Source organism: Mizuhopecten yessoensis, unplaced genomic scaffold, assembly GCF_002113885.1.
Source record: "Mizuhopecten yessoensis strain PY_sf001 unplaced genomic scaffold, ASM211388v2 scaffold716135, whole genome shotgun sequence".
NCBI classification, from domain to species: domain Eukaryota; kingdom Metazoa; phylum Mollusca; class Bivalvia; order Pectinida; family Pectinidae; genus Mizuhopecten; species Mizuhopecten yessoensis.
In genome coordinates this window covers 5,386-77,474 of record NW_018479965.1, presented here as the reverse complement: position 1 = coordinate 77,474, position 72,089 = coordinate 5,386, and the positions used below count along the sequence as shown (strand labels likewise).

Sequence of the window (72,089 nt, the reverse complement as noted above, 5' to 3'; positions counted from 1 at the left end):
AATTAAAGGAATTGATGTAATCTTATTGCTGAAATGATACACAACTTATATTTTTTAACCAATGTTTTTCAGACAAAAAAGTATGCTGATGTCATTATACCACGAGGGGCTGATAATACAGGTAAAAGTCTATAGAAAATATTCTGTTCACTTGTATCAATCTGTCCACATAGCCAGACATGTAGGACTTCATCCTTGATATGGTAGAACTTAAACCTGACCCAAAGAATTTGTGAACATGATGGTGTCACAAAAATAAATTAAAATTTGATACTTAAACATTGCACAAATAATGAAACAATTATATCATAGCAATTTATCTGTTAGTGAATGAAATCAACCATTACTCAATAATATATATATATATTTATCTTCTTCAAAACTGAATTTATATATATATAACTCATATCAATTATGATTTAGGTATGTTTGCATGTTGTTCAGATAGATCAACTCCTACCTGTCCTATTATATTTCAATTCTTATTTTTTCATCTATTTCCAGTGGCGATTGATTTGATTGTACAACATATACAGGAACTGCTTCGTCCAAGTAACAAAAACGTGAAGAGATTTAGGCATAACTCGGACTCATTTGTGGGCAGGCCTCATTGAACAGCATGCATGTTAACTAGCAAAAGACCTGTAAAAGTGACCAAAAAGCTGGTGTTCCTTCTCATATAGTACTAGAAATCTGATCTGATTGGTTGTACTGTACAGACTTGTATATTACCTAGTGATTATGTGTATAAACTCATGTGTGTACCTGGTGATTACCAGATAGGTGTGCAAACTTGTGTTTCTACCTGGTTATCAGGTGTACAGACTTACGTTTCTACCTGGTGATCAGGTGTACGATCTGCTGTGTCGACCTGGTGATTAGGTGTACAAACCTATGTTTTTACCTGGTGATTAGATGTACATACCTGATACGTTATTTATGACTATGGTGTGCTGCTTCTGTACAATATACAATATAAACAGATTTTTGGTATCTACAAAAGGTACCTGTACCTGTTGATCAGGCCTCTATGGCATAACAAATAAGATGTACCAGTCGATTAGATCCCCACAGAACAACATATAAAACCTACCGGGCGTTTATTTCTCTGGTACAACAAATACATGTACCTGTTGATTACGTCCCTGTGGTACAAAATATAAAATCACCCTGGTGATTAGTTCTGTACTGTGCAACATATTACCTGCCTGTTGATTATGATGTCTGTACAATATAAGACCTATTTTGTTTATAAATCTCTACTGTTCAACATAATATAACATACCTATTGATTAGCTGGGCACTACAGTAAAACATAAAAAACTACCTGTTGGTAAGGTCACTATGGAACAACATGAAACCTTCCCATTGATGAGGTATCTGTGGTGAAAAATTAAAGCTGTTAATTAGGTCTATGTTACAACGTAAAATCCACCTGTTGAATATGACTCTATTGAACAGCATAAAACCTACCAATTGATCAGGCCTCTGGTAAAACACTAAGGTCTGTCTGTTGATAAGGCCACTATAAGTGTTACAAATGTTAAATCACTACTCCATATCATTATAGGGTAATAAGCAGGATTTCTTTTGCACAATGATAAAAATGTCTTAATACAATACAGAATGTGTTACCTATTTCAATAATCAACTGATCATTCACAAGCTTCTTTTGATAACTTTAAGTATACAGAAAAAAACTTTTAGATATACATGTAGTACATAAACAGATTTATAATAGAAATGGAATAGATGACCAAAGTACAACTGTCTTTGACAATATTTCTGGAGTGTTTGTAATAAATTGAGCTGTCTATAGTTCCTTTTAAAGCGGTTAACAGAATATAACCAATGGGAGATGACTGTCATTGCTTATCATGCTTTCAAATTCAAAGAAACATATTAGTATCTCACCTTAATAGTCTCAGGTACAGTAAATGTATATCTGACCTTTGTTTATCATTAAAGCAAAATGATGGATATTTATATGTGTAATAACTTTGTGGGCATTATCCATAAGTTAATTTGCTTTCAGACTGTTCTTTCCTACTTTTGGTGGCGATTTTTTTTCTCAAACATGGCAGCCTTAATCCTGTTTTGACGATTTTATATTTTTCGTTGGCTGGATGTTCACCATGTGTTGTCTCTTGCATTTTCTTTGATAAAAATTCTGTTATTGAATGTATTAAACAATTGTTTTAACATACTCAATAACAGATTTGTATTCATGTTAAATTGCCTATTTGATGTATGTAAAGCAAATGCGGGTTGATGTTTTGTTTTCAAAAAGAGCCCGAGGAATTGTTCAACATATATATACAGTTGTGGGATCACACAATGTTACACGATGTGCGGACGATCAACGAACGTTGTGCCTTAACAATCGTGGTTGGTGCAAATTGAGGAATGGCTTAACAATATATACGGTTTCATGTTTAAACATATTGACTTTCTTTATTCTAGCTACATCTATAAGCTTATCCTTCTGTCTATACATTCTTAAATTCAGAAATGGTGTTTTCGGTGTTTTTAAACGACCTGATCGACACACGAAAAATTACAACACTAGTCTCGGCAACACAGGAAAACATAACCACTTTGTACCTTGACCATAGTTTTTCCCCGCCCGAGGCACTTACGTAACTCGCCAAGGTGTAAAAACCAGGTGAAGGGGATCTGTAGACCAAAACGAATGCAAATAACAAATACTAAATGTCCAGTTGTGTTTTCATAACGGTTATACAGTATCAAATAGCAGCTCTATGTTTCAGGCCCAGGCCAGGTAAAAGTCTGATCACTCATCAAATTATTATTTACCTATTCTGTTACCTAGCTAGGAGCCAAAACCATTCTTGACAGTCAAATGGTCACTGTTTACGGTGTTACACGCATTGTAAAATTGTACATAATCTTAATTATTGTGATGAGAAATTACAGTAATATATACAGCGTTCATTATTGCATACGAGCCTTATATATTTTTTTCGTTCCGTAATATTGATCAACAAATTGTACCAAATCGCACAGTTGTGCGGAGAGAAGTGCACAACGAGGCGAACGATTGTTGAATCGCCCAGTTGTGTGCACCATGTGTGAACGGTGTATGCACAGTATTTTTGGTGCATTGTGCGGTCACACAACTGTATATATTTTAAACTTGGATTAAAGGTAGCACATTATTTATTTCTAAAACATTATGTTATTTATAACCAGTGTATTACTCCTGTGTGAAGAAAACACACTTTTTATTTCTGTTACCCAGGTACTGCATGCTACACAAACTATCCCGCTATATCTGTTTTGGAATCCCTCATGTCACCATCCACTGGTTGTCCTTCATTAGTGATTATCTCCCTTCTCACAACAGACTTTCATATTTTCATGACGTGACACCTTTCCTCTTCAATCCTGTTACACTATTAACATAACTGTATATGTGTATTTTTATTTTACTACAGTCCTCGTGTTGGAGCAGTAAAATAAGAGTGCATTACATACCGGGTAATTGTTATTTAGGTGGCACGGTAATCTAGTGGTAGGATGCCGGGCTCATGACCGAAGGGTTGCGGGTTCAAGTCATATCACAGCAATTTGTTATATCTTTGAGCAAGATACTTTACTAGGCTTGTTAAAGTCTACTCAGCTGTGAATGAGTACGTGGTTGGGCAGTGTTAGAATTGTTGAGTGTTTGCTGTGAGTGCCAAAATGACTGCACCGGCTGTAAGTTCCTCAGGGAATTGAGAAAGATATTGGCTGGTTGCAAAGGCCCTATAACCACGGATAAATATGTGTTAACTGCTTTGAGACGACCTACAAACTAGGTTGTAATAAAGCGGTATATAAGAACATCAAATTATTATTATTATTATTATTAAAGAATCTTAATTTCCTCCCATATTTCATCATGTACCAGTCTGTTGTATAAATATATCACACTCCTATCCCTCATCCTATAATTACCCAGGTGCAATTATGTGTGGCTTCTATCTTATCACAATCACTCGAAAGATAATGTGTTGTTAACACTCTTAGTCTTATTGTAACTGCTGGTCATGTTTTGATTCTTTCTGTTCCTTATAAAAAGGTAAAACTTAATGCATCTATTATTTATTTTAAAGGTTACTTTTATATGTACATTTTTAACATATGAAAATTACACATAAAAATGTATCTCAAAGAAGTGTTCATCTTAAGATATTTCTTAATTGATGTCACATTTAGCAGATTTAAACAAGTCATACAAAATGTAGGTTTTTTTCACATATAAAAAAATATTTTCAAGATGTTTTTGTTAATATTTGATATTTTTAATATCTCCAAAAATATACTAAATGAAGAATATATAGAATTATTTTTAAGATGTTTTTGTTAATATTTGATATTACTTTTGGGACATAGCAAGTGTTGATTGTGAAAAGAAAATCTGCTGCTACAGTCTGAGGTTCCACTGTGTGTGACTGGCTTTATATATACTACTTATTTCATACAGTCATCATGTTTCTGAAACCTGTTAGCTCCAATAGATAAATAATAAAAGGAGAACTATTAGTACTGCATTTCTTAGTTGCCATTTTATGTTTAATTTTTGCTGTTGTACATTGCATTTTATTAACAGACTACATGAAGGAAACATGGTGAATTTTAAAGAATTTCTCACTTGATGTGTCATTTTTATTCACATTTCAATGATCAAGTTAAACTTGTCTTATGTGTTCATTTCATAATGATGTATATATATTATTATTAAATTAAAAGTAGTTTCATTTATACTTATTACAGAAAAGATGAGCTTTTTTCGTTAGACATGCAAAAACATCCATTGCCATGGAAATCATGGAACCCTTGATCTTAACAATAAACTATAGTTGTTTACTTACAATGAAAATTCATGAAACCAGTATGCATTTATTTTATTGAGTCTGTAATTATTGTGTTTGTTTGTGTGAAATTATGATGGACAAAAAAAATATAGATTTCTTTTGTGTGAAAATGGCTTGCAAATTTCAGGCCTATTAACTCATTCACCCCTGAAATTTCATGATTAACTATTCCAACCTTTGAATTGGAAGAGTTCAAATATGTCTTCATGGGTGAATGAGTTAAGGGTCATCCTTGAAATTCTAGGGGTTATGTTCTCTTACGATCTCTGCGCCTCGGGAATATGTCATGACAAAATTAGAGAGGAGTTACAACTTGTACAATTGTGCTCGTTACACTGTCACCTTGATTTACAACAAATACTCAAACTAATATACTTGTATCTTCCAGAAGGTGGTGCGTACAGAGCCTTTGATTGTGTCAGTAGATAGTCCATGGTTACAGAGAGTGTAGTCCATGGTTACAGAGAGTGTAGTCCATGGTTACAGAGAGTGTAACAGAGCACAACCCCTGGGATTTCGAGGATGTTGTAGTATAGATTATATATGCAGTCAAATATCAAGATTGCTGTGATATACCGGTTGCAGTTGGTTGAATTCGTCACTTTACTTATTAAAGTACCTCCCAGCTTGACCTCTCGAGATCTGCTGATAGAAATTTTCTTGGAAACATTGATCATTGAAAACTTAATTCACTTAATCAGTAAAAAAACAATAGGTACATTAATTTTGTATGCACAAGAGACAAAGTACATGTTGCATGATAAATTCTAGCAGCTCAGGATTTGTTGATATATATACATATATATAAATAATTCAAGTTCTGTTCTGTACTGGAATCAATGCATTTTTTCAAAAAAAAATATGCATTCTGTTAAAATGAGTACACTGTGACTTATTGTGTAATATGTATCAATATCTTATACGGATGAATTTACATTTTGTTTGTGGTTATATCTCTGTTGCACTACATATATAGACAGAGATATAGAGTTGTGTGCATTCTGATACAGTAGTGGTATTGTTTGTAAATATTTTTATGATTGTTGATCAACATAAATACAAACTGAAAGGTAAGATTGTTTTCATCTCATTTTTTTATCTGATAAATAGAATGTCGTTAATCGTAGTATTACCATGGATATTTAAACATGTACAACTGAGACTCCCATTACGTGTACAAAGACACGTATATCACTATGTATGGTCTCAAATGTTGTTTTTGCTTATCTTGATATTTATTAACATCATGACCAACAGGGGCGGCTGACTACTAAACTGTATGATAAACGTAACTATTTCTATTTTCCGATTATGAACTTTACCTACATAACTTTTATTCCAACCTTATGCTTTTACATGCGGCAGTACATTTGGTATTCAAGGTTTTGCTCAAAACCTCACGATTTCTTTGATAAATTGTGACTCTTTACGGACTTACACCACAAGAATTTGAGAGACGCAGGTTGATGAAATGTCAATTTTCTTAATAACAAATTGTGTGCATGCATTTCTGTCAAAAACGAAAACCACACAGTGACCAAAATCTTACACTTAATGTCATTAAAATTCCAGTTGATGAACAGACCTAATTTTGGGAACTAATATTCGATTCAAAACTATCCTTTATTCATATCACCCGTCGTCCGTCCACCTTACACAATTATTGTTAGCGCTATTGTTCAGAGAGTACCGGAGGAATTTTCTCAAATTTCACATTGACTTCCCCGTGATCCTTAGTTGCGCATATCGAATTTAGGACTGATCGGTAAACTAAGATGGCCGAAAGGCAACCGCCTTGAATTTATTTTGAGAGTACAAGTTTATTGGCACTATTTCTAGTATGAAGCTTTGCTAAAAGAAATACCAGAATGTGTATTTACTGTTTTCTCCAATCCAACAATTAAAACTATTAAAGAAAAGAAAGGACCAAACTTACATAGAACACGTGAAGATGGTTCGATGATGGGCGCCAAGATCCCTCTGGGATCTCTTCAACATATAAACTATCTGAAAGATGAGTGCTTTAAAGGCGCTTCACATTATACGAGTCCTTGATCAGACCGATTGAAGAGCAGACCGTAATTTGCTTTTGCACTTTTACAGATCACTTGTTCGACCAAAACTCAATAATGGGCCAGCACGTAGTTCTTATCTGCAGATTTACAATCCAATGCATAACAAGTGCTCCGTCTAGCGCTTGGTGCTTTTCGAAAAACAGCAGTGAAAATCCTTTTGTGGAAGCGAACATAAGCGAACATATATCTCTAAATGGCAGATGGAAAAAAGTGGTATTAAAGTTTGGAAATATGTAACAATGTTTATGAAATGGCGTACAAATGTAAAACTTCGACATTTAAGTTAAATATATTAAACAAAACTGTAAGTCCAATATCTACGATGGCTTATTGGGGCCTTTCGTTGTTTCGTCTTTTCGCCCAGAAAACGCGAGAATCTCTTCTCATCGGCCGAAACAACGAACTGGCACAAATCAGACAGCGTAGATATCTAACTCTTGTGTAATGGTGTAAAATAAATAAGAAGTATCGACATCTGTTACAAACACTACATTATTTCTACAACTTACAAAACACATACAACCGTTGTTTGGTGAAGTCATATACTTCGGGTAAGTAAGCTGACTATGGCTACCAATATATCTGACTTATTCTTATATAAAAATGAGAATACAGAGAAATAATAGAAAACAAACTTTAAACGTACACTACGTTACTCATGTAACTCTTGCTATTTATGTTTTTTTTCTTTATTATCCTCCCATGACACGCAACAATATTGTTATCTACATAGTTTAGTTATTTTTTACACGAACCCCATGACGCGCGACAATATTGGTATCTATAGTTTAGCAATTTTCTTCAATTACCTCCCATGGCACTCGATAATATATATAATAGTTTAGCAATATTTCGTCATTTACCTCCCATGGCATGCGACAGAAATATTCAGAGTTTAACTATTTGTTCATAAAACTCGTGACACGCGATACTATAGTTATTTATAGTTTAGTAACTTTCCTCAATGACCTCTCATGACACGCGACAAAACAAGCTGATTTCCGCGCATTTCATATTGTTTCATTTCGTATGTTTTATATTTTGCATGTTTTACCATCAATTGGTATCCCCCCTTAGAACAGATATGGTACGTATCGGGCTGATACATGAATGATGCATATACATCGATTATGAAAACGACTTATTTTATAGACCGGTATCTTTTATAATTGTTTGGCGAGTAGTCTCAACACCTTGGTGTATGCTATGCGGTACTCTTCTACGTTGTTGGTTTGTTTGTTACGGTTTAACGGCACATCGACGGCTGTGGTCATTTAGGGCCATGGTGATTTATTTATTGATTTTATTTTTTAAACGAACGTTTGAGCAGCGAAGATAAAATCAGACAAAATGGCTAATTTTAAAAGCATTCGCATTGTATGTGTAGATTATTAAAATAAATTATATAAAGGGGGGTTAAAATAATAAAAGAGATAACGAATAAATGATATGGACTATGTGATGTATATAACGTCACAAAGAGTCAGGTTGGTTTAAAGGCATCGCATCAGAGTCTATAGAATAGAACGATGTCTTTCAAATAGTTAAATAATGCCTTCGAGTCCACGGAACTAAAAAGAGTTTTCATATCCGGGACTCGAAAGTAGTTATAACGAATGTGTTTAAAATCGGAACATTATATTCAAAAATGTTCCACTGTAAATGGAGTGTCACATGTGTGGCATGAAGGTGGATCTTCTCGTTTTAAAATGTACGAATGAGTAGGATATGTGTGCCCAGTACTGTAACGTTCCGGGGTCCGTACCCTAGTCGCTTCTAAGGATCCCTGTGCTGTAAGCTTAATTATAACTATACTACAGTTGCAAATATATACAAATATGTGTTACTACCTTGTAACCAGCATACCCATTACCTAATGCTTAATACATGATATGAACAGAATAATTACTGCACGACTATAGAACTAATACCAAAGCTATCTGCTCTGTATCAATATAACACACTACACACACAACCGTACAATCCAGGCAGTACACAACTCGACTACCTAGTCGCGGCTAGCCCTAGTCACTATAGTTGCCCTATAGTCAGCTACCTAGCTACATGTATATGACCTAGTCACGCCGATCACGACAGCCTCCTACTAGTATACAACTACAGCACTCTCTAATGACCACGACTATCCCTAGTCACGACTAGCTCTAACGACTATACCTAGTCACGACTAGCCTGGTCGCGACTACCCCTAGTCACGACTAGCACCAACGACTATACCTAGTCACGACTAGCCTGGTCGCGACTAGCACTGCACAGCCTATGCCCGTGACACCTTCTGTCTAACGGTATCTCGCTACAGCACTCAATCGTTTATTTAATATATCTTCCAGGCAGTGTGTGGATCAAGGCAAGACTTATTCAGTCACTTCTATCTTTCCAACACAAAGCCGGTCTCGCATATATTAGGTACTTGCGATCTGTCACTGCTGTACACACGCCGAGATCAGAACAGAACTGGGCCGATTGTCGCTGGATTCTGCCTATTTATACCCTCTTGCTATCCTAGCGACACCTAGCGGTGAGTGAGGTATAATCACCTGTACGTTTTGATTGTACCTCGAAAACTATCTGTCTTCTAAGCGTTCGAATTACGGAGACATAACACAAATGATTAACGCCAACAGATCAACGTATCTAACCTGAATAATATGCTAAATCAGCGAAGGTAGGATTACGATATGTACATTCATCACATTACCCACGCCTCCGAGAACAACGCGTCCTCGCGTTATAAAAATAAAACAACTCTGGTACTGAACTCTCCAAGATGTAATGACATCAATCAAAAATATACACTATGATTCTTCTACAACAGCAAATGTTACCCTCATATAGTGATAACACAAATAGTCTGATCTACCTAATATTCTGAAGTGTAACTAGAATGCCACTGAGGTGGTCGTCGAGTGCGTGTTTGCCTGGAGTTGTTCTCAAACGTTTTCTCTCCATTTCTGACTGAACCACTGTTATTCACATCATTCTCCACCTCCATATGAGCATCTTCCATCACACTCCCATTCATTTCTCTAGATGACGCAGCATCCCCTACTTTCAAGTAGCTGAAACAACTCTCATCGACCTGTGTTTGTCGATCCCTTAACCCTCTCGCTTCTTGGGTATTTTCACCGCTCATGACCTGACCCTCTCGTAACTTCATACGGTCTGCATGGATGACCTGTGACTTCCCCTTGCGTCCGCAACGCACTCTGTAGGTGACGTCTGTCAATTTAGTCAGCACCTTGTACGGTCCTCTCCACCGACTTGATAACTTGTGACTTCGTCCCACCTTTACATTCGGAAAGAACACAAAAACTTCATTGCCTGGTTTGAAGTTCTGCCAGGACAGCTTGGAGTCATGATTCTTCTTCTGTCTCAACATGGCTCCTTTCACATGCTGTCTCACCATATGATGGGCATCCTCCATCTTCTCTTTCAGCCGCCAAGCCCACATATTTTGGGGTATGACTTTGATATCCCGAGGCATTGAATACTGGATATCCAATGGGGTGCTGGTCTCCCTGCCCAACATCATGAAGTTTGGGGTGTTGGCCGTTGTTTCATGTTCAGCTGACCTGTAAGCCATAGTCACGTATGGTAAGTGCAGGTCCCAGTCGGTTTGTTGGTCATTAACAAAACCTTTTAACATGTTGACTAACGTTTTGTTAAATCGTTCGACCATTCCATCCGACTTTGGGTGGTAAGGGGTCGTTCGTGTTTTCTTAATCTCTAAGAGCTTGCACATTTCCTGGAAAAGAGCACTCTCGAATTGAGAACCCTGATCTGAATGAATGGTGCTGGGTACACCAAACCTACAAATTACTTCTTCAACCAGAATTCTTGCAACAGTCTTGGCTTCCATGTCCCTCATGGCGAAGCATTCAGTCCACTTGGTATAATAATCTGATATCACCAATATGTGTCTGTTTCCTTGGTCGGTTTGGGGTAATTCACAGAGGATGTCTATTCCTAATCGTTCCATAGGAAACCCTGCTTTGACCATTTGCATTGGGGCTCTTTTTGCTTTGGTAGGAGACTTTCCTCGACAACACGGTACACATCCAGCTACATATCGTTTGACATCGCCTTTAAGCCCAGGCCAGTAAAACGTTTGTCTAATCTTTGCTAGAGTTTTCTTCATTCCCAAGTGACCGGCTGTCTTGTTGTCATGCGTATGAGAAAGGACGGTCCTTCGTTCTTTTCGTGGTAGAACAACCTGTGGATTTCCGCTAGAACTCCCTCTGTACAATAGGTTGTCTTTGACAAATAAAGCTTCAAACTGCATCCATAATGATCGGACGGTGATATTCCTGCCAGCAATGGCGTTGAATGGTGGTCGTTTCTTGTCAAGCACCCAAGTTCTAACAAGTTGAATATCCTCATCTGCCTCTTGTTTCTGTGACAAAGACAGTTCTTCACTATCTGCTGGTAGTTCTGGGGAAGCAATCTCGTTACATTCATTGGGGTTTTGTACACTCATAACCTGATCTGTGGTCTCAATCTTGGTTTCCCATTGTGGTTCGAACCCACATTGCCTGCAGGGTAACCGGCTGAGACTATCAGCATTCTGATGTTTGACTCCAGGTCGATGGACGATGGTCATGTCATATGAGCTCAGCACTTGTAGCCACCTAGCCATCTGTCCTTCGGGATCTTTGAAGTTCAGCAGCCAACGAAGCGAACTATGGTCTGTCCGTACTGTGAACCTTCTTCCATACAGGTAATGGCGCAGGTACTTGGTGAAGTATACAACTGCCAACAGTTCCTTTCTGGTCACGCAATACCCTCGCTCTGCTTTAGTAAGAGTCCGACTGGCGAATGCTACTGGCCTCTCAACATCATCCACTATCTGAGACAGCACTGCACCGATAGCGTCATTGCTCGCATCGGTATCTAGTATAAACTCCTTGGTAAAGTCTGGATGCGCAAGGACAGGTGCTTTTACCAACAACCTCTTAAGAGTCTCAAATGCTTCCTGGCAAGAGGAACTCCACTCAAATGTTCGTCCTTTTTCTGTGAGTTTGTGAAGGCACTTGGCAATTTTAGCAAAATCCTTAATAAACCTTCGATAATAGCTACAGAATCCAAGAAAAGAGCGCACCTCTCGCACATTGACAGGAACAGGCCATTGCTCCACCGTTCTTGTTTTCGCAGGATCTGTTGAAACACCTGACTCTGAAATGACATGCCCTAGGTATAGAACCTCTTTTGCACATAGAAGGCACTTCCTAGCTTTCAATTTCAACCCAGCAGCTAACAATCGGTCAAATACTTTTTCGAGATTGTCCATCATCTCCTCAAATGATCTTCCCACAATAATGACATCATCAAGGTATATGAGGCACACCTGCCACTGTAGTCCTGCCAGTACAGTCTCCATTAATCGTTCGAATGTTGCTGGGGCTGAATTTAAACCAAAGGGCATAACTTGGAACTCGTACAACCCTGTGCGAGTGGCGAATGCGGTTTTGGCACGGTCCTCCGAATCCAACTCTACCTGCCAGTATCCAGAGTTCAGGTCTAGTGTCGAAAACCATGAACATCCAGCTAGTTGATCTAGTGTCTCGTCAATACGAGGCAGAGGGTATGCATCGGGAATGCTGACAGCGTTAAGTCGTCTGTAATCTACGCAAAACCGCATTGTCCCATCCTTTTTCTTGACCAAAACAATGCCTGAGCTCCAAGGACTAGAGGATTTCTTTATAATACCTCGGTCGAGCATGTTCTGCACTTGTTTGTCAACTTCTGGTCCCATATTGCCTGGGATACGTCGTAAAGGCTGTTTTATCGGACGAGCATCTCCAGTATTGATCTTATGCTTCACGACATCTGTTCGCCCCAAGTCCTCATCTGATGCAGCAAACAATCCTTCATACTTTTGCACAAGATGTCTCAGCTCCTCGTATTGTTGGCCGGTGAGGTTTGTTTTCGATGCTTCTAGTAGTTTAGCCAGGTCCTCTCTTAAGCTGTTATTTTTGTGAGGCTGTTTTCCTTCTATTTCCTCTACTACACTCTGAATTGCACTAACTTGTGCTATGGAAGTGCCAGGATAGATCAACTTATCTTCCTCTGAGGTATTCATCATGCGTACAGGCACTGTAGCTGTATTGTCCACCAGTGAACGACCAATGATAGCACGGTCGCTCTTCAAAAAAGATTCAAATCCTTCCACTAGTAAGGCGTTCCCCTGCATGGCCTTACCATCAGGCACACACACCTTTCCAGAGACTATGACCTCTGATTTTGCTGGTACTACAATCTTCTCAGTTGTACACACTCGGAAACAACCCATAGTTCCCTCATATTTAGCCTCAACATGCACTCCATCTAAGGTAAGACAACCCTTGGCCATATCCAGAGTTACATTTCTCTCTATCATAACATCAAGACCTAGAATGCCATCTGTGGTGAGTTTCGCAACAACCGCTTCTACCAGTAGGTTTGTGTCGTCCTCCAATCTGATGTTAAACCTCCCTTGTCCGAGGATTGGTAATTTGTCTCCACTTGCTGTCAAGACCTCTTTACTTATCTGCTTTAACTCGGGTCTAGCCGCCGGAGAAATGTGGTTATACAGATCTTCAGAAATCAAAGTTATGGTTGCCCCTGTATCGACCAACAACTTTGCCTTGGCACCATGTATGTCAGTCTTAATATACATGCCAGCTTCATGAACAGCTGATGAGACTCCTATATTAGCCTTCTGTTCAGTCTGTTTCCGTCTTCTCCGAGTTCTAACTCGCTTCGCCACTGGCTTATCTGCTCCATTGTCAGTGGTTGCCTGATTTTTCAACTTCGGGCAATTCCTGCGAAAATGACCCTCCTCATTGCAATAGTAGCAAGTTTTTCGACTAGCCTTGTCTTTATTTGGTCTTTGCTGACTTGAATTCCTATTACTTCCTTTCAGCTTCACTACCTCATCTTGTAAGGACTGTAGTTGCTGTTGTATGCCTTTTAATAGACTAGACATATCAGAGTTCTGACTAGCTTTCTCTGTAGTCACACTAGCCTTCTCTGTAGTAGGACTGTCCTCTGTGTTTGTGGATCTCAGATGAGCTTTACCATCACTCCATTTCTTTTCAGCTCGAGTGTAGGCCTCCAGTTCCACAGCTAGCCGTATAGTGTCTGTCAGAGTTTGAGGTCTACCTTGTTTTATCCTAATTCTCATGTCTGAATCAGCTAGAGCCTCAATGAATTGCTGCTTAGCCAAGGTATCCCGCACATCACTGGGCACTGTCGGGTATGCCAGGTTTACGAGCCGTCTAATGGCTTGTCCCAGCTCTGGCAGACTTTCCGCTGCTTTCTGTCGCCTCTCTAAGAGTTGAACCCGGTATAACTCTGTTTGGTTAGGAGGAGCAAAACGTTCTTCTAATGCGCTGACCAGGGACTTATAGTCTTCTTGCTTTGATATGGCCAGGTCCCCAAGGATGCCTTGTGCTTGACCTCTGAGTGCAACAGCCAAATAAAGACCCTTTTCATAATCCGACCAGTTGTTGATACGGGAACAAGTCTCAAAATGAGATTTGTAGTCAACCCATGAGGTGGAACCATCATATGTTGCAGCCTTCACATGTCTGACCTTCATTGGAGTGTTGCGTGGTTTTCTGGAATACTCTTGTTCTTCATCATCCTCACTACCGCTGTCATGCTCATATACTGGCCTCCTGCGACGTCTCTGAGAGTTCCTTTGTGTCACCCAATCTCGACCACCTCCATCAATGTCACCAACATAGTCAGGGAGCTGCTCTGTTCTTGAACGGGCTCTCTCTCTGGGGTGGTCCAATTTCCTTTCAGTATATGGCCTTGTAGTTGGAGACGGTTTTAGAATACCTTCACTCTTTGTCTGTAACCTAGACAACTCAGCCCTCATTTGTCTGATTTCATCCTCAACCTTATCAACAGCCATATCTGAGGATAGCCTGGGAACATCTATGTGCTGTGTATATTCCCCTCTAGTTCTATCACTCGATGCAATACCAGAGTCCCTAGGTCTACGAGGTGTAGATTTTGAATAATGGACATGCCTTTTTATCCCTGGTGTCATAGGGCTTGTACGACCATGGTACGACCCGTCCCCTCTCTGGCTAACAGTTTCCTCGACATCCTCTAATGGACTGAGAACATCATCCTCTACATAGCTAGCCATCTTCACAAACCAATACAAATAACTATAAGGTATGACTATAAAAACAGTACAGGTTTATTCTAATAAACACAAATTATAATACTGAAACCTAACCACAGGGATCCCACACGCTGCCACCAAAATTATGTAACGTTCCGGGGTCCGTACCCTAGTCACTTCTAAGGATCCCTGTGCTGTAAGCTTAATTATAACTATACTACAGTTGCAAATATATACAAATATGTGTTACTACCTTGTAACCAGCATACCTATTACCTAATGCTTAATACATGATATGAACAGAATAATTACTGCACGACTATAGAACTAATACCAAAGCTATCTGCTCTGTATCAATATAACACACTACACACACTACCGTACAATCCAGGCAGTACACAACTCGACTACCTAGTCGCGGCTAGCCCTAGTCACTATAGTTGCCCTATAGTCAGCTACCTAGCTATATGACCTAGTCGCGCCGATCACGACAGCCTCATACTAGTATACAACTACAGCACTCTCTAATGACCACGACTATCCCTAGTCACGACTAGCTCTAACGACTATACCTAGTCACGACTAGCCTGGTCGCGACTACCCCTAGTCACGACTAGCACCAACGACTATACCTAGTCACGACTAGCCTGGTCGCGACTAGCACTGCACAGCCTATGCCCGTGACACCTTCTGTCTAACGGTATCTCGCTACAGCACTCAATCGTTTATTTAATATATCTTCCAGGCAGTGTGTGGATCAAGGCAAGACTTATTCAGTCACTTCTATCTTTCCAACACAAAGCCGGTCTCGCATATATTAGGTACTTGCGATCTGTCACTGCTGTACACACGCCGAGATCAGAACAGAACTGGGCCGATTGTCGCTGGATTCTGCCTATTTATACCCTCTTGCTATCCTAGCGACACCTAGCGGTGAGTGAGGTATAATCACCTGTACGTTTTGATTGTACCTCGAAAACTATCTGTCTTCTAAGCGTTCGAATTACGGAGACATAACACAAATGATTAACGCCAACAGATCAACGTATCTAACCTGAATAATATGCTAAATCAGCGAAGGTAGGATTACGATATGTACATTCATCACAGTACGGAGCAATGCAAGATTCCTCTCTACGATCTTTCCGACTGGGTTGTACGAGTGTGTTTTTAGGATCTCGTAACTGTAAACTCTGGAGGACAGATAGAGAGTCTGAACAAATGATTGCCTTTTTAATGCGGTGTTCATCGATATGGTCGAGGGCTAAACCAATGGCGCATGCCTCGACAGAAAAGATGGAGGCGCCGTCTGGTAGTCGAACTGAAGTGCAAGAATTAGCAGTACAGCAGGCTGGTGTCACTTTCTCACCTTCTTTGGAATCATCGGTGTAAAGTTGTGTATGGGAAGGGTAATTCGAAATGCATTCCCGAAAGGAGGATTTGTGTTCTTCGGGCATAACACTTGATTTCCCTCGCTCATGTAATGTAAAGTTAAATTCAGGTGTTTGAATGGTCCACGGAGGAACATCAGATATGTTAAATTCAGCTATGTAAGTCAACTCTATGTTGAAATCTTGCAGGAAATTTGAAATTCGGATACCAAATGTTGGCAGAAGTTTTGGGTTTTGCGTAAACATATTTTGGTATTTTGGGTTGATTACTTGGTCGAAAGCAGGATTTTTAGGGTTTGATTTTAATTGAGCCGCAAACTGTTTTACAGGTTTTATTCGAAAAGCTCCAATGGCTAGACGTAGCCCTTTGTTATGGATTGGGTCTAGTATCTACAGGTACGACCTGCGCGCCGACACGTAAACCATAGAACCATAATCCAGTTTTGTTTGAATAAGTGATCTGTATAGGCGCAAAAGCATTTCACGGTCCGCTCCCCAATCAGTATGAGAAAGGACTCGTATAATGTTTAATGCCTTGGAACACTTATCCTTCAGATAACAGTTTCGATTCAAAAATGAGGACGAGAAATTACGTCTGTTCAACAACAAGAATTCTGGTGCCATCGATTGAAAGATTTGGGTCATTGTGTGCTTTTCGTTTTTGACAGAAATGTATGGCAAGCCAACTTAACATTTATTCAAGGAACAATGTCGATCCTGTGTTTCATCGAATTATATAAGATATCTTATATAGCCTATGAGATATCTTATATGCTATATAAGATATCTTATATCGTATGTAAGATATCTCATATAGTATATGAGATATCTTACATAGTATATGAGATATCTTATATAATATATAAGATATCTTATATACTATATGAGATATCTTATATAGAAATTAAATGAGGTGCTATATAAGATATCTTATATGATATATAAGATATCCTACATCGTATATAAGATATCTCATTTAATTTTCTATATAAGATATCTTATATAATATATAAGATATCTCATATAGCTATATAAGATATCTTATATAATTAAAGTCTCGTTACTAAGTAAGATATCTTATATAGGAACGAGATTTTAACAAAATGTCGAAAATGAAGCCTCCCCGTCCGGATTATCTCGAGGATCTACGTAGGGACAGTAGGCTTGTTGTAACAACACGTGTTCCTGTCGCCGCCATTATGTCTGAGCCCACTTCAGGAGTGTGGGAAATGGCAACCTCTGCTTTGGCCACTATAAGAGAGGCAAGGCGAGCTAGGCCTGGGGAAAATACAGCATCCGTACCATCCCTCTCCGCCATTGCGCCCAATGCAATCCTGCAAATTCTCGAGGGATATATATCCTTTATGAGATATCTCATATAGAAATTAAATAAGATATCTTATATAAGTATATAAGATATCATATATACTATAAAAGATATCTTATATCGCATATAAGATATCTCATTTAATTTTCTATATAAGATATCTCATATAATATATAAGATATCTCATATAGCTATATAAGATATCTTATATAATTGAAATCTCGTTGCTATATAAGATATCTGATATAGAATGAGATTTCGTAGCATTAAAAACCAGAAACTAATTTCTCCCTCGAGAATCATTCGGAGAACATTCAGGATTGCATTGGGCGCAATGGCGGAGAGGGATGGTACGGATGCTGTATTTTCCCTAGGACTAGCTCGCCTTGTCTCTCTTCTAGCGGCCAAAGCAGAGGCTGCCATTTTACGCACTCTTGAAGTGGGCTCAGACATAATGGCGGCGACAGGAACACGTGTTGTTACAACAAGCCTACTGTCCCTACGTAGATCCTCGAGATATTCCGGACGGGGAGACTTCATTTTCGACATTTTGTTAAAATCTCGTTCCTATATAAGATATCTTATTTAGTAACGAGACTTTAATTATATAAGATATCTTATATAGCTATATGAGATATTTTATATCTTATATAGAAAATTAAATGAGATATCTTATATACGATATAAGATATCTTATATATCATATAAGATATCTTATATAGCATCTCATTTAATTTCTATATAAGATATCTCATATAGTATACAAGATATCTTATACATTATATAAGATATCTCATATACTATATAAGATATCTCATATACTATATGAGATATCTTATATACGATATAAGATATCTCATATAGTATATAAGATATCTTATATAATTCGATGAAATACAGAATCGACATTGCTCCTTGAATAAATGTTAAGTTGGCTTGCCATAGAAATGCGTGTACACAGTTTCAGATTTAGAGAATTTGAAGCCGTTTTCGTCTGCCCTATTTTGTAGTTTGTTTAAACTCTGTTGAAGTTGTCGTTCTATCGTGTGCATTTTCTTAGATCTGTAACAGATCAAGAAGTCATCCACGAATAACGACCCTTCTGTTGACTGACCAAGACATTTGGCTATATCATTGATTTTAAGACCAAACAGCGTGACTGATAGGAGTCCACCCTGTGAGACTCCCTTTTCCTGTTTAGACATTTCAGAAAAAAGTTAAACCAACACGGACTCTGAAGTGTTTATCTGATAGGTAATTAGATATATAATTTGGGAGTTTTCCACGTACGCCAAGGTCATGAAGATCTTTCATGATGCCATACTGCCATGTAGTATCGTAGGCCTTCTCAAGATCAAAGAACACGGCAACAAGGTGTTCCTTCTTGGCGAAAGCCTCTCGAATGAATGTCTCGAGTCTGATGAGATGGTCATTTGTCCCTATTCTATTTCTAAAACCACTTTGAAGAGGGGATATTTAATCGTTGGCCTCAAGAAACCAAACCAGTCTTGTGTTTATCATGCGTTCTCAAGTTTTACATAGACAACTAGTCAGAGAAATAGGATGATAGTTGTTTGGGTCAATAGCTTCCTTTCCCGGTTTTGGGATGGGTAGCGAATCAACAAGTTCTGGTAGGGTAAATGGTTTATGGAACTTTCTTTCTTTGATGATTTGAAATTGAGCCGCTTCTTTTCTTTTCCTTCCTTAAAGACTGGAATTTTTGAGAGTGGTTTAAAGGGAATGAGTTTTTAGCAATGCTTTTTGCAAATGCATCAGCAATTTCAGACTTAGACGAAAAACATTTGTTTTTGTTAATGAGGTGGGAGGATGTTGACTTTTTCTTTTTCCCACTTATTTCCCTAATCATATCCCATACTTTTTTGGAGGACGTGTTTGATGATACCTTGGATACATATTCTCTCCATCTGTTTCTTTTGTCAATTTTAATTGATCGCCGAGCGTTTGCCCGCCAAATTTGTAAATCGCTATAGTTTGAAGCAATTCAAGTAGCGTCTTAGAGCAGCTGCCCGATTACTGCGTGTTGTAAAAGATTCTTCTGATAAAAGGAACTTGGTAGGTTTTGGAGCGGATTTTGGAATTGTCTTTTGGGCAATAGAAGTGAGTGTTTCAATAAAAGTTTTGATTGCGTCGTCGAGGTTAGTAATTTTTCTGTGGTAAGCTACTCGTTGCACATGTGTTGGAATTGGACCCAATCTGCTTTGTGCACATTCCATCGAGGTAGAGGATCATCAAGAGGAGTGAAAAATTAGGAAGTGGTCACTCCCACAAAGATCATTATTTACCTTCCAGTCATTTTAAAGTAGAATGGAAGGATGGCATAATGATAGCTCAATGTGGGTACGAGAGCATGTAGCAGGATGTAAATAGGTAGGGGTATTGTTGTTAAAAAGACACAAGTTGTTTTTATCTATAGATTCGTCAATACGTCTTCCTCTCTCGTCTGTCTTTGGAGAGCCCCACAGGCTATTATGACCATTAAAATCACCGAGGATTATGAACGGTGTAGGGAGTTGGGAGACGATGTTATTGAGTTGCTCACAAGTAAAAGACAATACTCGGAGGATGATAAATTGAACAGACGGTTATTTGTCTGTGTAATGTTGCACAGACAGCAACAGCCTGTAAATTTGTGTTTAACTTGATCATTCTATATTTGCCTTTAATTCTGCGTTTTGTCAATTGTGAGGGAAAGCATGCAGCTTCGTCTCGAGACTGTCCTGTCTGGAATCGCGAAAGCGAGATATTGCGGGTCAAATATACCCGGAATGTCTCCTTTCTCGAGGATAGGAGGATAGTGGAGAGTTCAGACGTGGCTGCACCCTCATATGCACAAGTGACTAAAGTCCGGTCGCCGGTTGACAATGTCGCAGTCCAAGATGCTTCGGTTCAAGTATCTGAGGACAGACCTGCCTGGGGCTCGCCAGTCCCAAACATGGCTGGTCAACATAACTTGAAGATCCTCACGGGAGATCCATCCCGTTTCACCGCCAAAACTAAAACCAATTAACCTCACAAACAACAAAAGACGACACCACCATCAACAGTCAATGTTTCAAAAACCCCTTCCTCTTCAGGAAAAAAAACCCTTCAAAACGTGGCCCATCTAGGGCACATATGCGTTTGCAGCGATCTCGCTCACTTTCCTCTGTACCTTGATCCCAACTGAGTTTACAGGCAACGTCAACCTGAACGACGTTCTTGGAATGGTCTTAAATTTTCACCTGAGCGATATGGAAACGGCTGTAGATCGAGCACTCCAAAAAACTGGTCGAAGACAGCACATATTGGTAAAATTTACATTTCTAGTAAAACAGTATAATTTTTGTTTGATTATTCAAACTCCCTGATACCAGCATTGAGTTAACAGATACGCGAAAGGCTACAGATAACATAAAAAGCATGCTTCTTGATCAATTCCTTAATTAAATGTATAGTTCTATTCAGTGCTCTCGGATTAACGTCAAAACGTTTTTTACAATGTATTTTGTCAGCGACAAAATACGCTGAAGTTTGTTTATGAACTGATGTGCGCTTCATCAATCAGTTTTACGCCATACGTCTATTTACAGCAATGCCGTTGTCATAGTATGAAGTGAAACCTGTAAGCACTGGTTATATCTGCATGTGTACCAAGTTTTATTTTCAATCCGATGCTTTTTTTGATTATCAGATTTATATACGATAAAAGAGAAGAAGCTTATTCTATTTGGAAAGTTCCAAAGATGTTCCGAAGATTTCCGAGAGCAGTGCATCCGACGACACTCACAGGGAGATGTGTTAGACATAATGAGGGGAGATCTGCACGCTCTCTCAGACTTCACAGATATGCTGATATACAGCTATAACGGTTTATAACAAAACATACGTCTGCTGATATGTGTTATGACATATTTATTTAAGGAATAACCAGAATAACTTTTGGGGGATATGGTTTATACAGAAAAAAACCTGTGCAATTTGCATAGATCTTCGAAGCTGTTTATGCACAAACATGCACACAGATTGTCGGTAAATATCGAATAACACCCAAATAATCATGTTTATTCATTATAATTTAGCTTAGAAAGATAGACATTTTTTAGTTCATATTGTAGACATGTCTGATGAAAAGAATGAATGTTGTACAGAACACTACATTGTGCTGTTATTTCATCCCTAAATAACTTCAACCAATCGGATGTTAAAAGATGAACGCAAAATTATAAACAAATGTATATGACGTCATCGCCTTCCTCTGTGTTTCACTGGATATGCTTTTGCTCTGATGATAATACAGAATCAGAAAGAGGAGTTCTCTTTTGAGGAAAAATAACCAAAACTCTATTATATTTTTATTGATATGAAAATAAAACGTAATACGACTTTATACTAAATACTGTACACTTATTGCTACCGTTTAATAAAATCCTAGGTTCAAAACTTTACCTGTTTAAAGATGTCACAAGCCAGTATGACTGTGTCATATTTGGTTTACTATCACAATTTCGGTATCAGCCTCTTGGGGTATACAAAGAGGAAATCATTAAAGGTAATTTTGGGTATCCTAAATAGAAATAATAGATGATGGTTATCCCGTATAAAACAATTGTCCGTGTCCTTTTCAGACGAAACAGTTTGATGTTTCATTACACAAAATTTCTTGGTTTAAATTATTATTTGATTTCATTTATCTATACCAAATGATTAATTGATAATCATTGTTCTATTTTCTCACAAAATTGAGTACCTTCCCCTGGTGTAATTGCTTTTATACACCACCAAATACACAACGTTGTATTACTTAGTATGATACGATGTTGCCCGTCCATAACTCCGTCCATTATGTCATTGACCGATTCCCTTGAAACATCATTACATTTGTCGTCATCACATGTAGTACAGTATGTCTGACCAGGGTGTAGAACATAACGAAAAGGTAACTTTGTAATCTTTTAATTAACATTCCCTGGTCCCCATCGAACAATTTAAGTGAATGAGCCAAATCCATATTTTTGAATTATTAATCAATATGTTTGTTTGGATCGTGCATCAACTTACCGTAAATCTTTTATGTTTGTGAATGTCTATTTACGCAGTTTTGCTCCTGTCGATCAGCGAAGTTGTTTGAATTGTGTATATTGACTTTATTGGTTTATCTCGCAAATTATAAATAATTCTTATAGTTTTATACAACATCAACAGTTCTATGTATCATACAATACACAATAAACATTTTAATGATTCATATTTATTTAAAGTATTACGTGAGACCCTATTTCTAGTACGAATCACATACATATCCGAAGTCCACTGGGGTACTCGGGGTGATTGTTTGTGTAGACTTGACTGAGAACATTGAATAGCCATGCATCGTGTTTCTTTAACCAGGCCCTGTTTTCTGTCTCCGAGGTACAAATGTGGGTAAATTCACACCTGTAAGCAAAACAGCACGCATTGCAAAGTTGGCAGGAATACTTTTGTAATTTTGTAAGATAAACTAGTTAATCTGTTTTATTGCAATATTTTATATAATTGCTAAACTTGTTCTAGACAACTTGATGCTCTATATAAACTCATTAAAAGAAATGGATATATTTTGTCGTTTATTCGTGAAAACTATTGATTGCTCATTGACATTGGTGTATGCTGTTTTTTGTCTGGAACCTTCTATTCAAAATTACTTCTCCTCTTTTACATATCGTGCAACATGATGATAGCATCGTTTTGCTCTCTTTCTTTTTTACCTTTTCTAAAATTCTAAAATACCTGTATCACAAGTCATTTTCTTATTCTTTTCCATAATATGCCTGAAACACGCACCTACTATTTTTTACCATTTCGAACGCTTTTCCCCTACACGACTTATTGTGTACATGAGACTTTCTATCTCTCTACCATATCAATAAGCAAACCCAATACTTACTTGTTCATTCCTCCCGCAGGCCCATCGTCCCTAGTAATAACGTTGAAGAAAGAGGCGGTTGCCTCGGCCCAATACTCGTCCTTGTTGCTAAGTTCGTAACCGGGATACCACACATTGTGCTGGACCGCGTAGTTGTAGGCAGTGATCACCTTGAGATGGAAACGGTATATTTATGTTAAAGAACATAAGATCGACCGTTTGAAATGAACATAAATTTAGGGTGTAAAATGTTTGCCATCAGACAACGGGCACCCTGCGTGGCTTTTAACAGAGAATATACATGTATATCTTTGAAAAACGTGTAGATTCTTTGCTATTTCTGGACACCTTCGAAATATGCAGGAGGATTGAATAAAATTACATATATATAGTTTATATAGAAAAAATAAGATTTAACGACCGACTTAAACAATAGCTGCTTTCACCCTTCACATGGCTCTTCAGGTTTATTTCAAAAGAACAACTTCGTGACTTCACAATTACATGTCATCACACTACAATAGTAACCTGACGTCACGAAGTACACAAGAATGGTTGACAAACTGAAGCCAACTTACTTGCTATGCCGTTGAAATAAACATAAAGAGCTATGTGAAGGGTGATAGCAGCTAGCTTTTTAGTCTGTCGTTAAATCTTATTTTTCTATATTTACTTACGTCACATGGACATTTAATCCTTATTTATTATAGTTTATATTATATTTTTGATCACTTTTTTACTCGAATTGTTACTCTTTGTTACCAAATGAATGAACAAAACGAATATACTATATATTTTTTGCATCGTAAATGATAAACGGGTAGGCGACAAATACAAGATGTCATGGTGTTAAGGTAAAACAAAACCATTTTTAAATAGAAAACTGGTTGCTCAGATCTTATGGACAAATTCGATATCATCCTTAGTGGATCAAAAAAAATACTTGCGAATCTTTAATTAAATACATTTTGTCTCACCTGATTCTTGTATGACTGTGGCATATTCATCAAAACTAAGTGCCCAAACTCGTGCACAAGTATGTTTTCCTGTCCACCTTGTGGGTCGCCAGGCTGGCAGCCGACATTAATCGAAAGTGCCACAGATCGGGAATTGGTAATTCCGGCAATTGTTGAATACTTTCGTCCGTCAGACGTACATGTGTATGCGCATGCTCCAGTACAAATGCCTGTTTAACCAAATGCAGTCTGAACAGAGGTTGTGAAAACAATTAAGAAGCATTTGGAAAGGGAAAAAAATCATCATCAAATAGCACTGACACATTTTTGTTCGATTTTAAACCAACTAGATAGCAGAACAGGAAATAATCTGGAAATTATCCTACCGTGACACTGAGGAGTGTCCGCAAGATGCGCGTTCTCGGGAAATGCAGTGGCACCGTCAGCGGCAGTGAAAATCCCTACGCCATGGCTGTTAGCTACCCCAGAGAATACGTCCGTAGGCATGTTTTTCACCATGTAGGACACAATAAGTGTAGCCTGTTGTAATAAGGAAAATGTTGGACAATGCTTTTGTTTGGTTTATTTTATTTTATTCAACGTCCTATGAACAGCTAAGATCATTTAAGGATGTACTCTTCTGAGGTTTCCATCACGTTCGAGTCTCGTTTTGATCTGGTGTAACAGGTTTTTGTAATATTTAACAAATTATGATCAAGTTTATTAGCAAAAGCACATCTGAAAAATATGTAAAAAAAACTGTTATTTGTAGATTTTTCTTTACAAGAATTTAAAAAAATTAACAATTCGGCGGCCATTTTGAAAATGTGTTTTAATGTGTATTACTTGCGCTTCAAAAAAGGCAAAAAAAATAACCTTTTTTGACACTAGATTTATCACTTAAATTGCCATTGAGTTTCCGTTTCAAATTGTAGCAGGTTCAATTTTGCTGTACAACTTTATAGTAGAAAATGCAAAAAAAAAATATGTCCGTGTGTTCGTTTTTGTGCTATGATCGGTCAATGATACCAATTTAACACAACATGTGATTTAAGGTGATTTTTGGGGTTTTGACCATATGCAGAACAATTATGGAAGTAAAATTTCTAAATCTTATTGTTTTAACTCATTAACACCCTTTTCCAAAATTCCATATAAGAAAAAAAAGTTTAATACAGGATTTTTTTTACTTCTCAGATGTGTATATGTGCCGTAGACGGGATATGTTGGTGTGCTTGCCTCCTTCTGATGGCGCGGATCTGATACCGATTTTATAGTGGTATCTCTCTGAAATACAATGTACCATGCCCAAGGCACCCATCACAGCATTCCACTCGGTCACATTATACTGACAACGGGTGAACCAGTTGCTTCCATTACGCTCAATGCTGAACGTTAAGCAGGCAATAACAACTACCATTTTTAAGAACATTGGTATGTCCCGGCCTTGGGACAAAACCCATCGCCTTTCTCACCGGGACGAACGTTCAACATTAAAGCCAAAAGCAAGGTGTTGCCAAGCAACGCTCTAGGAAATAAAAGGAAGTTAGAAGTATTGAGAAATATGAAGAACCCAACTATTGCAATGGGTGAAACAGATTTATTTTGGTCGCTTTTGTGTCCCCAAATAGAGGACACCTAAGCAAATCCCAAATAATGCAAGGGATTCCACATTAGTCGCATCTTACTATACATGCCGTGAATAACAGCAGGTGTATTCCTTTATCGATCGCCGACCTGCAGTGGTGACAACGGTTTGGTTTGTATGTATTTTGCGTCCTATTAACAAATATGGTCAATTTAAGGACGTGTCATGTTTTGGTGGTTGATGATTGCTTGAGAACCTGGAGAAAAAACACCGACCTGCGGCCAGTACATGGCGACTACTCCATGTAGGCCTCGAACCTGCGACCAAGTCGTGGAGGGCTAGTGATCGTAGACGGTCGGACGCCTTAACCATTCGGCCATCGCGGCTTGGATGATGGACAGACACTATCAAACAATAGTGGTCTCCTCACGATTTAATACTAGCAACAGTAAAACTTGATCGTACAATTGTAGTATCAAGACAATAAAATAGTAGCAGCATAATAATATTATATATCAACAGAACAAATAATACTAACAGCGGTGCATGACAATAGAATAACAAGTGCAATATGATTGTAACAAGAGGCCCAATGGGCCTGCATCGCTCACCTGGTATTAATCTCACATTTGTAACCTTAAAAGTTGACTAAAATACAGCTACAGGCAGAATATCAGTGTTTGATTCATAAGAACCTATTAAAAGATTTAAACATATGATGCCTGTGACCTTGAATGTCGAACAATGACATAAGGTTGAACAGAGTTTTTAGTCTTCCAACCCAGCATGCTTCTGGCAAAATATCATTACCCTGGACCTTTTGGTTATACAGAACAAATCATTTAAAGATTTAAATATCTATTGACCACTGTGACCTTGAATATGGGTGAAGGTCATTCACTTGGTAGTCCTTCATCCCAGCATGTTAATGGCCAAATATCATCACTCTTGGCCTTTTGCTTATTAAGAAGAAGTCATTCAATGGTTTTAAACATATTTGACCCCTGTGACCTTGAATATATATGTCAAGGTCATTCATTNCCCTATGACCTTGAAAAAAGATGAAGGTCATTCATTTGAACAAACTTGGTAGCCCTTCATCACAGCATGTTACTGGCCAAATATCATCATCCTATCCCTCTTGTATATTCAGAAGAAGTTGTTTAAAGATTTTAACATATTTGACCCCTGTGACCTTGAATATAAATCAAGGTAATTTATTTGAACAAACTTGGTAGCCCTTCATCACAGCATGTTACTGGCCAAATGACATCACCCTAGGCCTCTCAGTTATTCAGGAGAAGTTGTTTAAATGTTTTGAACATATTTGACCCCTGTGACCTTGAATATAAGGCAAGGTCATTTATTTTTACAAACTTAGTAGCCCTTCATTCCACCATGTTACTTGCCAAATATCATCATCCTAGGCCTCTTGGTTATTCAGAAGAAGTTGATTAAAGATTTTTACATATTTGACCCCTGTGACCTTGAAAATTGACGAAAGTCATTTATTTGAACAAACTTGGTAGCCCTTCATCCAAGCATGCTTCTGACCAAATATCATCACCCTAGGCCTTTTGGTTAATGAGAAGAAGTTGTTTAAAGTAAAAAGTTGACGCCGGACGGACGACGGACGGACGACGGACGCCGCACCATGCCATAAGCTCACTTGGCCCTTCGGGCCAGGTGAGCTAAAAACCGTGTTAAAATAGTTTATCAGTAGCACAATATAACAATACTTTTGTATCAACAGCGCAATATGATATTATTAACAGTACAGTATAACAGTAAAAAAAGTTCAATTTTAAAATAGTACTAGTGCATTATAATAGTAATGGAAGTATTAATTAAATATAATTCGCGCGACATGCATGTAGTTATATATTAATGTTTACCTTCCATAGGATGTCATCAGAAACGGCCTGAGTTGCGTCAACATTGATGGTCTGTGCGAATATTTGTGGTGTTGTGTAGATTTTACCTCCTACGCCAACATACATACTCTTGAATGATGACTTTGTGAAGTGATGATGTTGGTGGATCTTGGAATGAAGAATAGCATAACGAACGTCTTTGTCCAAGGCACTACGGAAATTATACGAAAGTCATGGTATTAAATATTAGGTTAAGAGCAAAATTAACTATACCGTATCGTAGAATCTATTGAACATGTGTAATGTTGTCAGAGTTATCTCAACTCGAGGGTGCAATTTGTGAAGTTTATCCCGAGGGTTGAGATTTCTTACTGCAGCGCACAGGTTTGATTTATTATTTTCTCCTACACTTCCATACCTAAAACTACAATTACAATGGGGATTAAAGTGTACCGAGATAAGTAATGGTTATATTATAGACTCGAGCGAATATGTCAATTATCACAACGAGAGGGGCGGGTTTCAACCCGAGTACGCGAAGCGCACGAGGGTTGAGCCCCGCCCCTCGAGTGTGATGACTGACATATCCGCGAGAGCCTATGGTATATGTTTTTTGTCGCATATAGTGTCACGTGATTTGAAGTGTGTGAAAACCCAAATTTATTCAATCAGTTCGAGCTTAGAGGTCAAGATGTCAGATTACATAAGAAATTATAGTAGAATCATTCGATGAGTTTGACGACATACATTTATCACAACTCTGGCACGATACGAAGACGATGTGCGGAGAACGGCGGTCAGAGCCTACAAACGACCATGCCCCACACAGGCGATTGAGGTTAGTAAAATGCCTAACCCTCCACAATCGAAATTGAAAATATACCCACAGACAGTAATGCCGTTAACGGACGTTTCTGACGTACAACAGCAGGGCCAGGTTTTCCACAACTGCTAAGTATCTTTCAATTTTACTACTAAATGAATGTTTGAATTTTATTGACTTTGCAGTTCAATGTGTACGTTGAACTATTATTGACTTTGCAGTTCATTGTTTACAATCAACGACAGTAACGGTCAATTCCACTACTTTTTATCAATTAAATTGTTAAACATTGTTGGAGTTTTGATTTCTTTATTTCCGGTCTCTAAAATTTTCCCACGGTTTTGTAGTACCTCAAACTGACAGCCTTATTTGACGCTAATAGGCAATCATCGATTCCATTGGATTAGGTGTATCTACCAATGAGGTACTCCAAATCTGAGGAATAACTAAGGGTTGGAGCCCCAATTATACCATATGGTTTCACTAAAACAGGTTGGTTATACCATGACTAGATCAGAGGAATTATGACACGACTATGCGACATAAAATGTGAGACAACATTGACAAGGTATTGAACCAATGATAACGTGTACAGAGTAGAAGCGCGTGTGAGTTGTCTTTTTCTGGGTATGGAAATATATATTCTTAATCTAACTACTCACTATATACTAAACTACTCACTATAAACTTAATTTAACTAAAATATGTCTATGTTTTCCCTATTTATCATGCATTCCCTCAAAAAAGGTGTATATTCGTTTTCATAAGATTGCAAGTTTTATGTCATTAGGCAGTTACATAATTTAATTGAGGAAAACGGTTGTATACGCACTTACCTTAACAGAGAATATATAAATGAGCCCCTTTTACATATGATTTTGCTCAAATGAATTTAAGCGATGTTATAGCAAATAATTTATGGGAACGGATTTTAGATTCTTTTTATCATACAAGGCATGTTCCATTGAACATTTTTTTATTATTATTTAAACAGGAAAACTCAAAGGAAAATACCTTTATATATTCCATTACCGTGACTTGATGACGTTATTATAGTATTCGTAGCTGTTGGTCACAGCTCGTAATATTACAAATCAAAAGAAGATCGATTGCATTTACTTACTTCAGTGCCTCGTTTGACAAAGGAGGTGAAAGCCCGAGAACAGCTGAAAATTGAAAAATGTTAAAAATGAGAAATTGAATACTGTACATCATTTTATCCTTGAAAACGTGCTATACTGTTATAAAACATAATATCAAGTAGCAATGCAATGACTAACATTACAAATGAAAGAATATGCTTTGAAAGAGCCACTATTTCGAAAAAAACCACTTTATACGTACATATGAAAATAGTGGTTAGGACCAGTATAAAGCTCTGGGCTGTTTTGTAGACCATGTTTGACATATGTCTGACAGAGTAATATGAAGTTTGAACGGTCAGTGATAGCAGTTTTGTTAGACAGTATCGCAAATTATATTAGAGATAGCGTACAAAGTAAGGGAAACAAGCACCTGGTACTGGTCGTTATCGTCTCCAGTAATATTTAAAGATAAACCTAGACTTATAAAACGAAATTGTCAGTGAATGATTTATAGCGAGCTTTATAACAAAAACGACATTTTATTAGTGGACACTCCATATTTAAATAAAGTTGAACGTCCAACATCATTTTCGATATTTCACATAAAATGTGTTCCTAAATGTGTACATAACACTGTGTTGTTAGCAGAATACCGTTCATACTGACGTATTCAAGTTTTTTTTACAAGTTTTATTCGAACTTTAGGCCATTGGCCCATCAGTATACAATACATATTATACACAAATCATGGACAATATACACAGAATGAGGACAATTGATTACCCTCAATCTGTTTACCTCATAGATGAATTTTACTAGTATACACAATTCTTTAATATTATGGACACTCAATAACTGAACGACTTTAAACACAGATGGGTTTTTTCCAATAACATCTTTTGATAATACGTGATCTGAGATTTTGGAATTCAGAACAGACTAATAAAAAATTAAATTCATCCTACTCAGAGCAGTGAATTAACTATTGATGAGAAGTAGGATTATTGGTACTCAACACCAGTACTGCCTAATAGCGTTCCATCGCCTTCTCCAACATGCTATTGTATTCATGAATAGATTGTAGTACATTATAACCCCTAAATTGATCTCTTATGACAAACTATCGCATTGGTAAGCATTAACTGCAAAGTATACAGTAGTTGTTTCTACTGTTGTAAGATAGGATATAAAATTCATCTCAAGAATGCGTACTGATAAATACTGATTTCTTTGCTTTGCAACATATATAACGTTTAAGTAATGTTGAAATAAATCATTCATAATTTCCCGTATTTGAGTGACCAATGAATTAAAGGTTAGGTAGTATGATACACAGTAGGTTTCTTTGACATGAAACTATAAAACAGTCCATTATTTTCAAATTCTTTAATAGGGCATCATATCCTCAACGATTTGTTTCAGCGTATCAATTCTCATAAGTCCTCTTAGGATTAATCCTATCCTACATATGAATTGACCTGAGAGTAACCCTGTTAGATATACGTCTAAATTCATTCCCGCAGGTAGGCACAAAGTACAGCTGATAAGATATAAACTGTTGAAACAAACAAGGTCATCCTATAAACGATCATGATTAAACTTTAAAGCGAAATGAAAGTCTTTGTATCACAGAGAATCTGTCCATGTGGACTATTTATCATTAGTAACTAGCATTATATGGCTTTTCAATTGCCTCATATCAGAAAGCTTAATGATAACGACACGATGAAAACAGCTATGAGAAAAGTGAAGACGGCGTCGTCAAAAAAACACAGCAATTTGAAACAATATTTTTTTAGACTTAAACCACGATAGTTGGTTAAATTAAAAAACGTTATTGATTTCACTTCGTTTTAGGTTCCCGTTAGGCTGTTCTGGCCCAATGATTTCCGAATTTATTCCTGTTTAGATGATTGAAATCAAGCGGTCTCAAAAGAGCCTTATAATGATAAAGACAAATATTTATTTTTTCATTTATATATTGTAATAATACATGTACAAAAAGGTATTTGCAATATTTCGTTTTGGGGTACTAACTTTATGTAGAGTACAGTTAATGTGCAAAATGTGATGAAAATATACTATCATATGTATTCAATTAAAACAATTCCTATTTCATTTGATGAAAACGTGCCCTATAAAAGGGTTCTCTCGACAAAAAACCCTTCCGTTTTTGTTTTTTGAATTAGAGCAGTATTGTTCATTTCTTATTACATAATTAGTATGGTGTGCATATGAACTTTGAAATGAATATTTTAATAACATCAAAGTGACATAAGCTTCTTTAATAAACAAGCGCTGTGATCAAGAATAAAGATGGCAAAATCTTCTTCAAAACAAATGATGCGGGTAGCATGAGGATTTCTTTTTTTAAAATATGGGACTTGTCGGACTTGAGCTAGACAGTGTATATATAAATTATATCACGCATAATTATTTTTTCTCTAATTTCGCATAAAATATTTTTTGGTGCAGACGAATACATCCACGGGTACTCGTAACACATGCATGGATATGTACATCGCAGTATGAACGATTGTTTCTATATCGTGAGATATCCATGCATGTGTGGTATTTTATTAATTACATCATATACTTGTTCTTCCTATGCTCTCTTTATGTCATCCAAATTATTACTCGTAATTATTCTGGGCTTGTGTTGAATTCGCTGTCAAGAAACAAAAATGAAACAAGCAAGATGGCAGACAAGATGTCACGAAAGGAATACAGGCGTCTCCAATCGCAAACACATATTCTAAACCCATTCTTTTATCACTTCGTCGATAATCAGAGAATCAGATCTTTAAATAATTACATTTTTGGATGACATATATGCAAAACGGAACCCTGTGTTACGTGGTCTCCCAGTTGACTGTAGCACTATAAATAGATTCACTGAATTAATATATATTTGTATGTGTGTTTTTGACAAGGTAGATCTAGTTGCATGAAGCTTCCTTTGTACAATGGTAACTTAAAACAATTTCAACATCAATATTTATTTAAATATAGAGTTTCCTAATAAATGATTCGTTTTCAAACAAAGTACGTACGTATGTACAACTCCTCATTGTGTGACTTCTCCAGTGGAACTTTTTCATTTTGCCTAACCGACCTTTGAACTCCCGATTAAGCCAGAATAGAGTCACGAAGGTCACAAGAACATGGAAGGGATTAATGCATACACCAAATGTGAGTGTTTGTTTGTGTAAACAATTCGTAAGGATGATCTTCTCTTAGTCGTTGTATTGTGACTAATTCGCTATTACTTACATGTGTGTAACAGGTTATGTATATGGTAGCGGATCAGACGGTGTTGTGAGAAATATACCATATTGTCTGTCTGTCTTGTATATTATACTTACAATCTGATGATTATGCTTTACAAGTCTGATAATTTTATTGATTTTTAGTTAGGAAATCGTTATTAATGCGTTTCATTAATTAGTTATGTTCATAAAACAAAGCCATATTTATGACGCGTGACCCGGTTATGCACAGAGAAACTCAATACATGTATGTATATATTGTCCGTCTTGCGCCTTACTAAGACAACATCTATCCGGTCAAAGCTTCTGATATCAGTGAAATTCACCTCTACACGAACTGCTAATAGGTGTCTCTAATGAAATCAATAATGTTAGTGCCATACTATTGCACCTTTATGGTTTGATAAACGTTTGTCAACAATCAGAGTATTTATGTATTTGTTAAAATCGGCAGTTCCTAGTAATATACAACCGGATAATTCAACAATAACAACGAAAGTCGAGATATAAAAACGTTGATCCTCAAACACGATATTTTAATATCCAAGTTTTACTTTCTGTACAAGCAATTTAAGTATTAAACGTGTAGCAACGTTTCAAGACCAACTGATCCCTTTGTCAAGATATGACTGAATGAGAGATTTGTATGTTTTACCTGTGCAACGATGTGATGAAATTGTATATTGTTTATGTCAACGACCCGGGACGTTTCGCCTATCGATAGGAAGCGTCTACACAATGCATCAGATAGGTTACAGGTAGGGTGTAGATCTAGCCCCCTCCCCTGTTATGTCAGTATCGGATCATACATATTACTCAGCTGGTCCCCGCCCCCCTCGTCTCTGTTCATGTTCTGAGTTTTCCTGATTTTGATTGCTTCTTTTATTTGTCTCGTTTTTGTGTGTTGTTCCCTTTCAACTATCTGTGCATTGTCCCAATCGACGATGTGATGTTAGGTGTTAGCGTGATAAATGTACACATGTATGCTTCACAAAAAATTGACAGATAATACTTGGTGATACCATTATTACATCTTCCGAAAGATTCCGTTCAAATATTTTCTAATACAAATTAAAAATAGTATTGGAGGCGTTGCTGCTGAAATAAAGATAATAAATCATATTTTCATATTTGTTTTAAGACATTTTACGTTTTTATATATTAAATATGCCCAAAGTGCTGAACACACAAAAACGAGCAAAAAAATATGCCCTTATTAAAAAGTCTTCCTCTTTCTAATTATCACTACTCGTTAATAAATTTAACGTTGCTCTTATGTTTGATATTGCGTTTTTTGTGCACACGCCGATGGTTTTAATTGACACCTTTTTATCGCAGTTGCACTGGTCACTGTTCTGTCCTGCTGTTTGGTGCGTGCGCTACAAGGTAAATACACGATACACTCTGCTGTCTTCCCTTTTTGAAAGGAAACATTAGCTTAAAAAGTTAAGGAATCAAATAAGTAGCTAGACTGGCCCCCGTCTCTAGAATATCATATAGATATTCAATTATTGAGAAAAAAAACCTCTTATAAGTTTGATCACTGGATGTCTGATTCTAGCATAAGTTCTAAACTAGGGAGATATAAGCTAGTAGTAAATGAAGTCGAAAAATTCTGGTAGCTAGTCTTATAAGATGCTGGAGTTACAATGCATAGTAAGTGCAATAAAATAAAGTGTGTTCTAAAAGATAATGTTACCTATTTATTTCACTTCAATCCTGATTGTGTTTACTTTCTAGAAAGTGCTGGATAAAGTAATGTAAATTTGTTCAAGGTCTTTAATACAATATTTGATGGTTTTTTTGTATATACGGGAGCATGACGATGTCTACGTTTCAGAAATATTGTGTTATTTATATCCATTTCTAGACTAACGACATGTAAAATAGTATTAAGAAAAAATAATCTCGGTATCAGAAATGTTTCCATTGTTGTCTACTTGATGACTTTTTATCAGATCATAAAGAATACCTACTTAGTTAGAAATGCTATGATTTAATATATGAAAATGTAAGCTAATGCTATACCAATATATCCGTTTATTCAACATTTGGATACTATGTTTTTTTATTCAATTAATAGACTGTACACAATAACAATATGCAACATTCATAATTTACTTCATCAGGTGTTTTTTTCATTTTATATTAATTTGCCTCTCTTTTGCCATATCTAATAAGCAATACCTTTTATTTAGAAGAAATATTTACAAATTGATGTATAACTACCTTACATTAAAAAGTCCGATATTAGCTACATGTAATTCATTGCATTTTGTCTGATTATCCAGCTGCCGACCCTATTACATGTCTCCAATGTGATGGCGTGACGTCACTAACAAACTGTTTAACGACTGTTACCTGCAAACCAAATCAGGCGAGCTTAACCTTAGGACGCGATATGCCTTGTGATGATCACTATTATGTTTGAGCGTAAATTACATCTGTCATGACATTTTCACTTTATAAAAGCTTGAAAAAGTGATATTTTTGACCATTGGTTAAAACTGTGACTCCGATGCAAAGATGTTAACATAAAACATACTGTTTACTTTAAAAGGTTAAAACAATTAATGAAATACTTTTTGTGAAACTGTTGTTAGGAAGAAGGGAAATGAATCTTATTGATATAAATACAAACGACAGAACAACAGACATGATAAGTCCTAATTCCAAATAAATGACCAGAAAGAGATAAATTAATTGCTTAGGTGTCATATAAAACACAGGGATTATCTTCCCGAACACTTTCTGTAATATTCAGGCAAACAATCATTTGCTGATTAAGTGAATGGTAGATAAAATTCTAAAATGTTAACTCCTTCATTCCTTTATAGGTCTGTTTCGTTGAAAGACGCTCCGTTCTAAACGGGACAGATCCAAATTCCTCGGCACAGCAGCCATCTGAGGTTATCCTGTATAGCGCTGGATGTAAGGACAGTGAGGTAAGACTTACAACGTGACCGTTATTATTATGCCGAGTTGATCTAATCCACCACGTAGCATACCCATTGCTTTAAAACATATCATACACGACTGATTCGCGGTTTTTATTGTAATTACATGCTCTCTCTTGAAACACAAAAGAGGGATACAAGTGAACATTTCATAAACAATTTGCTATTTTATCATTGGTACAGCACTGTACGGATAGTCAGTGCGCTGGTGACATCTCACAAGCGACGGTCAAAGGTTACGATGGTATTCGTACATACCACCGCTGCTGTTCTTATCATGTTTGTAATGCGCAAGGTTTTCATTCCACTGGTACGTATCGATATCTTTCTACAACTGTTAATTAACAAAGATACACATCTTATTATCGTTTTTTGTGTGTCTAACTGAAACTTTAATACTCCCTATTTTATTTCTTAAATTGTTCATGATTTGTTTTTTTCACTGAACTGATGTATGGACACTTCACCTTCTACCAAGTTATTTATGTTATCTAGTGAGTGACCCGTGGAACCGCCTTTGTCTAACATGTGACAATGCTGCAACAGCAGACAGTTGTACCACTATTAAACAGTGCGGCGAGGATCAGGTAACGTATACTACCTGTTGCGAATACGGATTATCTGTTATTATTACTCTCGAGGTGAATAGCTTTGTAACATTAATAAGAAAGTATGGCCTTTAAACCTACAAGTTTTTTGCAGTATATGTAAATGAATTTGTGTCATTTTCAGATGTGTTCGTCGTCGTTACTCTACCCGGACGCAAATATGAAAATGGAATGTCTCTCAAAGAAAGTATGTGATATGCAATTTGGTTTCATTTGGCAAAAGTTAAATATAATACAACCTGGACCGGGTTCTAGCGAAAGGCGTTACGTGTAGCTAAATCGTCGTGTTCAAGAAATAATGTGTGTATGTAGAATTAATTAATTCAAGTATAGTGTTATATGGGTGATCATTTGGATACTTTGACATAAATACTAATGTTTCATATTATTAAATACCGTCTTTATATATAGATTTAAGTTTTATTCAAATTTTCTGTGAACATAGATTTTTAAAACAATACTATAATTACATAGATTACATAGGAACATAAATATAAAAGTACAGTATAATTGTGTAGATGATATCTATATTATCCTCGATTGTATTCATTAGGTGTGCGACGTAGTTAGTAGCACTATTAGGAAGCGGCTCCACGATGGTGATGTCCTGGCGACACGATGTTGTGATGGTCCCTTGTGTAACAATCAGAATATGTACGGTACTACACCTACAGGTAAATCTTTCCTATGCAACAATCAGAATATGTACGGTACTACTCCTATAGGTAAATCTTTCCTATGTAACAATCGGCATATGTACAACCATGTGCTTACAGGTGAATCTTTCCCGTGTAACAACCAGAATATAAATGGTACTACGCCTACAGGTAAATCATCCTTGTTTGACAATCAGAATATGTACGTTACTCATGCGTTAAATGTTTTTAGGAAACTTTCAAATTCCTGATAGTTTTGTCATTTATGAAGATTACAAGTATATGTTTAACCAAAAAAATCCGTGATGAGAAAATTAAAGCAAATTGGCGTTGTTGCATCATACTATCATTTCCCGAAAATAATATTTATTTCATTTTATTTTTTAAGTTTTCAATTAAGTTAACTAACAAGATACAAGAGGCAGGCATACACATTTTCCTCAAATTGCTTCAAACTATAAAACGTGATAAAGAATAGATACCATTCCTTTTATTGCAAAATAAAAATGCTACATAATATAAATGTCAAACGTTCGATTTTGGGTACCGTCTAGTGTGGGTACTCTCAGGTTACGGTACTGTGCCTATATGTAAAAAAGGCTTGTGTCACAATCAGAATATGTACGGTATTGCATACATGTAAATGTGAATGCCTACAGTTAAATCACTCAATATAACAATCGGAATAGCTACGGTAAGCTGTTTCCAGTAACATTTTCATAAACCCCACATTTGTGATTGTCAGAATATGTACGGTACTTACCTTATTTAAATCAGTGTTGACTACCAATTAGAATATGTACGGTACTCTGCTTATAGTTTAATCAGTCTTGTGTAACAATCAGAATATCGACGATACTCTGCATTTAGGTAAATCGTCTTTGAATAACCAACAGATTGTATAATATACACTGCCTACAAGTTATTACTCTTTTGGTTAATTTATCAATAAGAAAGGTAAATATTATCTGTATTACTTCGATTGAAAACAAAATATTGGTCAAGTAATACTCTCTATTCCAATCATCAGCAATATCCGCAGTAACTATGCTCTCCTGATATAATTATTGTCGATAGAAATGATCTTTTTTTTACAAACCATTCAAAGTACCAAAGTACATCACTATTGAGTTCAACCACTTACATCGTTTTACAAATTGACTTAATTGCTTTTTTCCAAGTTACAACAACATCTCCACAAACAACTCCACCTCAGTGTACAGAAAAAGATATGTTCAGACTATCGACAGTAATGTCAACAGTGACGACTCTTTTGACACGTGCACCGCCGCCTCCACAGACGCCAACACCTGGGGCTAGACCTGATGGCTCTTTTGTACCTACTCCACCATCTCCGGCACCACTAAAAAATTCTATACCCAGACCAACCACTCAGACACCTATGCCAATACCTTTTTCCAGTCCTCGGCCAACTCCACCAACCCCAGCTCCAGTGATAACAACCAGTCCTAGACCAACTCCACCAACACCAGCGCCAGTTACCATTAATAGCCCTAGACCAACTCCACCAACACCAGCGCCAGTAACCATTACCAGCCCTAGGCCAACTCCACCAACAATAGCGCCAGTAATAATAACCACTCCTAGACCAACTCCACCAACACCAGCGCCAGTAATAATATCCACTCCTAGACAAACTCCTACAACACCTGGACCAGTGCCTCCTTCCAGTCCCAGACCAACTCCACCAACCCCAGCACCAGTATATATTACCAGTCCTAGATTAACTCCTCCAACACCTAGACCAGTTACTCCCTCCAGCCCTTGGCCAACTCTTCCGACTTTAACACCATTTATCAATATTACTCCTAAACCAACTCAAATGAGCCCAGGACCAGTAGCAGTTACCAGTCAAGGACCAACTCCACCAACACCTGATCCAGTGACTCAAACTCTTGCTACTGCACCAGCTACACCATCGGGTGAGTCTACTACATGTCAAGAGTCGATCTGTGATGAAGCTCTGGTCACACCTGTATATATAAAACTAATACCACAAGTAGCATTTCAAACAAGGTAATCAGAAAAGTCAATCAGGTTCGATGGGACCAGTCCTAGTCGACCGTAAGACATATAGTAATTGTACTCCGTTGTATTGTTGAAACATGGTCAATTACTGGCGTTTGTGATGACTTGTTTCGGACCTGAAAACAAGATCTTGAAATGATTGAGTAGATATTGTTGATCTCGGGGCATTGTTTTGTTTTTGAAGATACTCTCATTATTACACTCGTTTATGTGTGTGTGTGTTGTGTTTTACCTTGGAATGCATTGTCTCTAATGGCGTTGTCTTTTCTTTAAGGTGTTGCACAGTCTTGTAGTGACAGGCCTGGGATTCAATGCGAGTTTATGGCTGAAATTAACATTTGCTCTGTCCATAATCTTGCGGTTAAGTATTGCATGAAGTTTTGTGGTCTTTGTACATCTTAGAAAAATAAATATTTGTCAACTGAGTACTTTTTGTATTTGTAATGTTTATTTGTATTTAAAATATAAACAGTTTTATCTTATGATTTTATACTACATGTATAGAAATTAACATTAAAACATTATCACAAATGGACCTAATGTCGGCCAACATTTACGAGGTTTAAAACACGTTTGTGTTGGTATATATGCATTTTGTGCGCAGAAATAGAAGTATATATAAATAAATATAATATGTACGGACATGTAAAAAATCAGTCAAGAATCCAATACATTCGTATTAACTGACATTCAATTCATAAACCAAATGAAAGATGTTCGGTAAGTTGACAGGCAACAGTTCACCAAAGGATAGACTTTGTCATACAATCACAGACTTTGAAATTCATAAATAATTCTAACTAGTAAATACTGGATTCATTTTTAATTAATTCTGTAAAAAAATAATAAACACTTATGTCCAAGAAATGCGTTCTGCTACATCAGTTCAAAAGCATAAATCAAACATTAACATAGCTATACAACAATCTAGGTTATGGTTCTGTATTCTTTGTTAAAACATAATTACATTTCAAAGCTATCAACACGATGTTTGTATAACTAGCATTTTTGCTTTTTAACAGATAAAATAACAAAAGCAACGTGAATAAAAAAAACAATTCCTAATCAAGAAAAGGGGAGGTATGCCTCTTCAATTTTTTGGCCAGTCGACTAAACATAAACAATGGGATGACAAACACACCAACCCATAACACTGTAACTGTATTTATTTTTTAATTTTCAACTTTACTAAAACACTTGTTATCGTCGGATTCCATTTGATTGTGAACACTGACAAAGGACAAGACAGATGCCATTTTGACAGTGCAAGAGAAAATAATGTAGACAAAAACAGCTGCCACAGGAGGCATATGACGACTAAAGGAAACTTGTCTACCAGAGACAAATTCATTCAGGACTTGATTAACCCAACCAGACACCAATAAATGGACACCATACATCGGTATGTTTGGTATGTTTATTTTCCCCTAGGCGTTGGATTTGGGTCAGAGACTCAGCAAAGCCTCAGTTCTGACCTTCATGTCTACAACCGAACATGATGGATATTGTACCCGAGGGTATAACATTTAAGGACAGTACAGAGGCTTTGCTGGATTTCGACTACATACTATAAATCGTTTTGTAGAGTGTCTGCATCCATTTTAGATATTTAATACATATTAGCAGAAAAAGAGTCTGTCTATACGAATGTATATTACCTTCATCAAAACACTCTTTTTCTGCTTCTCAGATAGTCCCCCCATATGTGCAACGTTGTTGCAGATTAAATCATTTTTGTAATGATACATGACCGCCGTATTATACTCTTGACCTCATATAAAGTAAAGTATTGATACACCTGTCCAGAGTAAGAAAAAAATATCCTACATGAGTATAAGGCATGCGTTTTACATATGTACAATGTAAGGATGGGGGTGGGGAAATATATTTTCTCTGAACGAATGCATCATTTCTCTCCTACTCTATCCGCTCGACTCGAAATATGTGTCCATTCATTTTTTTAAATTTAAAAACCCATTAATTTTACCATTTGATATTGAGTTGATTACAAAATGTACATTTACAACGAACCATATATTATTATTTATATTATATTAACATTTTTATATGGGCGGATTGGTCGAGTGATTAACACTCCGGTCTTCCACACAGCCGGCCGGGATACGATCCCCGAAGTCAGCGTACGAATGGATATTCAGAGAAAGTGTTTTTCTCCTGCCCACACAACTCCAACAACTCAGATGGAGTATAGATTGATCTGGGGTGGATGTTGTATCTGTGCTGTAGCATCAAGTGAGGTGGCAATATAAATGATGCCGTTGGAAGCACGGTCCAACTACAAACAGAACACAGTACAACTTCAACACACACGCAGGCATACACACATAGGGAGATATTAGCGAGGTGGCATATGACTAGTTGTTAGCGCCTGATAATTCCTCAAAATTGAAATGATTAATGTATATGATATTTGTATTAATTGTGTATCTATGTACTGTAAAGCGCTTTAGAGTGGCTTATGTTAGCTAGATAAGGCGATATATCAAATGTTGTATATTTATTTATTTAATACTAACTCCAATTGGGAAAATGATTGTATTAAAAGTTCAATTGAAAAAATAAGCTATTATGTTTTAGAAAAAAAGAAATCCTTTTGCTTGTAAAAAGCCCCACAATGTTCCCTTGTTTGCAGATGGGAGAATAGTTCATACAACCACCAATTCGGAACCTGCTAGGCGAAACCGGTCGAATGACAATCTTAAGACTGGTATAGTGTTTTGCAGGCAATGCGCATCTGCGGGCTCAATCTAAATCACATGTTCAATTGTATACGTTAAGGCCATATTTTATTTGGGCATTACATTACTGGCAATGAACAATTATATTTTATGACTTACGCGCGACTCATGAATAACTAATAATCTTTTCATATGTGCAGCAATAGACATATAAATTGTATGCTCAGACCGTCGAAGAAACATAATACTATTCCCGTGTTGTTCTTGATAACTTGTTTCTGAAGTTATCATGCCAACTGGTACAATTAGATAGTGGTGATGTACCCTGCTCGACTTAAGATAGGTAAGAGCTGCTTCAGTACGTTCTAACTCAATTGCTACTGTAGTCTGCAATATTTGATCCGAATATCAATACGTTTCTCCAATTTTCAAATAGCACCTTTCAGCCTCTAAAACGGGAACCTGCAACATATGTTTCGATTTCCACTATTTAGTCCCTATCATCACCGATGAGTCCTAAAAGGACGGAACAGCGGTATGGTGCGGTGTAATGTATTACACACTTGTATAAATGCAGTCACATGTGTGTTCTTTTTTCAAGGTGGTAGACTTTGCGGGTGGATTTCATAGTTGCCTAAGTTTGCCGTAACATCAATGGTCACATTTATCTCTTTTGAGGTGGCACGGTTCATGATATACACCCTTAACTCATTATTAAATTTGACTGAAGCAATTATCCTGTACTTTTGAAAACCATACAATTGAAGTGTTTATGCACCTTCCCTCCTTTTAGTCCAACACTTATTTGGCTACGTAGTATTACTGATGAAATCTAAGAAAAATGAATGTACAGGGCAGTGTTGTTAATTTTTTATGCTTACTGTATATTACATAACACGCTAACAACATATGTGGACTTAACATTCGCTTCGCATTGTGGCTGCGACAATATTGTCTTGCCCCTACTGGAGCAGACTCCCTCTCTCAAGTCCATTGGAGCATCTCTCTCTCTCACACACGTCTTTTGGAGCCTCCCTCTGATTGCCCCATGTAATTCCGTTTTATCAAAACTCATAATACATATGTACATATCTTATTAACTATCAATGATCCCGTACCACCTCTTGTTCATATATAATTTGGCAATAATTTGGCACGTGCGACAATTTAATCTAACCTCTAATCTAACTTTCCCCTAGCTACCAAAACAACAATACTAGATAAACCATATGGCAATGACAGTTACTTCTGTCCGGTTTTAAGAGTTCACACTTTCGTGGTTATCTATGTCATCCATGACGGACCTGGTCTCTCCACTTGATGGGTAGCCCTGTAGCACTATCCACATTTCAACAGCACCTCTGTCAGTCACTGCACGGTGTTTCCCAACTCGTAAGATTTGACCCCGATTGTACTTTTGACCAAAGTGCTGCTCTCTATTTTACCAACTGACTTACATGTTATCCTTAATTGTCTTATTATCGGGCCTATTTTGTTACACGAATCTAATACCAAATTCCAGAGGTGCATTTACATGTGTGTGTCTTACGTTCTTTTAATGCAATTAAAAGTGCGAATCACGAATCGTGAATAATTTTTATATTCTGGAGACCTAGAATGCTCGGTCAAATTATACAATCTGCGACTATATAACACCTACTTAACCGACATCTAACATTTCATGGAGGCCGTGAATATCGTGGTGATATTTCCATATATTTCTGTTTATTTAGAGATCAAGTAATCAACATGGTTGTGTACACATCGAGGTCTGTGTAAACATACGCTTATAGGTCAGCGCCTACATAAAGGTCAGGTTAAGGTGAAAACTCTCGAGAATCAACGCCTTTTTTGTGGATTATAATTCTAATTTAAAACAGGTATTGTGAATTTGAATATCATACATTTTTAATTTATGGATTGATAATCTCGGAGATTCATTAATGCCAAAATAATAGTAATTTAGACGATGTGAATTTAGTCATCGCATGAGGCTGTGTCATGTGAATTATTTACATTGTTTCGACACGGTATCGAACAATTAAGAAGAAGACATACACAATGCTACAATGCTGAAATTATCAACTTGTAATGCCATTGTATGTTTTGATATAGGTAGGCGTGTCAGCTATAAAGAGGTATACCATGGAACTCACAAGCGCAGGTAAGTATGTGTGTGTGTACACCCACTCCAGGGGTTTTAAATGCTGACATAGTTTGTCACTGTATTCAGATTTAGGATTGATGATACATAAACGCAGTATTACGTATTTAAACTGCGGAACACTTTAAACATTGATTGTGTTTTGCTGTCGATATTAATTACATTAAAGGACGAAAAGGCTATATGGTAAATTAAATTTATTTACACGGTAGTATGCTTGCCTTTCTGTATCGATTACTTTTTAATAGGTGATTCATTACGTTGTATTTCTACCTTTATTTATCTATAAACTTTCAATTTTTTAACATATTTTTAAATGTCAATATATCGATAGAGATGAGTGCTTATTTCACCCGTAATATCAATAATTCATCTTAATACAACTATCGCTGACGAAAATTGCAATTATTTTGATAAATGACCAATTCTTACGTCATAATTTGTTGGTAAGCTCACCTGTTATTTTGGGTTTTGTTTGAGTCCTGTTGTGTTACTGTTGGGGGGGGGGTCAAATAGTTGCAGTAAAAGCATTCTAATGAAGTTAATCTATTACATGTTAATTATATTTCATATATAGATTAGTTACCTCTGTCTAAATGATGTATATGCTTCAAGATGCTTACCATACAATAAAGCATTTACTCTATTGCAATTTTATAGAGGGGTTGACCTTTGTATACATGCTGATTGTTTATGTCGTCAATATAGCTCATTATAAGTGATGAGGTGCACCTTCAACCGACCTTTTATGTTGCAGAATATCAATATAACCCCGACAACTTTGAGGTGACGGAACAAATGCTAAAGGATTATAATGAGCATGGATACATAATGATTCGGTAAGTGATAATTACTGTAGTATACATATCTCAATACCTCATGTGTCAGGGTTCTCACTAAATACACGTAACTGTCAATGTGGTATTGATAAACTCCATAGATGAAGTGTCAAGGTCGTTCACTACATACACGTAACTGTCAATGTAGTATTGATAAACTCCATAGATGAAGTGTCAAGGCTGTTCACTACATACACTTAACTGTCAATGTAGTATTGATAAGCTCCAAAGATGAAGTGTCAAGGTTGTTCACAATAAACAAGTAACCATCAATGTCGTACGGATAAACAAACAATTTAACATTGAGGGGGTAGTCAATGTAAATGATCATGTCGATTCGGGTTAAAAGGACAATGTCCGTCGACACTTTCCAACAAACTTACCATTTTTTATAATGTCTCTGTTTGAATAAATCAATAATATCCATCTGTATTTTGAATAACACAAACACATGCCAAACGAGCATGTCGATAGTGAATATTTGTCATCTCTTAATTGTAATACATACACCACTAAGAGGGTAGAAATACAAAATGATACATAAGTATGTTTGAAAACATTATGTGATAATGCATGCACACACAATCGGCTAATATTTGCTCATATCAACTCTGTTATCCACTGCTGTGTTCCCCCGATCATAAAAGACAAACGACAGAAAGCAACCTTTATTATCATTGATATGGTTATGTCTTGTCTTCTAAGTTCCCTTGATTGTTTTTTTCTTGTCAACATTAGGGATGATTTGGTCCTTGGCATATCAATCAATTTTGTCTTATTATTATATATTGTTAGTGGATTCCTGGACAAAGAGGAAACGACCAAAGTGACCAAAGTATTGGAAGAGTCCGAAATGAGGAGCAAATATGGCTATGGGGTAAATATCTACTGAATTGTTAATCACGTTTAACAACTAGGTAACATTAATCCTACTGTTGCTGACTGTTTATGGGCAACAGCCCAGAATGTCAGACTGTTGCTGATGACACAGCCGGAGCAACAGTTTGAACAGAGGGACCACGCAAACATGTGTTTGCCTTAAACCCCATTTTAATGAATAAATAACATTGAAGCAAACATTTTATATAAAAACGGAAAAACGTTGCAACGCTGCTATTGTTGAGACGTCTCAGCAACAAATTTATGATATCAACTTTTCACCTCAATTTATATAAGAATCAAAGAGCAGAACGTTTGCCAAATATAAAGGTGGTTTTCTAATTGCCTTTCCTCAAGTTTTGAACGGAAGTCATACCAATTGTTTAAAAATACCAAATGCGGGTCCAATATTGCTTTTTCGTCATGAATTAATGGGGAATTCTTCTGAATATGTGTAAAACCAGCAGTTCTCTCGTTTTGAAGTATTGCGTTGGAACGTATATTCTTCAGTATACATTAATTTCATCCTATGTTTAGAGAGTCAGTCATTATTTTGGTTTCTTTAGCTTTGCAATGGAGTTATCTAAAACTATTTCATTGAGTCTTTGATGTGATGTTTTGTGTTAAAGCTACCCGATGGAACCGGAAAAGAGCCCAAATTTGTCATATGGGGCCATCCCGGAAATGACGTCACTGGGATGGTAGCTAGAAGTGAAAAAGTAGTAAATACAAGTGAAAAGGTGGGTAGACCTTTTTCTGTGATAAGTATTGTTAAAAAGTTAATATTGTAAAATAATCTATACAACGTACTATTGGCACATGTTGTAGTTAATTTTAGTTTAATTGCTGAATTGTTTTATAGTTATTAGGGGGAGAGGTTTACCATTATCACGCTAAGTTTGTACAAAAGGATGCCCGAACAGGAGGGGGATTACTGTGGCACCAGGACTACGGGTAGGTCAACTATCCTTACATAGAGATGGTGTTTTTTAACATTATTCTAAATAACTATTTATTCTGCAATCAATATCAGTTACGAAAATATATACCTATTGTGTAAACTGACTGTCCGAATACCATTATTACATACACGGTAATCTTACAATATATGTTCACTAGTATACTATACCAATGTTATATATAAATATCTATATATATACACATCCATTATTATACTGCTTCATAGTGGGGTTGTTTTACACCAGCTTCTTTTTTCACGACTTTGACTGAAAGTTACAAATTGAGTTTACATTAGTTAAATTATCGCTATTTTAAAACCTTTCACGATATAATTTAGGTCCGTGTCTATACGAACAACTAAACTATGCAATATGTCTCATACAATTACTAATCAAACGACATTCTGCTAAGTATAGTTTTGCATGTGGCCTTATGATCAATTACCCCACCATTCTCTCATAATTGTGACTTATCAATTGAAGACATCAACCCGCATGCAGTCGCCATAATAATAAAGATGGTAATGGATAGAGTTTAAATTGTTAAAACATGTTTGAACTACACCCACTCAGTTTATATTACCTACCATCAGGTAGGTAGACATGTATCACTGCACTGTAATACAGTCTAATACAGTTTATAAATACTCCGGTTATATGCAAATATCTTGCTTATTTTATCTTTTCTTATTTTCAAACAACCACATTGAACTTTTATATGAATCACTACAGCAACATTCTCGCTATTCAATGACGAAAGTGTAGTTTGCGGCTAATTTTCAAGCGTGTCATGCTATTTCGGTGGATCATATTTCCGCTCTCACGTTGATGACCCGAACAAATTCACCCTCACGAGAACTGTGCGTTTGGGTATATTATCTTTGAGTTTATATTTTCTTTAACATAAACGGTTTTTTGTAGGTACTGGTACAAGAATAGTATCTTGTTCCCCCAACTTTTGACGTCCTTTATCGCTGTGGACAAGTGCACTAAGGCTAATGGCTGTCTACAGGTGACGTCACTCATCCTTTTATCCAATCAATTCAACCTAATTTCTTTAGTCACCAAGGCTTCGTTTAAGATTCTTTAGACCAAATTATTACACGGATTGAGAGTTAATAAACACGTCATATTATTTTATGATAAAGGTTTCTTTTTATGCAATGATTTGTTTAAACAGGTAACGGTATAGTATGGTAACATTACACCATTTTTCATTAGCAAATATATGAAGTATACAATTTACATACCACGACTGTTTTTATCCTATTTTTTTGGATTTTGTGACTTATGTAAACATATTTGAGATAATTCAACATTCTTTAAGAATTTATAAAACGAGAGCAAAAGACCAGAACCAGAGATTAAAAAGTCCACTCCTTTTTGAGTTTTTAGCTATCAACGACAAGTCTCCTTTTTATGCAAGGCGACAGCTAGTTCTTGATTATAATTTGATAACCATTCGGAAGTTGAGCTAATAAATACCTAAACCGTGTATTTTTGGTACAAGTATAAATACATATCCTAACTGCGGAATGTAGTCAATCCAGAGATGCTGTCTGTTTAATCACATCTATAGACTCCGTCTTATAAAACTTTAAATGTTATTCAGATCCTACGAGGGTCCCACAAATGTGGCCGTATCGACCATTTACCCTACTCAGGACAACACCAGGCCGAGCTGGATAGGGTAAAAGACATCAAGGCGAAATGTCCCCTGGAATACGTGGAAATGAACCCCGGTATAGTACATTTTACTTTATTTTGCCAAAAGGGTGTTTGAGAGTCGTCATCAATATTTTTTCTTTTAAATATCAATCCAACATGATTAATTATATTGATTTTTTTCAAATATACACTCTCGATATTTTCTCATGATATGTTCGAGAAATCTAGTCGGTGTTTATGTTGCAATAACATTAGTAATGTTATGTTATGGTAATCAACACCAAAACAATGCAATCATTAACGTTGTTTTGGTTCCTGGTTTCTTATCCATATCAATTACACATCACTCAAATATCTCCCATATTTGTGTTGGACACTATCATTTGGCTTGTTGTAGGTGACGCAATATTCTTCAGTTGCAATCTGCTTCACACCAGTGACGTAAACACAAGCGATACCCGCCGATGGGTTCTCCTGTATTCGTACAACCTTAAGTCTAACAACTCCTTGCGCCCACATCATCATCCCCAGTACACCCCAATAGAGAAGGTAGGTACATCCTTCTAGTTAAATATAATGCATCTGTTTTAAGTACTTATGATTTGATAACCATATTCTGTGTTCTTGTTTGTGTTTTCTTCAAACAAATATATATCGTTTGTTTTAAATTATTGGATTGCCCGTAAAAATATTAACCAAAATAACATTTTGAAGACTACGTATAAACATGTATGTACACCGTTTCCAATATTGTGTGTAGACACACAATTGTTTGGTAGCTTGTCAATTGAAAGATGTAGAGTACAGGGAGGTAACTCAAGTAATAGTTAGGGAATGCTTTAATTTTTTCACAAGACTGGAATATAATACTATTTATGTATGCATGTCTGGAGGTTTTAAGTGTCAATTAAGCAACACATACAATTTCAAGTTACTGTTTGAATATTGTAATTATTACTTATTTGTATCATGTAGTGACTTTGATGTATTTTCCCAGTTTCCCCCCAGCCATTCAAACCAATCCAATACTGAATCCTACTCTCCTGCATGAGTTTTACAAATTACGTACTTTTATGCGAAGTGAGATGAACATTTTTCATTTCATCTAATATGATTCACTTTTGCCTTCATGTTTTTCACACACATGTACTACATTCTTAACGCTGTTCAACACTCTCTGTTTATCCTTTTTGAACATGTATACAGCAAACATAAATATAGGAATTTTATAATATTTGATTTACAACAGGTTCCCAACTCGGCCATTAAAGAGTGCACAAACTACTTCGACCTGTCTGGAAAGGAATTTTTGGATCCTGATGTCGACAACACGGTCAAGGCTCACAAATCAGAATATTAACAGTAAGGTTTAAGCAGCAACAATTTCCGTGTCTGGACACCTACGTGACGCGTGAACTTCTTCAAGACGTAATCATAGACTATTTTATAATAAGAATATCAACTTCGATACAAACAGTTTGCTGACTTGAAGCAATCTAATTCAATGATTGAGGAACGACGAACACCAAATCTGATATTTTTGCAATGAATATAACAACTATCTTTAATCAGCTACAAGGATATCACACATAACTATGCTGAAATAGTACAAATAATAAATACATACGCTCATCGAATAGTATAGTTTTGTCTGTCATGGTTAATTGATTGGTTTATATAGGGGTCGAACTATGGAAATGCACTGCTCTGTTACATAGAGGAAATTTGTTCCCCATGGAATGCAAAAATGCGGCAAGTCTGATGTCTAAAAACATGACACTAAGTTGTTGTGCAGAGATGTATGTATACTGAAGTCATTGCATACAAGTTTCAGTGTAGAGAGATAGCAATATGTTAACACCGTGGTCACCAAAATCATTTAATATTTCTTTTATAAAACAAAGTCTTTCGTATGAACTTTTACTTATTATTCACCTTGAAGGCAAAGTGCATAACTAAATTAGCTAGTTATTAACCGAAATTTGTCATAAAGTCATAAACAAAAAGAGAAATTCATCCAAAGTAGTACAAGTCATCTAAACCCCTCATGTCATCCAAATTCATATTAGCAATCAGCAACAAAGTAACATTTTAAACTGAATAATAAACAAAAGTCAAATAATTCATCGGCAAAAAATGAATTCAGTCATATTAGTCATCAACAAAAAAAAGTATCATTCAAAGACGAGATCAAGCGTCTTTTTAACAAACAATATTTTCCAAACAAAGGCGGATTGGTCAACAAAAGTCAATAATCATAATCAAAATAGTCTTCCTTAGCATACTATTTATTTACATATGTACAAAATAGATATACCATTCACGTACGAATAAAGGCTATCAACAGCCAAACAATTCATTAACAAAAAAAGTTAAAGTCATACGTGTACCAGTCATTTACCCTGTGCCTTCAACATTTTAGAATAACGGCACTTTGAATAAAAAAAATTAAAATATATAAACAAATAGCATCGAGGGGTAAGGTCAATATTTGAAAACAAATATACAAAACAAAACAATTTAACGACCAGAAAGCTTTCACAATAATTCAAAATTACTAAAGAAAAGAAAAGCGGAATATCAGAAGAAGTTCTTTCGTTCTGTTAATGAAATGATAACGTATTACAATAATACCATTCAGATTAAACTAATTGAATGACAATATAGGTCAGGGGATAAGCAATCTTTCTTTTGTACCTTGAACATGTTCTAGATAATTTATACTGATATGGTAATCGCTTAAACTAACTCGACAGCGAATGACCTGATATGATTTACTTATAATTTACATTACGCTTGTACCACTCATAAGCATACATGGTATTTCAGAAATAATCCTCTCAGAAAAAGACCCTGAAAACACCTTCAAATAAAATTATGAAAGTTTTAATTCAACGATCATCATTTTTGTCCTACGTCATAAGGAAAACTTGTACTGGAAGGTGCAGGCGATATGAAGCCCTGTGATCATTATATGTGTGCTCTACAGAGGAGAGGTTAATTGTCATTTGATTGAGAAAAGGTACCTAGTGACGTAATGTATTATGTTGTTCTACCACGCAGGGGAGATATTTGGCCTATGACGTTTTGTCGATGTGTGAACTAATGACGTTTAGTAAACGTGATGATAAATGCCGTTTAGGAGATACATGTATGCAGTCAAATGTCGTTTACTTGGACTAGCATATAGCGTGTAAGTGATGAATTGTCCTCATTACATTCCACGTACATATGATGTCAGAAAGTTACAGGTAGAGGTACGCAAGAATAGTGATGACTATTTGGTGGCCTGCCTGGTTCCTCCGCCGGTCGTACATTCTTCCCAATCCGGCCAGAACTCCGCCTTCATGCGATCACAGTAGCCACGCACAACGGGAAAATCTGAGTAAAAAGTATAACAAAGGTTGTATGATTTATCCAATCAAGAGGGAGCGAGAATACGAGTGACCGACAAAGTTGAAATGAAGATATAAAATTGAAACTATTGAAAGTTTGCTACATATCTTCATTTAGTCTCTACAATGTTCCCAAAGAAAAGGGTACAGAACACTTCTATCCCCTCACAATTATGTTGGAAGCTCACAATTGCCAACTGATATGAAAATGTATTTTGAAATACAACTGATATTTCCCATTTTCAAATATGGAACACTAATGAATTAATTCATTATTCAATATATGTACATTAAGAGCATTGATATAAATTAGTAGATATGTTTACGCAAAACTTAAAAAGAAAACATGTGATCGTCCCCCTTTTACTTTAATATTTTTATCCGAAAATTACAGATAGCTTTATCAGGTGATTTATATTTTTATCGAAACAATTACCAGTAATGACGCCTCTAGCTATTCCACCAAATGGTTCATAGAACATAGCTGCCATCATACCAAATACGGCACAGTCATACTGGGACACTGCATCTCCAAACAGAAACTTCTTTGTGCCTGTTATGTATTGAAAGAAGCTTTTGAAGTATGTGACTATGTATATTATTTACGTTATTTACGTTATTTACATCCACCTTGATGTTCATTGAACTTGGACAGGCTACAGCTCACATACCGTAAAATCCTCGTGGCCGAGGCCATAAGTATGTGTATCTGACCTAGCTCACATACCGTAAAGTCCTCGTGGCCGAGGCCATAAGTATGTGTATCTGACCTAAATTGGACCTCCGTTTCTATATGTTATGTTACTGGTACATGCTTATTGAGACAAATATTTCTATTTAAGATATTATTACTCCAAAAGTAGTCCATCAGTTATCCAATAAGGAAAGCATTAAAATACAGATACATGGAGAAAGTTTAAAAAGACATATATATAATATAAACTTCCGTTGAAATCTTATCAGGCAAATTAGCAAAGATTTGACAAATGTGCGTGTTTTTTCCCCCATTATGAAGCCCCTGAACATACTTCATGTTAATCAATTAGTTGTATTAAATATCAAACTATTGATACTTTTAACTCCGTTCGCCATCATATAAAGTAAACATTATTGGTGATTTTATATTTCCTATTTATAGGGATACCGCGTCCCACAACCTGGTGTAATACGATGTCTGTCTTCTGTAAGTAGTAGAATATTGATAGGTTGTGTCTGCATTTCGTATTCATATATTTACACTAACATAGCGTACAATAGTTTATATCAAATGGGGGCGTACTATCAGCGCACCATGAATAAGATGATGTCAGCAAATCATTTTTGTTTTTATTCAGGTCGTTATTCATAAATCCACCGAGGAGAATCGCGAATTTTAGTACATTGTAGTAATGTATCATTTCTTTATATATATTCACAAAATTATTTAAACAAATCGATAATGCAATTTCCTTTTGCTTACATTTTACGTCATCTAGAATTGTCTTCTTTTTTTACGTACCAATATAATCAGAAACGGCGTTGATGTCACTACGCAGGATTTGTTCGACTTCATCTTGGGTATGTCGTCCCATCCCTTGTTTTTTGGCCGCGGTCTTAATCCTTGACCTAAAGAGCCACCGCAGTATTTTAGGGACCCCTAAAGCAGTGGGAGCTCCGTTCGTCTTGTCATACACCCAACGGTCGAGAACTACAGTCCTATATCAGGAGAAAGGAGTACGGTCTTAATGAAGGACGACAAAAACTATTTTTAAAGAATTATTATTCCCTATCGTAAATTCTGTTCAGTTTTGACCATGATCATACCTGAGATAAAAACAAAATTAATATTTGAAAATTCACAAAAGCCATAAAATATGAACAGAAATGGTTTTTTAATGTATTCGGATAATAGTCCAAATTCTAATGTAATGGCATAATGTTATATCCTATATATTTGGTAATAGTCGCTGTGCAACTCGAAATAACTCGAAATGACTTTGGAAAACGTTATACATCTTTTTGTTTAATGCATCACTCTTTGACTATTTGGAAGGTACGAAAAGATCTTTGACAACACTATCGTCCTTTGGTACATCCGGGAGGGAAACACAAACACACGATGTTGGCTGCTACATCTAGTTGCAATTAAATTGCAAACACATAGCTTAACTTTCTGTGCATTCAGAATTTATTTTGAAACATTGACTGTCTCAGAAAACGGAACTCGATTGTGATGCTAGTTTACTAGCATATTCCAAACAAGTTCTAATGGTAAAGGCGGTTGTAACACTCGTAGATGATAATAATATTAATGATAATAATATACATCATTTATATAGCGCCCTACATAATTTGTAAAATTACTCAAGAGCTCTTCACAACATATGAATAGTAGTATTAGTTATAATTGTGAAACAAAAAAGCTTACAATCACCTTTATACATTACTCAAGCAGATAATCATCGCAATGTGAACATAAATGAATAAATAAAGGATGGTATTTACATAACGTCTTTGCAAAGAGCCTAAAATGCAGACGTAAAGAGGTGAGTTTTTATGTCCTTCTTGAATTTGGCCAGGGTATTTGACTTTATTATAGCATTTGGTAAGCTTATCCATAACGTAGCCGAAATCCTCACAAAGCACCGGTTTCCATAGGTCACAGTACGAGAGTTTGGAACAAACAACAAAGATTCTGACGGCTGATACAGGGTAACAAGCTCTTGTAGGTACTGGGAAGCTGTTCCATTCAGTGCATTGTTTGTTTACCAAAATTGTGTACTGCGACCTGTATCGTATAGGTAACCAGTGCAATGAAGATACCACTTGATGTGCTCTCTCTCTTTCGAGTACGAGTAACCAGCCGTGCTGCAGTGTACTGGACCCTCTGCAGACGACTAGTTAGTTTGACAGATAATTAAACCGAAAGGTAACAAGTGAATGAACCAAAATCTTGCATGCATCTTTAGTTATAAACTTCCGGAAACAGCCGATGTTCCTGATCTGGTAGTTATATAACAGGATTTGGCAATAGCGTTCACTTGTTTCGCCATGTTCAGTGAACTATCAAAGTATACCCCTAAGTTTTTAACAGCTGGGAGAGTCTCGATAGTTCTGACACCAACCTTGAGCTGGAGAGTCATTGTTTGCTGACACTTTGGGGAAAGACGATTAGTTCCGTCTTTTCCTGATTAAGCTTTAGCATTTGGCGTTCCTCCAGGTACTGATATTTGTCAGACAAGCTTTTCTGAAATTGTATCCCAACTGGCCTGTTGTTTGATGAATATAATTTCATTCGTTTGAGGTACGAATTAGACTGAAATTGTTTTCTCCTGTCGTATGCGTGCTGCATGAGGCAGCATGTAGTGTCCGTGCTTGTGTCGCACGGGTGGGTGTGTAAGGTGTAAGGTGGTCATTCAGAGCGACCACGTCGACACACGTTCGCACAGATTTTCTAAAGTACTGAGAGCGAGGTAAAGTAAACACATTTTTCGATGTCTGATCCTGCAGAGGGTTCTTCACTGCCTCCAAGTGATGGAGTTTTAAATTCAGGAGGACAGATAAGTTTAGGAGACATTCTAAACGCCGTGAAATCGCAAGGTGACAGTATTGCGTCTATAAACGCAAATTTACGGCGCGAAATTGGGGAATTGAAGGAGGAAGTAAAGGGGTCGGCCGGGCAGGTGTCCGCCCAGGTCAAGCGTTTAAAGGTGGAACATTCTTTCAAATGGAAAAGCGAGAGTCATAGACTGCAGTTTGCCCTCAACACAGAAATAAAGGAAGATTTGGATCAAGTGTCTTGGGCTTTACAAAATGTAAAGGTCGACTATGCGTGCGAATTAGTAGCTAGTGTGCAGGAGAAATTGTCCAAGCGAAACAAATTAATTAAAATCGCGGATACCAGTGACGGTGGATGGGAAACTGTGCGTCATTACGAGCACAATCCAATAGCAAGTAATTCTGACGATGAGGGGAAAATCAACAGGGCGGAGAATCGGGCCCTCAAGAAAAAGAAGGGAAAACAACAACAGCACAATCGTAAACAAAGTGTCTACAAGCCTGCGAGTGTTGGTCCTGGTGTTTCTGGTGTTCAGTTGCCCTTTCGTGTGCCCCAAGGTCAGGAGTCATGGGTCAACGCGTGGCCCGCATCCCAGGCCGGGTCAGCACACGCACACACTTACCCACAACGAAGGCGGACGACTGGAGGCGGATGTTTTAGCTGTGGATCATTCTCACACTGGAGAAACGAGTGTCCAGGCCAAGCCAAGTCCAGTCGTGCAGGCGGAAAAGAGTGACTTTGTAAAAGATGAGTATTTTTTGACTGATGATTTTTATGAATACGAGCAAGGGCAAGCTGATATCAAAGTCAAGGGTAGATTAAAAGGACGTATTTCGTTCTGGGAGAGTATAGGATGTAGCAATTTTATATTGGATACTATCAGAAACGGGTACAAGATTCCCTTTTATTCTACTCCATGTTCGGTATGGTTAAAAAATAATCAGTCGGCGTTGAAACATGAATCATTTGTTGAGAAAGCGATCTTAGATCTGGTAGCAAGGTCATTGGTTGTAGAGTGTAGCGAGATGCCTTACGTCACTAACCCATTGACAGTGTCCGTTCAAGCTAGCGGTAAGAAACGTCTTATATTAGATTTGAGACACGTCAATGCACACCTGTGGAAATGTAGTGTAAAGTTTGAAGATATAAGGGTGGCCATGCAATTTATCAAAAATGATTGTTTTTGTTTTAAATTTGACATACATTCGGCCTATCACCACATTGAAATTTTCGAACCACACAAAACATTTTTGGGTTTTTCATGGCGATTCGGTAATAAAGTCAGATTTTTCAAATTCGAAGTTATACCTTTTGGTCTGAGTTCCGCATGTTATTTGTATAGTAAGATCACCAGGCCTCTAGTTAAAAAATGGCGATCTGAGGGCAAGGAAATTCTTATGTATCTTGATGACGGCCTGGGTACACACGCTGACAAGTCTGCGTGTACGTTGATAGCTTGTCAGGTGAAACATGATCTGATCCAAAGTGGTTTTGTTCCTAAACCGGAAAAGTCTACTTGGGTGCCTGTTAGACAGTTAGTGTTTCTGGGAAACTTTATAGACACCGTGTTGGGCATTTTAAAAATACCACAGATCAGAATAGACAAGTTACGGTCCTGTATTTTGGGGGTCAAATCCGATATGGCAAAATTTGAGTCGGTTTGGACTAGGAAAGTAGCATCTATTGTAGGACAGATAGTTTCAATGTCATACATTTTGGGAAACGTTGTATATATAATGACAAAGAGCTTAAGTATTGATATAGCATCTGCCCCATCATGGAATGCCGGAATAGTATTGTCTAGGTCAAGTATTGAACAACTTTATTTTTGGGAAAGGAGTGTCGATCGAATAAACGAGAAAAAGTTTAATTTTGATTATTCCTGTCAAAAAATAGTTTTCAGTGACGCCAGTGGTACGGGTTTCGGGGGATATGAGGTAGATACCCCGGTTGGTTTCGCCCACGGTATGTGGAGTGATAGCGAGAAGGAGAAAAGTTCGACATGGCGTGAATTGTCAGCTGTCAGTAGTGTATTGTTGTCATTGGTACACGTGCTTCGAGGTAAGCGTGTGAAATGGTACACAGATAACCAGAACGTTGTGTGTATTGTAAACAAAGGGAGTATGAAATCCGAGCTACAAAGTCTTGCGTTGTCAATATTTGACACGTGTTTAGCAAATGGTATTTCTATTGATATTGAATGGATCCCTCGAGGGGAAAATGAGCAGGCAGACTACATCAGTCGTATCATTGATTGTGATGATTGGGGTGTGTCTAAGGACATTTTTGTCCATGTAGATTCCCTTTGGGGGCCTCACGAAATTGACTGGTTTTCCAGTGTCAACAATAGAAAGCTACCGGTATATTTTTCTAGGTATTTTGATACACAGTCGTCCGGTATGGACGCGTTCACAGCTGATTGGCAAGGGGTGAACGGGTGGTTCGTGCCACCAGTATGCTTGGTGCATAGAGTGCTAAAGTATATGCAACAGTGTGGTGCATACGGCACGTTGGTTGTACCTTTGTGGAGGTCTGCCAGTTTTTGGCCATTTTTATGTCCAAGTGGTGGCGGCTTTAGACCCGAGGTGGTTGGAATGTTATACTTACCAACTAATAAAGATTCATATTCTCTGGGGAAGGGAAATAAGTCTGTATTGGGGAGAATCGATCTGCCTTTCAAGATGATTGCTCTGCGATTAGACTTTGGATGATATCTAATGTAACCAATACTAACCATCCCTAACTGTAGTGCTTTCTGCAGTTGTCCTAATTACAGGTGCTGTCTGTAATTGTCCTAACCACAGGCTGCATTAGCTGTGGTTGTCCTAAATTACAGGGCTGTCTGTAATTTGTATTTTTCTATTAAGCAGAAGTTTGTTTTTTGTACTTATATTTGTATTGTTGTACAAATTTTTTGATGATATGTGTAATTAAAAGTTTTTTGTGTACATATATTTTCGCAGGCATTCGAGCACGAGATTGCAGAGCTACCTGGGGCCTTAGCCGGACACGTCAGCCTTCTTCCTGGACTTCTGATAGACAGTAAAGCTAATAATACCACAAGGGCATACTATCAAGGTTTTTCAAGATGGAAGAAATGGGCGTTGTCTAAAGGACTAGAGGTGAAGGATTGTTTACCGGCTAAGGCCATCCATGTGGCTTTGTATCTCGCGTGTCTAGTGCAACAAAGTTCTTCGCCTAGCCCCATCGTACAGGCTTTTTACAGCATAAAATGGGCTCATTCCATTTTTGGTGGGAATTCGCCAACGGACAGTGCGCTTGTAAAAAACATTTTGGAGGGGGCTAAGCGACGTTTATCTGGTCCTAAAGATAGAAAAGAACCAATAACGCCAGAGTTATTGGAATTGATGTATACTGCAAATTTTAGTGACAGTAATTTGTATTCACAGCGTACTATTTGTTCATGCTTAATTGCGTATGCAGGTTTTTTCAGAGTATCGGAATTGTTAAATGTGAGAATGTGCGACATAGAATTGGCGGAAAGTCATATGACAATTTTTATCAAACAAAGTAAAACCGATATCTACAGAGATGGGAACCTCGTCGTACTAGCGAGAACGTATTCCAAGTTATGTCCGGTTTCCAACTTTGTAATATATATCAAATTAGCAGGAATACAAGTAGGTTCGGATAGTTACCTGTTCAGATCATTGACAAAAACCAATATGGGTTTCGTTCTACGATCAGACAACCGGCCTCTTTCTTATACTAGGATGCGCGAATTGTTTATCGAAGTTTTTTCCCCGTTTGTGTCGGATATTAGTAAGTATGGAATGCATAGTTTAAGGTCAGGAGGGGCTAGTAGTTGTGCAAATAGGTCAGCCAATTTAGCTATCGGATATAGATTATTTAAGAGGCACGGCAGATGGAGATCAGAAAACGCTAAAGACGGTTATGTCAATGATTCTTTGGAGGAGAGGCTGTCGGTGTCAAAAAATCTAGGCATTTAGCCATTTTTTATTAATACACATTTCCCGTTCTTTGGGTTTCAGTACACGGCGTGGTCGTGCCGTTGCAATTTATGAAATTGTTGAGTTATTGTTTTGTGACAATCAGGCACAAATGGTGCAACAGGAGAAATATAATTTCATTCGTTTGAGGTACGAATTAGACTGAAATTGTTTTCTCCTGTCGTATGCGTGCTGCATGAGGCAGCATGTAGTGTCCGTGCTTGTGTCGCACGGGTGGGTGTGTAAGGTGTAAGGTGGTCATTCAGAGCGACCACGTCGACACGTTCGCACAGATTTTCTAAATTTTTGAGGATATTTCCTCATTGTATCACTTTAACGAAACTGATACGCGAGTATGATAAGTATATCTAAGTAACGCTATTGATGTTGATGTACATTGAATTTGATAGGATTTGAATTGAGTATGTATATTGAGGATGCAATGTGTTTTTGTAATAAACTCAGTACACGGCGTGGTCGTGCCGTTGCAATTTATGAAATTGTTGAGTTATTGTTTTGTGACAATCAGGCACAAATGGTGCAACAGGAGAACCATATTAATGTGTATGTGTCATCAGCATAGCAATGATAGCGAAGGCTATGGCGACGACATTTTTTCCGATCGGTTTAGAGTACAGGCAATATTTTCGTGGTCGTGATGCTAACGGAAGTCACTGTAGTATTCGTAATTGCATAATACACATACATACCAATGTTGAGCGAAATAAGTCAATATTTAAATCTCGACAAATCAGATGCTACGGGGGTCATCTTCGATACGAGGCAGGAATAAAGAAGAAGGAGGAGAAGGAAGCAGCAGCAGCCCAACCTTCGTTTTGAGCACTTAATAACAGATCATATTTGTTCAAATTGAGGAGTTGAATTATGCGAAGTTATAGCATGATATGTTATATGACAATTCCATATTAAAGAAGTAGTTTACTTCTACTATGTCATAACATGATGAAGAGATGGAATGACGGCTACCAACATAACATACCAGTACGTATTTTCCTCCACCATCTTCTGAAGAGCTCGTCCAGCGCCTCTCTGTTCGGCGCTTAAATGATTGTTAAGATCAATATTTCGTTCCTTGTTCAGAAATTCGATACAGAATTCTGAGTCGGCAATTTTCTTTCCATTATATGAGATCCAAGGAAATTTTCCCTTGGAGCTAGATTTTCCGCTGTGGTCATTCTAAAACGTTTTAATGATATGAGATAAAAGATTGCATGACAAAATATCTTAATCAACTAACATCTATCTTTGTCATAAAGAACATGTTAAATATACTTTTTATGAATATTTTCCCTAAAAAAATCTCAATCCATATGTTTTGGGAGACATTTTAAAAAAGGTTTTGATCATTTCAACGTTGTTAACACTGACATTACTTGTGACGAGTCAGTGCATGTGCTTGGAGTTAAATTGACAAATTGATAAACACATTTTTCATACATGCAGAAATGTATCCAGGAAGCTGGTGGTTTTAAAAACAATTGGACATTTTTTTACCGAGGGCGGTAAAGATGTTAATCAACAAGTCTTTCATTTTATCAAATTTTGACTACTGCCCTCTTTTTTTTGTAGCCACACTGCAACTAACAAAATAGAAAAGGTCAAGAGAGCCTTGCAATTTGCATTAACTGAATATACTACTGATATCAAGCACTTCTTTTATCTAAAATGCTAAACGTATATTTACTCAAACGAATAGTATCATTTTCTCATGTTTGATAACAACCGTTCTATCTATCCCCTATCGTTGTAAGTTCACTGGGAATCAGTATGCCGGGTGTCAACAGCAATATCAGTTTACATAGTTAAAAATAAATATAATATTGTAAAAACTCACTTTATATGGAATGTTTGCTACCCGTAGATAGGTTTCAAGTTTGATTGCAAATGGCGTAAGACTTGGCGAATGTGGAGCGCGCCCTAGCTGGTAGAGCGTGACCATGGGATTCGTATCGCTTCCGCTGTGATAAAGGCAATACATAATAAATATTTAGGGTTTGATAAAACCAAGTATCTGTTATTGTTAAAGGAATCAAACTGACTGTACATATACTCAAGTAATGAACCTAGATACATTGAACCAGAGTCAGGCTAAGATACCGACGAAAGCGAATTCTAGTATCCTGGACGGAGAAGCGTTTTCAGTATCACATATGTCATTAGAGCAGTATATGTAATGGTACAACTTACAATGCACTTTCACGTCAAAGCAGTATATATTATGTTACAGCTTACAACAATTGTCGTCATATAAACTATCACAATGGGAAAGCGTAGTTCTTACCTGACTTGAGTACCTCGTACCATCCTAGATGTATAGATTGTTCGTCTAGCTTCTTGTGAATGGCGAGCACTATATATACTCAATGTCAGTATTGTGATAATACCAATGGATACCAACCTCGTCCTTATGTTACAGGTGAGTTTCTGTGCTGCGTCCGACATATCGACCTCTACATTCACATAGTTTACATTCCATTGAAACGTTATAATGGTATCATGTAAAGTCAAAATGTGTCGTTGTTGTATATTTTAATTAATGATAAACAGTTCAGTCTTTATAATCATTGCATCGTTAATAAACAGAATATATGTATATGGATACATCTTATCTCTGACCAGACTACGTACAAGAAATCACTAAAGGTTTTAGCCGAACCGTTACCACATTTAGCAAAGAGTACATTAAGGCCTTGTCGGTAAAGGTACCCGATGATCATCACGTGCCTTTTCAACAAAGATTGGAAGATATATCGTCGCCTGTGTCAATAATCACATCACACTTTCATGGTGTACCCCCGACCCACTTCCACGAGCGGTCGAGAATTTCACCCGACCCGAATGCTTTTTATTGTTCAAAAGCAAAATCAACATCAAACTACGGGTTATAGGTCAAATAAACGATGACCATATATTAACTATCACTGAAGTACGCCCTTGATGACAACGTTCGTACATTACCATTGGGGAATATACAGTAAATGTATTTGACGACATTGTATGTGCATAAATATATTGTTTTGCAAATACATAATAAGACGTCATCATGCCGATCATTTTCGAAATAAATAATTTACGCATAAAAATATGGTAAAATATAATACGACCATGACGACGAAGCATCAGAAGTGAGGCGACATATTATGTTTTACATTTCAAACCTAGTCACGTTGGGTGGTAACCTTTAAAGGGTCACAAGTTTCTTTGTATGGATACAGGACAGTGTTATACTCAACCGACTTCTTTCATGTTGGTCTCATAATTACTTCACGTGACTTTGCTCATTTTCAAATATTCAGTGTTTTTGTTTACATGGCATTTCATGTTTGTTTTCGGCTAAATATATAGTGATAAGGTTTGACAATTTCAATTGCTGGATTGCACATTGCACATTATTAATGAAATTCTGAATACTGATTCGCTATTCTACTTAATGTTTGTGTTACATATTTGACAACGGATAATTCTTGTATGTGTCATAGAATAGTGATCGGTACCTTTTATTCTAAGGTCTACGGAAGATGTGTGATGAAGTCATTTATCACTTTTTGTTTTGGTTTTAATTCTTGGTTAAAACTACTTCATCAATTGCATAGAAATCTTTCTTGGTTAATTATTCAGATAAATATCATATATATTTCGTGTTTCCGAAATTTCGAGTTTTCAGAGATTTTATTAATGCTATTATTACAGCATTTGGATGTCGAGTCCAATCCTGGTCCGAGACTTAGCGAGCTTTCTATATTTCATCTAAATATTAGGAGCGCTAGACATAACTTCATTGAGGACAAAGTAGATTACTACGACATTGTGTGTCTAACCGAAACTCATTTAGATGATCAGGTCACTACTGATGAGTTATGCATTGATGGTTTTCATTCTCCCTTTCGACTTGANGGGGGGGGGGGGGGGGGGGGGGGATGTTATGAACTTATATCTAAACATATTTAGATTGATATCTGTTATAGTTGTGACTCAGTTAATTTAGCCTGTGATCGTTTTACTGATTTTTTTAAACTTTTGCCAATGAATGTATTCCTAGCAAAGAAGTAAATATCAGACCTAATGATAAGCCATTGATGACGTCTGAATTTAGACAAACTGAATAATTAGGGATAGGTTGCATAAAATAGCGATCTCAACCAAACGTCTGGTAGATATCAACAAATTCAAATCACAGCGAAACAAAGTAAATAATATGAAAAAGTATGCACATGTTACTTTTTATGAAAATGTTTATGATATTATTGATGGGTAATCATCTTCTGATCCTAAGTCTTATTGGAAATTGATTAAAAGCTTAATTAAAACGTCTTATACTTCACAACCAATAACTTCTTTCATAGATATTATTACTTATCATATAGTTACTAGAGATGACGATAAAGTTGAATTATTGAATGACTATGTTTGTAGTATTGCGAGTAGATGACAGTAACACTGATGTTCCGATTATTGAGTCAAAAACTGACAAATAAATTAGTTCAATTATATTAAATTCAACTGAAATATGTGATGTTCTACGATTGAAGCTCGGCAAGGCCTCGGGTGGGGAATGAACCAGCCACCATAGGCTAAGGAATAATGCTCACAGTGTTTGTACTCCTCGAAATAATATTTAATATGTCCTCATTAACAGGGATGTATCCAAATAAATAGAACTTATTGGGTGACAGGCATTCTCCTTCGAACTATAGACCAATTTCCTTGCTGTCCACTGTTGGTAGAGTTTTTGAAAGAGTGATTTTTAAACATTTGTACAACTACTTTATAGAAAATTCTATGTTTTACAAATATCAGTCTTGTTTTATACATGTTCAATCTACAGCGTATCAACTCATTTATATTTATCACCAAATATAGATTGCACTTGAGGAAAGAAAACATACATGTGTTGTATTCTGTGACATATCCAAAGCTTTTGATAGGGTTTAGCATAGAGGTCTTATGGTGAAATTAAAATCGTATGGCTAGAAAAGTATTTGTCTCGGAGACACCAAAATGTTTTTTTTTATAAACAGTTCATATTCTTCTGTAGGTCTAATTGAGGCAAGAGTTCCGCAAGGCTCTATTCTTGGACCACTTTTATTTCTTATATTTATTAACGGCATAGCAGATATTTTTGAATCAACGTCTCGTCTTTTTGCAAACGATACATCATTATTAAAGTCTAGAAATTAAAAACTTTAAATAGAGACCTAGAGATTCTAAATACTTGGTCAAAAACCTGGTTGGTTAATTTTCATCATGAAAAAACCCCAGATGTATTGTTTATTTCTAATTCCATTGATATCGACGAAGACTGAGACTTAGAATTTGATTGGAAATGCTTAAACTCTACAGATTATCATAATCATTTAGGGGTAATTTTTAATTCAAATGCAAAGTGGGGGAGATCATGTCGATGGGATTTACAATTCTGTTATGAAAAGAAATAATGTCTCACGGAAACTGAAACACTTTGGATGCTCTTTTGATAATTTACAAGACTTTTCTTTTACCAGTTTTAGAATATGCTTGTAGGTTTTGATTTAAACATATTTTATTGCAAATAAATATTTACAAAAGAATTGGACACAAGTTTTCACAACTTATCACATTCCTTTTCCTCAACTACATGAATGTAAGTAGTGGGACGATTGCACTAAAGAATCGGAAAAGATAGAAAAAGCCTAACTTGAAGCTGTTCGCATTATATTAGGAATTCCTTCTTATACCCCTATTAATAGTTAAAGAACTGGTCTTGAAACTTTATTTAATCGAAGAAACCGAAGGAAACTTCAGCTGTTGTGTAAGACGCATAATAAATTAACTCCTGATTACTTCAATCATCTTTTGGCGCCCTTATCTGGAGAAAATAACCATTACACTTTACGTAACAATAATAACTATAAGATTCCTTCTTTCATACTGTCTCTTACTAACTCTTTTATACCTTCTACTCTTCATTGTTGGAAAAGCTAAGAAAATTCGGTTCGATCCTTGCCCTCTATAAATTCATTCAAATCGTAAACTTCATATTTTGTATACTAAGCTCAGACACCAGTGCAGTTCCCTTAATTATGACCTCTTTAGAGTTAATCTTGTTGAGAGTGCAGTTTGTAATTGTGGTCATCCTTATGAGAATTTCTTTCACTATATTTTGGAATGTCACCTTTTTACAAACGAATGACGTCTTCTGGTTCAAAATTTGAATAAGTTTAATGTTGTGTTAAATTAAGAAATAATGTTGTGTGGCAATTTCCAATTTTCCGTGGATCTCAACTTACACATTTTTAGATATGTGCACAACTTTATTAAATCCAGCAAGAGATTTTAAGCTCAAGTTGTATTTACAATTGTATATACTTATTGTCATTTTAGTAATGTCATTTAAAGTGTATATTGGGAGAAGGCGTTGAAAAGTTGTTATGTATAACTTGTGCCTAATCCCTTCTCTACTTTCGGCAATATATATGTTTAAACCGGACGAGTCTTCGTTAAAATGCGCTATCGTTAAATACACAGGCATGCTACAGTAAAGTAACCAGTATTCGAATGAATTACAAAATACCTTGATAAGTGAATCGTGTTCGAATGGTTGTGAGATTTATGTTGGATTCACACTAAGTGCAAAACGATCCATTATTTGTCGGGTAGTTGTCTTTCAAATTGTATTTAACGGAAAGTTCGTAATTTCTTTGAAACTGCAAAACGTTCACAACTATTTAGAGATTTTACTTGCAAAATATAGCCAAACGCATAGGATATCCATGTTTAAGTTGCATGCCATTTGATAAATACGGAACTCTTGGTATATGGGTTGTTCACGTTGTACGTCATGTGACAGCTCAAAATGAACATTGTACATTAATCAAAGCAGCAAACTGTAATACAATAACTCACATATTACAATGTGCATTATCATCAAAGTAGTAGATGGTATGTGACATTTTACGACAATCACTGGATAAACCAAGTACAGAGGCAATATTTAAAACCTTCAATAAGTTAATGTATTAAACAAACAAAGAGAAGGTATACTACCCCACTTTCTCTATTACGGGATCATCAGTGTTACTAAAGGACGTAAGAATGAACGTCGGTATCTAGAGCTTCCGGGAACATATGTTCAGCAAAAGGCGGAATGCTAGCCCGAGTGTCCTCTGGCCCTGACACCAGACTGTGTTTATCTGTCAAACTATCCAAGTCTGGTGTCAGGGCCAGAGGAAACTCGGTCTGGCAGACTTCATATTGTTACCACCAAAACAGTAGATTTAATAGGACAGTTCAGAAGTGAATTGTCATCAAAAGCAGTGGACTGTTATGTGACAGATTACAACGTACACTGTCATGATTAGAGTGGCAAGGAACAAAATAATCCTGCCAACATTTAACTTATAAATGAAACAGAATTTACTTTTAGTGTTTCACATTGTTGTTTATCTAAACTATAACAGTTATTATCTCTTCAAATACACTTTTTGTGGAAACCTTTTTGAATTAACAAATTATTAAGGAAACTTTCACATGTGACAAGCTTTGAAGTGTAAGTTATAAGCCTTATGTTCGTTTAATATTGAACAAAATATTATTACATTTATCAATGGTACGGGATCACTGGGGTTACATAGGTGCTAGAGTACCCGTGTATGTAGGGTTAGACGTGGAGTCAGACGTACGCGGTGAAATACGGGTTGCGTGTGAATTACCTGGGGTAGGGGTTGTCATATACGGGTTTATATAGGTGCTAGTGTCTTTCGAGCTGTTGCAGCCAGACAGTGCGCTTGTGGTATTAAATATATAAAACTAACAGAAGTACTATTCAAATTTGCCAAAAGGTTACACAGTGGCAATAGTTGCATTGAAAGCAGTATGACTTAAAAGCATGTTCAGACTGCAGATATTGTTTTTCTCGCTATCATTTAATGACGATAAAAACTATTAGTTAATAGCAATATTTGTTGAAATTAGATATTTGTATTTAATTTTCATTTATGACTATTGTTGCTTTCCCAACCACACGCACAAACTATAAGCCTTCAAAGTTGGCCAGCTTTGCCGGTTTGGATACATTTTTAGTTTATTATGAGCGATATGCTGATTTCTGCATCTTCCATGGTAAGCTTATGGCATTATTTTCTGTGTGTGAAATTACAAAAATACATAAAACAATACGTCATAAAAAAAAAACTTGTAGCGACCCGTAATAGCCGAAATCTGTCCTCTCTCTCACTTACTAGTATTGGACAGTTTGAGACTTAAATGTATATGCGCTGTCAACAAAATCTAAGGAATGAGAAAGACAAAAGATGGAGTCAGTGGAAAGAGGATTTAAAAAGTCTCGCTACTACACCAAAACAATTACCTGCGCTTCCTCCATCTCCTCTCAGAGGCGTGAACATCTAAAATGCAATCTCAACCTAGAGGTATAGTTTCTTCGTAAATATATGTCTGGGTCATGCAGACTTCATGATAGGTTGTGGGTATTATCCTAGTGATTGTAATTCGCGATCCAAGGGAAGCGACTCGAACTAAGGATAAGTTACTAATTCCATTGAGATTTCTGACTACCAAATTTCTCACAAAATACCGTCAATGGTGTTACATGGCGGTACTGATTATCACATTATATTGTAAATAATATTATCCATGCTTCAATAATAAATGAACTAAGTATTTGTACTCACGTGTTTGTCAAGTTCTTTTAACTTCCAAGATACTGGACAGGAGCGAACCTGAATTTTTGTAACCCGCTGTTTCCCTATTTCTCCCATTAAGTGTTCACCACAACATATTGGCCAGAAATGCGGCGACAGATTGGAAAACGTTACATTAAACTAAAATTGAGGCTGTGATTCTCGTATGAAAAACGAAAGCGACCGGAGAAAGGCTTTGAACACACTGCAGAGGTCTAACTGCCCTAGCTTCTTTAATTGTCAGTCATACTCAAAGTCCTTGACACCATATAACGTAATAGTTCAACACACTTCAAAGACATATTTCCCAGAGGTGGTCACCAACTCTCTCAGGAGGCTGTAATTACGTAGATACCAAGAAGCCTTCACTACGGTTGATTACATTCTGTTGCATCTATTTGTACCTATTTCGTGACCTGAACGAAAACAAAATCGCGTCTCGTCGGTATTAAAAAACTTAGAATATGAGTATGTGGAGACGTATTCTGCAATGCACCTATATGCGCCGATGATGTGTCCCTAGTGGCAAACTCCCTGGTATTTCCAGAGGTTCATTGATAGTGTTGCAGATTACAACGAAGTGCGTGGATAAGTGTATTGTGATGGCGATGTCAGTGAAGCAGGGTTCCCCCAGGGCGGAGTTTTCGTGGTCATATCACATCGCAACCAAATAGACCTCCGCTGGTAAAGAAGCCATACATCTCGGGATTATTCACAGCACTAATCTCAGCAAAATATGGTTCAAATATAAGTTTTTGATTGGAAGGATGGTCTTAAACACGACGATATGAATAGGACTATATATATTTGGTAAAAACGGACCGAATCGGAACCCTGCCACAAACATACATCTGTTGATAAAGAGTATTGTCACAATACTGAATTATCGACTTTTCAAGATACACGGCATACATGAAATCGGAACTTCTGGAAACAGTTTACCGCAAAACAATGAGGCTGATCGATCGTCAGTCTGTCAGTAACACTTAACTTAATTGAAAATATTAATTAATTTAAAAATTGCCATCTTGTATATATATATTTCATTATGTTATAGGGAAAGGGCTTTACATAAGTTGGACAACTTGTGCCCGATCCCTTTTGTATATTAGATGCAAATAAAAATATGTTTAAATCAAATGATCGATCGCGCATGTCGTGGCTGGTTACAATCCGCTATCTAGAGAGGTTAATGCGGGCCAATACTTGAAATGTGCCATCGAACCACAGGGGTTCGTTACAAATGTCTAAAATACGCATATGCTATACTGATATGGGTGACAGCACACATTGTATGTTTATGTCAATGTGTGCTGTGACCCATATCAGTATAGCATATGTGTATTTCAGACATTTGTAACGAACCCCTGTGATCGAACCAAGAGGACACCATCGAGTGATATTTATATATATCTATATGTGGCAAGAACACGCAATTGCTACACGATATTAGCAATCAGAAAAACTGTTTCTGTTCACGTAAAACCAGTTTGTTTATTTAGTGCATTTTGAAAGTATAAAATCACGATTTTATGTATATATTTTACTCTTTCTTATTTATAGTGCAGGTATATTGAATTAAAATTGTATTATACTTAAATCATTGACTGGTAATCTCAAACCATGATACAAGTGAAGGTGATCGATTCTATCTTCATGACACGGAGAATATATTTATCTAATTGTGGGATATAGTAGGTCATGTGTTTTTGAAAAATATACATTTTCAGGTAAAGGCCTCAAACTTTAATCGGTGACAGGAAATAAATGCTAAATAATATTTTGTTACCATTTTCTGTTGGCTTGTTTGGGTATATATATATAAGTGAAACGCTGTTTCCTGCTAGCACAATATGTTTTAATACTAAAGTGACATTTTTACGGAATTCTTTTTAATAGGCGCAAGCGTCCCTTGCATAGAATTTTAATAAGAAAGTATGTTGGTTTTGGTATGTAATGCATAAAAAGCTGTATGCATTGGACAGGGTTTAATTAAGTATGTACACGTATGTGCAAACCGTTGTTGAATATATAGGTAAGTGGTTGTAATGGGGAAAAAACCCACTTTGGTATGTATGTTCAATCTGTAAGTAGATATGATTGAGTAGATATGATTGGTTGCACGTACGTGTGCATGTACAAGTAGGTTAGTGTACTTTGTATGAGAATGTGTGAATGCGTACACATATTTGTATATGTGCGGGTAGGTGGGCACACTTAATTATTTTTATTACAAAAGAACTATCTAGTTGTTTTATCATATTATTAAGTTACCATGCAGTATCTGTGAAGAATATGATTTGTACCTTTATTTTTTAAATCAAAGTACAACATATATAAATTTATATATATAGTCTGTATTTAACATTGAAATAGTGTCTCATAGGTCAACTTGGCCGGATATAAAATTCTATCAATTTGTTTTAACTTGAAACTTTAAATTGTGGTTTGATATGTGACACTTTAATAAAATAAATTATTATTATCAAATAAATTAGAGGTAAATATTTTCTATATATTAGGCCTACAATATTTTTATGTAATGTTTTTGAATAAAGTTTTAAAAGAGATTGCTAAATAAAAATAATAAAACAAACAATAACGAAAAACAATCCCTATCTATACGTGTCGAACATGCTTATATTTTAGATGCTGACGTTTACATTGTACACGTCGAAGTAACGTGATCAATATACGCCCCTCGCTTCACCTTCTGTTATGTTATATATTGTGAGTCAACGTTGGGGTTAGTTAGTGATGTACTGGAAATCCCCAATTTTAGTTTTGTTATATAGTGTACGTTTAGCGTAATTAACTACAAGCTGGAGATATCGTCAATGACGAAGCTTAAAACTCTCTTGTAGGTATGTATATTTTATTCACACTATATTACAGTCATTCTGCTATTAATATTATACTATAGGATAATCAAAAGAAATAATATGTTATCATGACTTCATATGTTTCAAGTGTCAAACCGAAAGTAGGTTTTTCTTCGCGTTCAGTAAAGTTGGCCAACAATAGCTTGTAAACAGGAGCACTGTGACACATAATAAACGTCAAATAACAATCTTGGTACATCATTGTATGTCCTTTAATAAGGTAACAGAAATATGTTTGTGCAATAATGTGATTTTTAATTGTAACGAAGGATAGAAAATGCTATGTTATTGTCATCTTAAAGTCCAGAAACAAAGAGGATGTTTTTAGTTTCTTGGTGAATAATGGCTTAAAAATAATATCATTGGGTTCTTTATGAATACATGCATGTTTTAACAGGAGAGGAAAATCAAGTGAAACGGAGACAGAGTGGTGTTCAAACTTTCAACCAATTCACAGGCAATTGACCTACCACCTAGCTTACTTTGGATAAATATATATTAATGAAAAGAAAATGACTTCATTTTCATTGTAAAACTTTGTTTCACAGATAAAAAAAAGTGTTAGGATATACAATCAGACTTGTCTATTTATAAGAGCTGATGAGGGTGGACGAGGGTGGACCCAGTGGTGGATTCAGGGGAAGAGCACACGGTGCCCTGGTTCCACCCTTGGTGGCATCGAAAATATAAAATCTTGCATAGTAATATAGCAGCAAGATCGTCTGTGCTCCCCTTCTTTCATGTTTATATGTTCAATATTGCTATCAATTTTGCTAAATATGCATATTAAAGTTTATCATAATTAACTAAACCAAAAACACA

General features: G+C 36.6%; 5 protein-coding genes across 6 annotated transcripts in view; 3 read left to right on the top strand and 2 right to left on the bottom strand.

Annotated features, from left to right (window-relative positions):
• The window catches only part of LOC110441802 (uridine-cytidine kinase 2-like), a 10,580-nt gene extending 8,125 nt beyond the window's left edge, over positions 1-2,455 (top strand). Inside the window, exons 6-7 of the mRNA XM_021485056.1 lie at positions 73-121; positions 505-2,455. Coding sequence (XP_021340731.1) covers positions 73-121; positions 505-614 — 159 coding nt within the window. The 3' untranslated portion in view covers positions 615-2,455. The remainder of the gene's footprint in view (positions 1-72; positions 122-504) is intronic.
• Positions 2,456-23,042: 20,587 nt separating this feature from the next.
• LOC110441798 lies at positions 23,043-30,410 on the bottom strand. The gene is made up of 7 exons (XM_021485051.1): positions 30,298-30,410; positions 30,077-30,119; positions 28,152-28,341; positions 25,055-25,208; positions 24,690-24,898; positions 23,734-23,882; positions 23,043-23,243 (listed from the first exon to the last, which is right to left on the bottom strand). The coding sequence occupies exons 1-7, from the start codon at positions 30,359-30,361 to the stop codon at positions 23,099-23,101; spliced, it is 954 nt and encodes a 317-aa protein (XP_021340726.1). The 5' UTR covers positions 30,362-30,410; the 3' UTR covers positions 23,043-23,098.
• Positions 30,411-33,155: 2,745 nt separating this feature from the next.
• On the top strand, positions 33,156-39,997 carry LOC110441803 (mucin-2-like). 2 transcript variants are annotated; one of them, XM_021485058.1, is made up of 11 exons: positions 33,156-33,230; positions 34,646-34,693; positions 35,599-35,684; positions 36,145-36,252; positions 36,448-36,574; positions 36,760-36,851; positions 36,997-37,059; positions 37,426-37,546; positions 38,710-39,027; positions 39,073-39,471; positions 39,852-39,997. In XM_021485058.1, exons 1-11 carry the CDS (start codon positions 33,203-33,205, stop codon positions 39,977-39,979), a joined length of 1,518 nt encoding a protein of 505 aa, XP_021340733.1. In that variant the 5' UTR covers positions 33,156-33,202; the 3' UTR covers positions 39,980-39,997. The 2 variants fall into 2 exon arrangements, with proteins under 2 accessions (XP_021340733.1, XP_021340732.1); XM_021485057.1 differs by having other exon boundaries at positions 38,710-39,471.
• A 4,090-nt stretch (positions 39,998-44,087) lies between these two features.
• On the top strand, positions 44,088-51,397 carry LOC110441799 (ectoine dioxygenase-like). Its single transcript, XM_021485053.1, has 10 exons — positions 44,088-44,156; positions 44,392-44,440; positions 45,198-45,279; positions 46,075-46,156; positions 46,788-46,898; positions 47,021-47,112; positions 48,039-48,129; positions 48,730-48,859; positions 49,183-49,334; positions 50,035-51,397. The coding sequence occupies exons 2-10, from the start codon at positions 44,422-44,424 to the stop codon at positions 50,143-50,145; spliced, it is 870 nt and encodes a 289-aa protein (XP_021340728.1). The 5' UTR covers positions 44,088-44,156; positions 44,392-44,421; the 3' UTR covers positions 50,146-51,397.
• LOC110441800 (failed axon connections homolog) lies at positions 50,321-62,091 on the bottom strand. The gene is made up of 6 exons (XM_021485054.1): positions 61,992-62,091; positions 61,545-61,668; positions 60,690-60,886; positions 53,679-53,875; positions 52,617-52,733; positions 50,321-52,166 (listed from the first exon to the last, which is right to left on the bottom strand). Exons 1-6 carry the CDS (start codon positions 62,012-62,014, stop codon positions 52,063-52,065), a joined length of 762 nt encoding a protein of 253 aa, XP_021340729.1. The 5' UTR covers positions 62,015-62,091; the 3' UTR covers positions 50,321-52,062.
• Positions 62,092-72,089: the final 9,998 nt, after the last annotated feature.

Excerpts from the sequence above, each read along its gene's own strand:
- LOC110441798 (XM_021485051.1), bottom strand. The coding sequence starts at position 30,361 with ATGTCAAACATGGTCTACAAAACAGCCCAGAGCTTTATACTGGTCCTA. Across the intron at positions 24,899-25,054 it reads GGACACTCCTCAGTGTCACG|GCATTTGTACTGGAGCATGC; the intron begins GTAGGATAATTT and ends TTGGTTAAACAG. Across the intron at positions 23,244-23,733 it reads CCTGCGGGAGGAATGAACAA|GTGTGAATTTACCCACATTT; the intron begins GTAAGTATTGGG and ends TTTTGCTTACAG.
- LOC110441800 (XM_021485054.1), bottom strand. The coding sequence starts at position 62,014 with ATGGTACGAGGTACTCAAGTCAG. Across the intron at positions 53,876-60,689 it reads GTGGAGGAAAATACGTACTG|GACTGTAGTTCTCGACCGTT; the intron begins GTATGTTATGTT and ends CTCCTGATATAG. Across the intron at positions 52,734-53,678 it reads CGCCGTTTCTGATTATATTG|GCACAAAGAAGTTTCTGTTT; the intron begins GTACGTAAAAAA and ends AATACATAACAG.
- LOC110441803 (XM_021485057.1), top strand. The coding sequence starts at position 33,203 with ATGGAAGGGATTAATGCATACACCAAAT. Across the intron at positions 36,852-36,996 it reads AACAGTGCGGCGAGGATCAG|ATGTGTTCGTCGTCGTTACT; the intron begins GTAACGTATACT and ends TGTCATTTTCAG. Across the intron at positions 39,472-39,851 it reads TGCACCAGCTACACCATCGG|GTGTTGCACAGTCTTGTAGT; the intron begins GTGAGTCTACTA and ends CTTTTCTTTAAG.
- LOC110441799 (XM_021485053.1), top strand. Across the intron at positions 47,113-48,038 it reads CTGTGGCACCAGGACTACGG|GTACTGGTACAAGAATAGTA; the intron begins GTAGGTCAACTA and ends GGTTTTTTGTAG. Across the intron at positions 48,860-49,182 it reads ATACGTGGAAATGAACCCCG|GTGACGCAATATTCTTCAGT; the intron begins GTATAGTACATT and ends GGCTTGTTGTAG.